At 44.7% G+C, this 60,981-nt stretch overlaps 3 protein-coding genes and 1 pseudogene across 3 annotated transcripts; 1 reads left to right on the top strand and 3 right to left on the bottom strand.

The window, feature by feature from the left end:
* The first annotated feature begins 11,283 nt into the window (after positions 1-11,283).
* On the top strand, positions 11,284-14,714 carry LOC148047546 (uncharacterized). The gene has a single exon (XM_087711435.1). It carries the CDS (start codon positions 12,174-12,176, stop codon positions 14,472-14,474), a length of 2,301 nt encoding a protein of 766 aa, XP_087567561.1. The 5' UTR covers positions 11,284-12,173; the 3' UTR covers positions 14,475-14,714.
* Positions 14,715-17,914: 3,200 nt separating this feature from the next.
* On the bottom strand, positions 17,915-18,856 carry LOC148047545 (uncharacterized; annotated as a pseudogene).
* A 10,599-nt stretch (positions 18,857-29,455) lies between these two features.
* Positions 29,456-31,503, bottom strand: LOC148047544 (uncharacterized). Its single transcript, XM_087711545.1, has one exon. It carries the CDS (start codon positions 30,818-30,820, stop codon positions 29,696-29,698), a length of 1,125 nt encoding a protein of 374 aa, XP_087567671.1. The 5' UTR covers positions 30,821-31,503; the 3' UTR covers positions 29,456-29,695.
* Positions 31,504-42,005: 10,502 nt separating this feature from the next.
* Positions 42,006-59,523, bottom strand: LOC148047543 (uncharacterized). Its single transcript, XM_087708076.1, has 4 exons — positions 59,479-59,523; positions 57,073-57,123; positions 54,169-56,889; positions 42,006-43,037 (listed from the first exon to the last, which is right to left on the bottom strand). Exons 1-4 carry the CDS (start codon positions 59,521-59,523, stop codon positions 42,246-42,248), a joined length of 3,609 nt encoding a protein of 1,202 aa, XP_087564202.1. The 3' UTR covers positions 42,006-42,245.
* Between the last annotated feature and the right edge of the window lie 1,458 nt (positions 59,524-60,981).

The following is a 60,981-nucleotide window of genomic DNA, read 5'->3' as shown; positions in this document are numbered from 1 at the left end:
GAGTTGGCCAAGGCCCAGTGGAAAAAAGCACTGTAAAATTTCACCTGTAGAGAGGCTGTTCTGCCTTGCAGATGAGCCTGATGGAGAAGAGCTGTTGAGTTGATATTGAGTTGAGGAGAAAAGGGATTGTGGTTTTGATCCCAGCATCTCCAGGTTTATTAGCAACTCCTGCTAGGATCTCTTTTTCTTCCAAGTGCCTGTGTGTTACTCTTTGATGGCTGCTGGGTGACAGCAGCACCATATTGCTGACATATGTGTTGGTGGTGGCAATTTGAGAAAAAAATGTACACTGGAAAATGTTTCATTTTTAAAAATGCATTGAGCAAGAATCCTCACTAGCTTTTGACAAGCAAAAATATGGGCATTGTCATTGTGGCTATGAATTGTAGGAAGTTAAAACCCACCCCTCTCCTATAAAAATGAAATATTGATAAGGGAGAATATTACATTTCTGTGGATAAGAAATGGAGAAACATGTTTTTGGGAAGGAAGCAGACTCACTCTTAATAGCCCGCACCTTTGTCAATGGGCCATCAAAATGCCTGAGCCAGGCTATTTTACATAACAAAGATCTCCCCCCTTCAGCTCCAAGGTGATGGGATTAAGGCATGATAGTATTCACCCCTTATCCATCTCACCACAGGGCACCTGGGAAGAAGCAATGCTCAAACAAACTTGGACTCAAAACACACCCTAGAGAGTTGCCCCTGCATGGCCCCATGGGAGTGTGACAACCAATCAGAATACAAGCTCAAGATCAAAGCCAGAGAGGGCATAAAATGGGGACTTTCAGCATCTTGCTCTCTTTTTCTTCTTCACCCAACATTTTGAAGCACATGATCCAGAGGTGAGTTCCTCCAAGTATGGTACAGTACACCAGAAGGGGTAGTGAAAATCTGGCCCACCGGACCGGACAGGACGTGGACAGGCATCTCTTCCGCCACCACGTCAAATAGCTGCCAGACAGATTTGGTGGGAAAAAAGCCATTCAAAATTAGCCACACTGCTAAAAAGGCAGGAACTGCGGCCAGGAGATAACATGACTAACCATATTCGGTTAACCCCCCAGAGCGGGAAGAGGCTGAATTGGGGGCTCTGTGAGTTGGTTTGTAGGACACAGATGGCCGTGATCATAGGATTTGTTGTGGATCGATTTTAGTTCATAGAATATATCTACAAATATAACTGGAAGGGATGAGTGCATGTGTGAGAGAGAAAAAGGGGGGAGAGGGAAAGAGTAAGAGGGGAAAAAAGGAAGGAAGGAACGAACGAAGGAAGGAACGAAGGAAGGGAGAGGGAAAAGAGAGAGAAAGAAAGAAAGAAAGAAAGAAAGAAAGAAAGAAAGAAAGAAAGAAAGAAAGAAAGAATTTATGACCACAGTTGATCCCAAAATTTTGGTTGCTAAACAAAAGCGTTTTGCTAAACAAAAGCGTTTCCCCACATTTTACAAGTTGGCCATGCCTACACGATCACATGAAACCTACCGCTGGTTAGGACCCAAACAGGGGGTCCCAAAATTGAAGAACTTGGAGACGGTCTATCAAATTCAACCGAAAGAGGATGAAAATCCAGGGGAATGCCTAGAACACATTTATCAAACCTTTAGGCAATATACCGAATTAGACCCCGAGGCTGAAGAAAATCAGAGTCGATATGATTTTCACTGGTCAGTCTGCAGATGACATTGGGGCCAAATTACAGAAGACAGAGGGGCCCCCAGGAAAGGCGATCTCTGAACTTGTGGAATTAGCATACACAGGGTATACTAATTGGTCTCAAACCTCAGGGAAGAAAGAACTTCAAAGGGCAAGAAGAAATGCCATTTTTCTCCTCCAGGCTCTTAGACAGGAAGAGCCGGAGGCCAGGGGAGTAACTGCCAGAAGAATTGTATGAGGAAGTGGTTTGTGGGGGGATGGGTAGTTAGAATCGCAGGCCCGATCAGAGGAAAGGCCCTCCAGTTGGCGAAAGGGAAGAGGGTTAATGTCTACACAGACAGTAAATATGCATTAGGAGTTTTACTTGCTCATGGGGCTATTTGGAAAGAAAGGGGGACGCTCACTGCCCGGGGATGGGAGGGAATCAAACATGGACCACAGATCATAGAATTATGTGAAGCTGTAAACTTCCCTCACGCGGTTGCAGTCATGCATGTCAGCAGTCATTCCGACGACGACACCTTGGTGGCAAAGGGAAATAGGGCAGCAAACAAGGCAAAATAAGAGGCCTCTCAGCTGGTCCCTGCACAGGTCTGTCCCCTGATCCCCTCTACCAGTTGCAAACCTCCCTGTCCAAACCATCCTATACTAAAGAGGAAGAAAAATGGGCTCAAGAACTGGGAGCCACTTGTCCCAAGACGGGTGGTAGAAGTTAGGACAAAGGGTGGTGGGTGCCTAAGGTTCCCCTAAGACTGTGATGGTGAACCTATGGCACGCGTGCCACAGGCGGTATGCAGAGCCATTTGCCAGGGCATGCGAGACGTTGCCCTGCGCTGGCCAGCTGACTTTGGCCTTCCTTTGAGGCCATTTTTCGCCCTCCAAACTTCACCTGTAAGTCCAGTTTTTCATGATCCGGAGGATTCAGGGAAGTTCCTGAAGCCTCTGGAGGTCCTCTGGGGGTGGCAGGGGAGTCTGTTTTTGCCGTCCCCAGGCACATATAAAGCCTGCCGGAGCCTGGGGAGGGGAAAAACCACACCAAAAATTGGGGGGGGGAAGCGCTGGCCATGCGCACATGCATGCTGGGGTCATGTGCATAGCATTATGGGTGTGGAAGACCCGCGCATGACACCCCCCCGCTCCCCCCCGCTTTTGGCACATGAGCCAGAAAAGGTTCGCCATCACTGCCCTAAGAGCTTTGCTGACCCAATTACACAAAAACACAATCTGGGAGGGGGGTAGTAGTAAGTAGTAAGCTATTTACCTTCTGTAAGTAGATCTTCTATTGTTTTGTGTAATTATTTTAATCTTATTTAAGTGCACAAAATAATAAACTTCCTTTTTTATATCTTCTTTTTGCAGATCATCCATTGGTAAGGTGACCAGATTTTCAGATTGGTAAAGAAGGACAACATTGACCGGGGGAGGGGGGGTTGATTAAAAATATATATATATATTGTCAAAAGGTCACAAAAGGCGATTACGTGACCGCAGGACACTGAAACCATCATATATATGAATCTGTTGCCAAAAATCAAATTTTTGATCACGTGAGCATGAGGATGCTACAATGGTCGCTAAGTGTTAAAAATGGTCACAACGGTCACTAAGTGTGAAAAATGGTCATCAGTCACTTTTTTCAATGCCATTGTAACTTTGGTCACTAAATGAACTGTTTGAAAGCGAAGGCTAGCTTGCATTATAATGCCTTATGCTAGCTTACATTTTCAAGAGAGAAAAGCTAAACTCCTTATTAGAATTGAAATAGAAATGAATAGAGTAGAGTAGAATAGAATAGAATAGAATAGAATAGTTTATTAGCCAAGTGTGATAGGACACACAAGGAATTTGTCTTTGGTGAATATGCCCTCAGTGTACATAAAGAAAAATAAAATAGAATACATTAATCAAGAATCATAATCTAGTCCCATTTTAGGCATGAAAACCTGCTTGGATGAAATGAGACCAGTCACTCTTTTTTCCCCTTCTTTTCTTCCTTCCTCCTTTCCTTCCTTCCTTCCTTCCTTCCTTCCTTCCTTCCTTCCTTCCTTCTTTCCTTCCCTCTTTCTTTCCTTTCCTTCCTTCCCTAACATTCTTCCCGCCCCTCCCTTTCTCTGTTGTGGGGAGACAGAAGGACCATTAGATCTGCTCACCGCCTTAAAAGTGGGATTTTTTAAAAATGGCTTTTTGTAAAATGATTTCAGCCAGGATGCCTTTACTACTCACCCCATCCATCCTCCCATCCTCCTTCCAAAAAGTTGATTTAAAAAGCCAGCAATCTGCGCCCGCTTCTCCAGCGTTCCTGATTCAGGGACAGAGTCCGAGAGAGGTGCCTGGGCACGCCCTGTCCCCCCCCTCAAGGCTTCGCGTTAAAGCCAAAAAGGACTTCCACTGAGATGGCTCCGGGAAGACAGGGCAGGGATGGGACGCTGGAGAGCAGCTTTCGCTTACAGCCTTGTGGGGAGGGGGATGTTTGCAACCCTGCCCTGCTTGGCGCCCCTCGTTGCTTGAAATGGGGTGCTCCGTTTGGGGGGGGGATGGAGGAGGTCCAAATAAGAGGCGGGCTCAACCTCTGCTGGGATGGAGCAAGCAGAAGGAAAGGCAATAGCGGGGGGGGATGGGACTTTGCTGGCGGTTGCAAAGCAGCCTTCCCCCAATTGCCTTCCCCCAACGCCCCCCAACCCTATCAAAAGCCACCCCCATCACCAAGCTCTCCCAACCGGATCCCTGCCTGCCTCCCCTCGGCTCACCTGGACCAGGTTGCTGACGGCGGCTTGCACGGCATGGCTGCAGGGAGAGCGGCGCCCGAGAGAAGCGGGGAAAAAAAAAAAAAAACTTCCGACGGCTGAGCCACTTGGCTCAGGACCGAGCCTCCTCCTCGCCACACTACCGCCTCCGGTAGTGCGGCGAAAAATTGTGCATCGGCGCCCGCACGCACAGGAGGGGAGGGAGGCTCGCCTCTCGTCGGGCGCTGCGAGTGAGCCGAGCGGAGAGAGGGAAACCACTGCCCTCTAAGGGCCACATCAGGAACGACACTCAAGAGAAATAAAACCCTTTTTTTTAATGGCGTCCTTTTTAAAATTGATTTTCTTTTTTTTGGAAAATCGGGACTTTTTGAACACGCCGCGGGACACGGGACAAATTATTAAAAATCATGACTGTCCCGCCAAAAGCGGGATGTCTGGTCACCTTATCCATTGGTGAAAAGAATTCAGTGACATCGCCTTGGCCACTCCCATCCGGTCACATGACTGCCAGGCCACTCCCTCCCGGTTAAATGACCGGCAAGCCACTCCCACTCGGTCACATGGCTGGCAAGCCACTACCAGAAAGTAGGCCACACCTACAGAAGAGGTTCTGAAAAATTTTGAAACCCACCACTGGATTGAACAGATTATAAAAAGCCCAGCAAGCCCCAAAACACTTTAGCACAGGGGATCGAGTTTATGCCCACAACAATGCTGGGGGGCTCTCTGGATTCCTGCCAAGGTTACAGGCATTACCAGACCTCGCTCGTGGTCAATTGGAGCTCGAGGACGGTCGAAGGCAGCACATTCACCAACTCTGTGGCCGCCTCTCCCAACCCAACGTTAGGCAACCAGAGGTAATTCCTGCACAAGTTAGCCAAAGCTCTACCCAAAAGGAGCACGAATTCACTCCTTGCACAGACTTCTCAAGCCCGAAAGTACCAGGGTACTTATCTGATGAAGTTGTAGGGCCGCAGCGAATTCCGAGTGAAGCAGCTCCAGAAACTCCAGCTGCGCCTGTGGAAAGTTCCAGGAGCTTCCACCAAGCGAAGCTACAGACATAACAGGTCCATCCAACCTGACTGAAGATCCAGCACCAAATGAACTGGGCAGGTCTGGGCGAGCCACCTGCGTGACTACGTTACAAGCTGGATGAACCCAACTAAGGGGAGAGGGTGTTACATACTGACAATCAGTATGATAGTTTCCACCAAGCTCCTCTGTTCCGGCAGGAACAGTATTCGAATCTAATTGGCCAAAGGGTCTGACACTTTGTCAGTGGGCCATTAAGAGGGCCGAGCTGGTACACTTTACATAATAAAGACTTCTCCACTTCAGCTGCAGGGGGATGAGGTTAAAGCATGATAATATTGGCCCCAACTCACCACATGGCATCTGAAAAATCAACCAAACCTGGATTCAAAACACAGCCTAGAGAGTTGCCCTGCATGGCCCTATGGGAGTCTGACAAACAGTAAGAATACGCTTCTTACACAGGAACAGGAAACAGAGAGGTGGGACTGAACAGGTTATAAAATGCCTACTAAGCCCCTCCCTCAGCCCTTCTTTTCTTCTCCACCAACATTGAAGCATGTGATTTACCTTTTCTGTTCAGGGCTCAAGCCATGTGGTCCTGTCAGGCAATAAACCATCTTTCCAAGCAGCCTCCATGTCTCCAGTGTATTTTTCCCTACTTGGAACTGAACTGAGAAGGACATTTCTTTCATCAATGTAATAACAGTTTTTCAGTACTTATTATATTTCACTTGGCTCAGCTGCAAATATAGGTTGATAGGAGTCGGAGGAGACCGACTCCTATCAACTGATAGCAACTGATAGGAGACTGATAGCACATAATCAGTGAGAGGATCTGGCCAATGCCATAGTTAGATAGGACAAGCCTGTTTTTCAGCCTCCTGTCAGGAGATAGCACATCTGTGACTGAAGAACCAACAGTACAATAGCGGGCCCTCCAATTGACCTTACAGGAGTTAAAACCATCGAGTATTTTATTGCTAGAAAGGATAGAAAAAGGAGCACAGAGGAACTTCCTCATCCAAAACACTCACGGAAGAGAGGGGAGAGGAGCGTATAGAGAGGCTCTTCCAAGGCTCGAAGCAGCAGCTGGGAGGTGAGTTGAGGGCAGGTGGGAGGAGAATCCGGGAGCCACTCAGGCTATTTGGTTCCCTCCACAGCCTGGAAGCAAAGAAGCAACTAGATAGAATGTGGAAATAACAGCTGTGGGGGGATCTTTGAGGTCATCTAGTCTTGCCCCCCTGCTCCAGCAGGCGACCTTTTACATTTCAGGCACATGGCTGTCCAGTCTCTTCCTGAAAGCCTCCAGTGATGGAGCATCCACAACTTCTGCAGGCAAACCGGTTAATTGTTCTCACAGTCAGGAAACGTCTCCTTGTTTCTAGGTTGCTTCTCTCCTTGATTCGTCCTATTGACCTTTTTAGTTGGCTTTTACAGTGCCTTTTACTATGGCACTGTAAAAGCAGCTGCAGACGTGGTCCAGAAATCTGTGGTCTTCCTAACAGTTCGTCAGTGACCTGAACAAGTCAGCAGTTCCTGTGGTTATGAATATGCAGGAAAAGGAGTTGCACCAATTTGGGTTCTGCCAACCAGTGGACATTTATGATGGTTGCAGCATCCCACACTCCTGATCCCCATTTGTGAGCTTCCCAACTAGCTTCTGACAAGCAAACTCAGTGGGGATGCCAGCAGGAAGTTGCCAGTCAGGGTCCGTGAAATTGCCTTTAACAACCCACAACTGCAGAGGAACAGATGTAAGTTGGCACTGTCAGGTGACATCATGCTTCATGATCAGGCTGCTTAGTGACACATACCAAATGCAGTCAGTAAGTGAGGACTGCTTCAATGGGAATGTCAACAGAGTAGTTGTGGAAAGTATTTTCTGCCCTTACTTTGATCTCGGGACTTTCATGGGCAAAACAGTTGTTTCAAATCTAGCAGAGGCTCTAGGCATCATTTCATCAGTTAAAGCCCCCACATCTCTGAAAGTATTGAAAAGTTTGACTGTAACAGTTTTGGAATACTTTTTGGGCTGAAAACACATAATTTTTCCAAATATATAAGGTTGTAGGTTTGTTTAAATCTCTGAATGCATATATCTACAATTGTATAATCTATCCCCATCACTTCCAGATATATTTCACAGAAACCCTTTGCAGTGCTAAGAATTTGGGGGTTTTGTTCACAAAAAATATTAATTGATCAAAATATAAGCTATAGAAGTGCAAAGAAAACTGAAAATAATGGTAGAAGGGAGGAAAAGGGGGAGCGAGATAAGTGTAGGGTTAAGGGGATAAGGAAAAGAAAAGCATTGAATTCTGACTCCTTTTGGTGCACTACAATAAGGTGCTAACATAAACCCTCAACTATTTACTTTCATAAGATAATATAAACTAGCCACTTCTATAACAACAAACCTATCTAATCTACAGAACCCAAAATCAAACAATATTTTTTCTCTATCTCAAGATCAAAGTTCAAAAGCAGTTTCCACGTACAAACAAATTATTCCTGTTCTTTTCTTTAATCAAACAGTCAATTTACCGATCTCTGCTAATTCTATCAGGTTTTGCAGCCATTCGTCCATTGTGGGAATGATCCATTTTTGTGCCAAAGTATTCCTGCCTCAATCAACATATATAACAACTGTGTTTCATTTTTTTTAAGTTCTTTATCCATTAAGCCTAAAATAATCCTGTTTTATTTTATATTCACTTTAATAGTCTTTAAGATTTATTAAGATGTGTATCTTATTCCATTTCTTTGCTTTGTGACATGCCCACCATAGATTATAAAAATCTAAGGTGACCAGTTTTTCAGATTGGTAAAGGGGGACACCTTTGACGGGGGGGGGGGGGGGGCTTGGTTAAAAATTTTATACGGAGCAACAAAAATTTTCATACAACGCAAAAATAGTATTGTAAAATTTTTTCTTATTTCAACATAACTACAATTTACAAATATAAATTGCAACTGTTGCCAAATGTGAAAATTTTGATCGCTTGACCATGAGGATGCTGCAACGGTCGCGAAGTGTGAAAGTGGTCGCTAAGTGTGAAAAATGGTCATCAGTCACTTTTTTCAATGCCGTTGTAACTTTGGTCACTATACCACCTTTCTTGCCACAGTTCTTAAGTGAATAACTGCAGCTGATAAGTTAGTAACATAAGTGAATCTGGTTTCCCCATTTGACTTTGTCAAAAGACAATTACATGACCCCAGGACACTGAAACCATCATAAATACGAATCTGTTGCCAAACATCAAAATTTTGATCACATGACCATGAGGATGCTGCAACGGTCGCTAAGTGTGAAAATGGTCGCTAAGTGTGAAAAATGGTCATCAGTCACTTTTTTCAATGCCATTGTAACTTTAGTCACTAAGCCCATACTTATACTTGCTTTCTCATACATGCTTAACAAACCAAAATCAATAGAGAAATAAATAGCCCTGCATTTGGTCTCTATCCAGGAGTCATCCAGTTTAGCTTAGTTTAATCCAAACCTGCCAGGGGAGCCCTTATTGCTGGTGTCTGGACAGTGTGATTAATAAAAGGAGCGCACCACCTACAAGCCAGAGCACCTTGAACACTTTTGCGAATCTCTCAGCATTTCCTTTGCCAATAAGGACACATTTCCAAGGAACCGTGGAACAAAGTTTCCTTGCTAGCCATCCCCGCACATGCTCGGTGCAAAACGGTTAGGCAAGCTGCCGCCTGAGCCCGGGAGCCCCTGCCCTGGAGGTTCCCCTTTAAAGGGATGGCGAAACCCCAACCGCTCATCCTGGAAGGGCGACACAGCTGCACTTCGCCCCACCGTGCGCCTGGGAGGATATTGCAAAGATGGGGTAGGCAGAAAGGGAGGAAGCTCGTAGCAAGGCAACGCTTGGAGCAATCCTGCTCCGGCCTTTTGCAGATTGCAAACCGGCCTGCAGATTGTAAAGTTAGTTGTTTTTTTTTTTAATAAAAGGACTCCCAAAAACAAAACAAAAAAATGCTTTCACCCGCTGTTTGGAATTCAGAACTGCAGGGAAAGCCCAACAGGCTGTGTCGGGTTGCTTTGCAGCCTTGGCTTGAAACGAGGCATGGATCGGTGGTTTGCAGCAGAGAAGGGAGGTTGTGAGTATTTTGCAGGGCCTCTCCCTGGAAGTTGAGCGGCTTTCCCACGCCTGGATTCCTCTGCTGACCTTTCTCCTTCCCCGCCTAAGGGTTTCCAACCCGCCTGCCTCCTTGGAGGGGCTGAGCGCAGTTAGGTGGTGGATTCAACGCAGGCTGGGAAGAAACTCCTTTTGCTTCTCCTCGGATTTCTTGCAGTTGCGTTGGAGTTTCTAGTAAAGCTGCTAGCAGCCCAGAGTACTATCTGCCTTCCCCCAGGTAGGGCCATTACATGTTTTACTTAAGGTGGCCCGATTATAACACAGGGCGACTGATGATAGTTTCAGCGGGTGCGGCCGGCGCAAACTACCATCAGTCGCCCTGCGCTCATCAAAACAAGTCCGGGGAGAGTAGGTATTGTGCAGGAAGGCTTCTGGTGGCTCCCGGGTGGCGATCCCACCGCCATCCGCCCGCTCACTAGCTACACTACCCCGACCATGCTCGTCACTTACTCTGGGTGAGTTCGGAGAAGTGACGGCCCCGGGAGTCAGGAGAGCTGGGACAGGCTGGGAAGCGGATGGAGCCGGAATGGGTCCTGCAGAGGAGTCTCTGGCTGCTTCGCTCACCTTGCCTGCCGGCCCCCGAAGTGCGCAAGGGATGCTTTGCAGAAAGGCGCTGCCGAGGGCCACACACACAGGTGGCTCTTTTCGGAGAGACGGAGGCTTTCCCACGGCTTGTCCAGCTGGAAGTGGGGCTGGAAAGGCAAGCTCGCCCCCGCCCATCCACCCGCTCACTCGCTACGCTACCCCACCCATGCGAGCAGCAGCGGATGGGCAGGGGAGCGAGCGATCGAAGAAGGCGCCAAAATTAAAAAGCGGGATCTTTTGAGAACGGCCCAGGGCACAAAAGATTATGAAAAAGCGTGTCTGTCCCACCAAATGCGAGATGTCCCGTCACCTTATGAAAAGCTCTTCTTTATATTTCCAAAATTCAATGCTTTTATAGCATTCCCTAACCATATCATGCCATAAATAGTCATGCTATAAAAATCTTAATTCATGGCCCTCTAGCTCATGTAACCTCTTAATTTGGAGAGTCACCCACACTTTTTGCCAGACAAAACAAGCATCAAAGTACAATTTCAAATCTTGTAAACCAACCTCTTCTTTCCTTAGCGTCTTGGAATAATTTATATTTAATTATTGGTTTCAAATCTTGTAATATAAAGTTATAGATCTCCATCTGCCATTATTTAAATGGAGAATCACTTACGTTTGTAAAGTCTAAAACAAAATGCATTTTGGGTAATTAAGATGCTGGAGGTTAAAACCTACAAAGAATGGTTATAGGAATTGGGCATGTCTAGTCTAATGAGAAGGACAAGAGGAGACATGGTAACAGTGTTCCAATATTTGAGGGGCTCCTATGAAGACAAAGACGTCCATTTATTTTCTAAAGTAACAAAAGAAACAATGGATGGAAACTAACCAAAGAAAGAAGCAACCTATAACTAAAAAGAAAATTCCTAACGATTATAGCAATCAACCAATGGAATAGCTTGCCTTCACACGTTTTGGATGCTCCATAACTGGAGGCTTCCAAAAAGAGATTTGACGGCCACTTCTGAAATGGTAGAGCAGAGGGTTGGGCTAGAAGGCCTCTAAGGTCCCCTCCCACTCTATTATTCTGTTATATATTATATTCATCTTAATTACAGCGATTCTATCCAATAATTGCTATTCTAAGAATTTGTATTGGCACAAGTCAACCACAGGATTTCATGATTGAATGCAAATGTGAACTTGGATCTCCGTAATCTTCAATGTGTCAAATAAATCATTATTAATCTAAGGTTAATTTAGCATTGTGGAATATTTCCTTTTTACCTTTAACGTGTATAGTTTTCATTTTTACATCTTCTGCAATCATTTTATAAACAATTTCTTTGAATCTTACAGGCAAAGAGGATGCCAATAAGAGAACTCCGGACAACTGAGAATAACAAGCAACGTTAAAAAGGAAAATCAATCAAGCCAGAAATCAAAACATTTCCGTTTCCTTCAGAAACCGACAAAATTCTCCTTCTTCCCCAGCAGGTAATCAAGAAGAGATTTCAAACTGGAAAAAGTAAAGTATGCAGAACACAAGGATACATTACAGGTAGTCCTCGGCTTATAACTATTTAGTAGCCATTCGAAGTGACAATGCCACTGAAAAACCTGACTGATGACCATTTTTCACACTTATGACTATTGCAGCATCCCCATGGTCACATGATTTATTTTTGAATCCTTGGCATGTAACTCACATTTATGACAGTTGCCCTGTTTTACGGTCACATGATCCCCTTTGGCAGCTCCACAGATGTGGCTATTGTGGACAAAGTGTGTATTTCAAATCACAACTGAGTGTGCATGAAATGATCCACATTGGAGAAAAGCAATACTAATGTGGCCAAAGCTTTATTCAGAACTGCTCCTTGTGGTTGGTTCATGGAAGGACCCACATAGGGGAGGAGCCCTACATGTGCTCCCAATGAAGTGAGCTTGGCAACTTGGTGATACATTAGAGAACTCCTACCAGGGAGAATCCTTACTGTGAGAAAAGTTTCAGTCTGAACTCCAGCCTGGTAATATATTAGAGGATGCACACAAAAAAGAAATCATATGAATGTCCTGACTGTGGGAAAGGTTTCAGTCAGAATTCCGACCTAGTGATTCACCAGAGGACTCACACAGGGGAGAAATCCTTTGAATGTTCTGACTGTGGGAAATGCTTCAATCATAATTGCCACCTAGTGATACACCAGAGGACTCACACAGGAGAGAAACCCTTTGAATGTCCTGTTTGTGGGAAAGGTTTCAGTCACAAATCCGACCTGGTGATTCACCAGAGGACTCACACAGGAAGAAAACCCTTTGAATGTCCTGACTGTGGGAAAGGTTTCAGTCACAATTCCAACCTGGTGACTCACCAGAGGACTCACACAGGAGAAAAACCCTTTGAATGTTCTGACTGTGGGAAAGGTTTCAGTCATAATTCCCACCTAGTGATACACCAGAGGACTCACACAGGAGAGAAACCCTTTGAATGTCCTGTTTGTGGGAAAGGTTTCAGTCAGAATTCCGCCCTAGTGATACACCAGAGGACTCACACAGGAGAGAAACCCTTTGAATGTCCTGACTGTGGGAAAGGTTTCAGTCAGAATTCCCACCTAGTGATACACCAGAGGACTCACACAGGAGAGAAACCCTTTGAATGTCCTGACTGTGGGAAAGGTTTCAGTCACAAATCCGACCTGGTGACTCACCAGGGGACTCACACAGGAGAAAAACCCTTTGAATGTCCTGACTGTGGGAAAGGTTTCAGTCACAATTCCAACCTGGTGACTCACCAGAGGATTCACACAGGAGAAAAACCCTTTGAATGTCCTGACTGTGGAAAAGGTTTCAGTCGGAATTCCCGCCTGGTGACTCACCAGAGGACTCACACAGGAGAAAAACCCTTTGAATGTCCTGACTGTGGGAAAGGTTTCAGCAGGCATTCCCGCCTAGTGATACACCAGAGGACTCACACTGGAGAGAAACCCTTTGAATGTCCTGACTGCAGGAAAGGTTTCAGTCGGAATTCCGCCCTAGTGATACACCAGAGGACTCACACAGGAGAGAAACCCTTTGAATGTCCTGATTGTGGGAAAGGGTTCAGTCAAAATTCTCATCTGGTGAGACACCAGAGGACTCACACAGGAGAGAAACCTTTCGAATGTCCTATTTGTGGGAAAGGTTTCAGTCAAAAATCCGAACTGGTGATTCACCAGAGGACTCACACAGGAGAAAAACCCTTTGAATGTCCTGACTGTGGGAAAGGTTTCAGTCGAAATTCCAACCTGGTGACTCACCAGAGGACTCACACAGGAGAAAAACCCTTTGAATGTCCTGACTGTGGGAAATGTTTCAGCAGGCATTCCCACCTAGTGATACACCAGAGGACTCACACTGGAGAGAAACCCTTCAAATATCCTATCTGTGGGAAAGGTTTCAGTCACAAATTCAATCTGGTGACTCACCAGAGGACTCACACAGGAGGCAAACCCTTTGAATGTCCTATTTGTGGGAAAGGTTTCAGTCAGAATTCCAACCTGGTGATACATCAGAGGACACACACAGGAGAGAAACCCTTTGAATGTCCTGACTGCGGGAAAGGTTTCAGTCAGAATTCCGCCCTAGTGATACACCAGAGGACTCACACAGGAGAGAAACCCTTTGAATGTCCTGATTGTGGGAAAGGGTTCAGTCAAAATTCTGATCTGGTGAGACACCAGAGGACTCACACAGGAGAGAAACCTTTCGAATGTCCGATTTGTGGGAAAGGTTTCAGTCAGAATTTCTACCTAGTGATACACCAGAAGACTCACATAGGAGAGAAACCCTTTGAGTGTCCTGACTGTGGTAAAGGTTTCAGTCAGAATTGCCACCTAGTGATACACCAGAGGACTCACACAGGAGAGAAACCTTTCGAATGTCCTATTTGTGGGAAAGGTTTCAGTCAGAATTCCGCCCTAGTGATACACCAGAGGACTCACACAGGAGAGAAACCCTTTGAATGTCCTGACTGTGGGAAAGGTTTCAGTCAGAATTCCTACCTAGTGATACACCAGAGGACTCACACAGGAGAGAAACCTTTCGAATGTCCTATTTGTGGGAAAGGTTTCAGTCAGAATTCCAACCTACTGAAACACCAGAGGACTCACACAGGAGAGAAACCCTTTGAATGCCCTATTTGTGGGAAAGGTTTCAGTAAGAATGCCAACCTAATGATACACCAGAGGACTCACACAGGAGAGAAACCCTTTGAATGTCCTGATTGTGGGAAAAGTTTCTGTCAGAATTCCAACCTGGTGACACACCAGAGAACTCACAAAGGAGAGAATCTATTGGAAACTTAGACGCTTCCTGCAATTTAACTGTGACCCCAACCTGATAAGGGGAAACAAGATGTTTATCTGCTTCTTGCATAGTAACAACAACTTACCAATTAGCGCAGACATAATGTATTTCCGTGTAAGGCTGTTTTTGAGGAACATATAGGAACGCATGTCTCCATAAGGAGTTTGTTCAATTGTACAAATGGCTATCTTGCCTATCTTTCTCAGAACCTTGGTACCAAATAAAGTTACTTCTTTTGATCCTGAAGTCTGAGTCCTTAATTTTCGAGAACAATAGAGTCTCCACATGGTCCCCATAGGCCTCTCCATCCCTCACAGGTCTTTCCTTCCACCATAGACTCTCCACATGCTCCCCATAGGCCTTTCCCTCCCCCACGGGTCTTTCCTTCCACCATAGAGTCTCTACATGGTCCCTATAGGCATTTCTCTTCCCCACAGCACCCCCACTTTACTGGAAGCCTGCAATACGTAGGCCTGACTCCCTCACTTGAAGATCTCTGAACCTCATGTGGGGAAGGGTGCTGGATATGCATATCTTGCCTGTGTGACTGTGTCAATGAAGCAGCCATTACTTTGACTGTGCTCAGCATTCATCCCTAGGCCATGCAATAGACTTATGGAAGCACCTGCCATTTTGCCATGGCTCCCCCCCCCCATGTCAATATGGTGGCTGCTTCTGGTTCATTGTTGTGTGGTAGTTGCACCTCTTCCTCCACCACGTCAAATGGCTGCCAGACAGATTCGGTGTCGGTAGCAGGGTCCTGAACCAGCAGCTGCTAATGACCTCCACTACCATTCTCTGGTGGGTCCCATGTCCTGTCCTGTGTCCTGGACCGATGCCACCTTGGCCAGCTGTACATATTAGGGGGCCTAACGCTCCTTGGTGCACACATCCAACTGGGAAGCCCCATCGTCCTGCACTGGAAGGATTGCCACTGGGGACAGTTCCTCCGCCGCTCCGGAAGCAGCCTCCATTGCTGTTCCCTCTGCATTTCACATGATAGTCCCCTGCCTTTTTATGCCCTGCAGGCAACCAGTAGGCAAAGAACTGGAGACACCGGGGGGAGGGGGGGAGTACGGAGCACTGGGTTTCAGCAGTCACTACTGCAGGTTCACTCATGGGCGCGCTATGTGGGCATGCACAGAGCAATATAAATAGCTCTGCCCATGCACAGAAGCAAAATAAAAGATGGTGGCACCTATAGCAGTGCTGGGAGAAGCAGGTCAGGGACGTAGCGAGCCTGGGTCATGGAATGCCTGCTTTTTAGTCACAGCTGATTGACAGGTACTCTAGGGCTCCAGCTGATCAGCAAGACCTCCAGCTTCCCAGCACTTTTCCCTGCAGCTATCAGCTTCTCGGTGCATTACTCGACCTCCATTTAAGCCCCATTCAATCCAGATGCTAACCTTCTGCACTGGCAGAGTTTCTCCTTGTTTCCTTCTCTCCCCAGGAAACCCGAGATGGCAACCCTGAGAGGTGCGCACAGTGTGAATATTTTGAGACAACTCAGGAGCAAAATAAAGTAAACTGAGGTTTGTCTTTCAAACAATGGTTTATCTACAAGGAATATATACATACATGTACTAGGCAAAGTCAGGCAATCAATCATCAACTGTAGCATGGAAGCACACACACACAAACCACAGAATGCCCTCACAGGGCCTCATCATCATTTCAGTATTTCTTCCCTGCCCAAACAAATTTATTAATATCCTTCTGCCATTCTTCCAAATTTGCATTTTTTTTGAGTATTGGTATCATTTGAAAAAGAAACAAAAACTTAGGCAAAACATTCATTTTTACTGCTGCCATCCTTCCCAGTTGTAGTTTTTCCCATTTCTTCATCTCTACCTGTATTCTATGCCATAATGGTTCGTAATTATGCTTATATACTTTCCCATTTGAGGTTGTAATATAAACTCCTAAATATTTAACCTTTTTTACTATCTCGCATCCTGTTATTCTTTCTAATTCTTCTCTTTCATTTATGTCCATATTTTTAATTATCATCCTTGTTTTCTCTAGATTTATTTTAAACCCAGATACTTGATCATATTGGTTAATTATGTTCATTAAAGCCATAGTTGATTTCCGCGGTTGTGTTAAAGTTACAACCAAGTCATCTGCAAATGCTCTTTCTCTGTATTCATAATGCCTAATCTTAATTTCCTGTAAATCATCTGACCCCCATATTTTATTCAACAATAACTCCGGGGTTAAGATAAACAATAATGGAGATAGGGGACACCCCTGTCTTGTTCCTTTTTCAATTTTAAAAGGTTCTGTTAAACTACCATTAACTATAATTTGTGCTGTTTGTTTCTGGTATATTGCCTTGATAGATTGTGTGAAATGCTCTCCAATTTGCATCTTTTGTATTATTTTCATTAAAAATTGCCAATTGACTCGATCAAATGCTTTCTCCGCGTCCAAGAATATGAGCGCTGCGGGGACTTGATTGTTCTTTCCCAGATACTCCAATATATTAACAATTTGTCTTACATTACTTTCCATTTGTCTCCCTTGTATAAAACCAGATTGATCATTGTGAATCATTTGTTGTATAAATAACATCAACCTTTTTGCTAATATTTTCGCAAAAATTTTATGATCTATGTTGAGTAGTGATATAGGCTTATAATTTTTTGGCTGGCTGAGATCTTGATCTTCTTTCAGAATCAGGGAGATAAAGGCTGTTCTCCAAGATGGTGGTACCCTTCCTTCCAATTGGATTCTATTAAATAGTTCCTTAAGAGGTTCTACCATTTCTAATTGTAAATTTTTATAATAAATCGCTGTCAGTCCATCTGAACCAGGTGCCTTCCCAACTTTTAACTGTTTAATTACCAGGAGGATTTCCTCCAAAGTTATTGGTTGGTTCAATCTCCCCTTTTGCTCATCCGTAACTATAGGGATTTTCTCTTTCTCCAAGTACCTATCTATGTCTAAACCTTGTATTTTATCACCAGTGTACAATCTTGTATAAAATTCTAAAAAAGCCTTTTTAATCATATCCTTTTGATAAACATCTTTACCTTTATAATCTATTTTTTCTATTAATGATAGTTCAATCTCTCCCTTTGCAATATATCTTCCTTGAGAATCTGCTTCAATTAATTCAGCCTTTAAATCTTTTCTTAAGTATATAATTATACCATATTTCTTCTCCGGAGCAGAAGCTACAAAATGTTGTCCCAATCTTGCATTCCTCAAGTATTTCTGGTCATTTGTTCTTATATATGTTTCTTGCAAACAAATTACATCATTTTAAAATTGTTTCAAATAATGGAATATTTTTTTCCTTTTTTGTGGTGAGTTTAAGCCATTGACATTCCAGGTTAAAAATTTAATTGCCATCTTCAGCTCCCTGAAGCTTTTTAAGAGCCACCTGAAAATCCTGTAATTTGATCTTCGGCCTGGCTCCCCTCCGGCTTCTGTATTAGTGTTTATAGTTTCTTGAGTTGTTGTCTGGGCTTGTTGCATCTTTAATTCTTGTTCCTTGCGTTTGGTAGCTGCTCGGGTTTGTCTTTGCTCCATAATTCCTTCTGTCTACACAAGAAGATTCAAAGCTTGGCCAACATCCAATGATCCTTGGGTATCTTGCTGTCTGGCCTCTCCTGCTTTCTCTAAATCCAGGACATGGAGGGTAACCTGCCTTTAATACGTTGCTGTAAAAATCTCTGGCCTTCCAAACTGAGTTGAGACGATGTCTTTGCCCCAAGTAATTCACCACTAATCCGGCTGGAACTTCCCATCTCTATTGTATCTGGCGGTTTTTAAGTTCATCCACTAGAAATGCATAGTCTTTCCTAGATTTCAACATTTTTGGTGGGATTTCCTTCAAAACTATCATCTCCTGACCTGCAATCTGCAACTTGGTTTTATAGGACGCTTGTAGTATCAGGTTCTTTATATTCCTGGTAGCAAAGTAGACTACTATATCTCTTGGTAATTGTTTCTGTCTGGCAATCCATGAATTTACGCGGTATATTTTGTCAATCTGCCAGTCATACTCAGCTCTTGGTTGACCAACTAATTGGTCAAATGCTTCTGCAAGAATCTCTTTCAGATTTTCTTGGTTATTCTCTTTCAGGCCTCTTATTCTCAAAGCAAATCCCATCGCTCTATATTGTATCATTGTAATTTCTGCATCTGACTTATCAGTCTTATTTTGAACATCTTCAACTTTACTTTCTAGATTGACATTGGACTGGTTAATTTCTTCCACTCTATCATCTAATGAGGATACATAGCTAGCCAAACCTTTAAAGGCTTCCATTATGTCTTCTCTTATTTGCTGGTTACGAATCTGAATTAGCTCTTTGATCCCAGATATTTCCTCTGAAACCTCCTTAAAGGCAGATGTAATCTTTTCCTCCATCTTAAGTCCTAAAGCGGCAGCCTGTTCCTTTAAAGCGCCTTGCAGAGCATCAAGAGTTAAAGCCTCAGCAGTGGGAGGTAATAATGACCGTAATTTGTTTGTCGGGGCTGGAGACCTGCCAGCGCACTTTGAAGTAGTTGTTGTTCTAACTTGTTTTGAGGCCATTTCAACTATTAAGTTAAACTTATCTTCCGCCAAACTGTTAAGTCCAAACAAACCACTTAGTCCAATTATTAAGTCTTGTAACTGGTTAGTAAAACAGTGCTGTTTTGAGTGATCTTAAACTCTTAGTTCTTTCTGCGCATGTGCAGGACCTGGATGGCTGCCTGGCTTCTCGCTCGATAGAAGCCGGTGAGATGAAAGAAGATCTTAGAAGAGCCTCCGGAGTCCGTGACAACTTTGACATAAGGTCCTGGAAGGGCTGTATTTCGCGGATCGAGTGGGGACTGGCATTTGAACATCAGCCGTCTCCGGTCGCTTTCCTAGCTGTGGATCTGCTGAGGCCTGGAACTGGAACTGGAACTGCTGTGTGGCACAGAGGAGAGATGGTGTCGTCGCTCTGTTGAATGCTGCACTTAAATCTTGGACGCTTGCCTTTGATTCCATCTGAGCGGCTGCCTTTCCAACTGGAGTTGAACTCTGTTTTTTAATTTCATCTATGTGGTAAGCAGTGAGCAGGGGGGATTGGGACACCTGTTCAATTGAGGCCATCTGGAATGGAGTTCTGTGGGATCGGCGGATTCGGCAGCTGGCTGTGCGTACCGCCGCCGTGGCCGTACCTCCCCCCACCCCCCAATGCCTGCTCGCCCTTTCCTGCCTCTCCTCTCGCCTCTCTCCTCTCGCCCCTGCACCCCTGCGCCCCTGTTGGGTTCCGGCAACCCTGAGTGATCGTGCTGCTCGGAGCAGAGAAGATGGCAATGCCGTGCTGACATCGTCCATTGCTGAGTCTGTGAGAGGCTTGGATGCCTCCCCCTCCTTTTTTTCCATCGCAGCCTTTCGGATACCACTCCTGTCCCTCTCCATTACCGGCGAGCCTTACCATCTCCCAGCGCTGACTCTCCTTCACCTCAGCTGGGGCCATCTGCTCTGGTCATTCTACCTGCCCTCCCTCTGACTGTTTGCTGCCTGCCATAGCTCCAGTTAATTAGGTAGTTTTAGTTAGATATATAGGTATAGGTTTAGGTTTATAGATATAGTTAGTTTAGGCATAGATTAGATATAGATTTAGGATATAGTTTAGGTATAGATTAGATATAGATTTAGGTTTAAGTACTGGAGACTGTACCATCTGTGGGTGCTCTCGGCCTTGGGGCAGGGCTAGTGGAGACCGGGGTTGGAGTCGTGACTAGGGTTGGGGGTAGAGTTAGTGTGGGGGCTAGGGCTAGGCTACGCTTGGGTTAGGATTAGGATTAGGCTGGTGTAGGGTTAGAGTGGGTGAGCTTAGTTTGGGTTGGTGTTAGTTTTTGGTTTAGGCTGAGAATTAGGATTAGCTTTAGGTTAGGATTAGGTTTAGTAGTAGGATAATTAAGGTTGGAATAGGGCTAGGAGTGGTAGATGATGGCAGCCATAGGGGTCAGGACTTGGCTCTGTAGGAATTGGCGCCCTTTATCCCGTCTTCTGGAGCAGCTCGGGCCAGTCCCAGACGTTGGCCCCACAGACTCCCCCCCCCCCCACGGATTCTGGACCGGAGAAGCATTTACCTCCACAGAAATTGTGAATGTTGGTTTTGTTTTTAATATGTTGTCTTTGTCTCGTTTTCCCCCTTTCCCTTGTCTTTTGTGAGCCGCCCGGAGTCCTCCGGGAGTGGGCGGCATACAAGACAAACAAACAAACAAACAAACAAATAAATAAATAAATAAATAACAACATTAGGAAGCTTAAAATGTAATTGCTTGTTAAGTTTCGATTCAGCCACACCTTCAATATTCGAGCGACATTTTCACTTCTATCTCGTTAATTTTAACAGAAGGAATTTTGGTCAAACGGAGTTAAAATTTTAAAATATTTGCAATTGTGAAACTCTCCAGTATTTGCACTGCCTGCTCCTTACTCAAATGTAGATCAAAACATTGATTGCGGGGATGGTCGTGGCTCTTAGGTCTGCGGAAAGCAGATGCATCCAAAGAGCGGAGTGTGTCAAGCTCAGGGGGGCTCACACCTTCCAAACCCCAGAATTAACTCCTGGGGGGATTAAGGGAGCTCTACCCACACTCGGCAACTCTCCTCTTTCCTCGGAAAGAGTTTTCAAACTACCAGATAACTGATTTACGCTGTCCTGGCAGTTTAACGCAATCTCAGGGTTGGAGCATCTCGGAGGAGATGTCGTCAGAGCAGCACAGTGCCACCGGATACTTTGTTCTTCTCTGCACTCTTAGCCCTCTCCTAGAAAAATGAAATATCCTAGGAAATATTGAAAAGGCAAAATATTATTGTTAGATTTGGTGAATGGATGAGGCAGACTCAGGCTTCAGCGAACAACAGCTCTTTATTAACAGTAAGTCAGTGGTCCACACTCCCCCCTCCCCCCCGGTGTCTCCAGCACTTTGCCTACTGGTTGCCTGCAGGGCATAAGAAGGCAGGGGAGTATCATGTGAAATGCTGAGGGAACAGCAATGGAGGCTGCTGCCGGAGTGGCGGAAGAACGGTCCCCAGTGGCAATCCTTCCAGTGCAGGACGATACGGTTTTCCAGTTGGATGTACGCCCCAAGTAGCGTGAGGCCCCAGAATATGTACAGCTGGCCAATGTGGCATCAGTCCAGGACACAGGGCAAGAGATGGGACCCACCAGGGAATGGTGGTAGAGGTCATTGGCAGCTGCTGGTTCAGGACCCTGCTACTGACACAGAATCTGTCTGGCAGCTATTGGACATGCTGGCGAAAGAGGTGCCTGTCTGAGGGTGATGATGACGGGGAATGGAGTTATTCCACCACGGTTGGCTGTCAAAGAATGGAGCTGCTTTGGAAGTGGTTTGGTGAGGCCAATTTTTGTGACGTTGGGTCCTGGCAGCATGGGGAATTGCGGGAGGAGGCAGCAGCCACACCGAGGGCCCTGTTGCAGTTCCGTCAACATCAGTTGGGTCCACCCACCCAATTCTGCTTGGCTAGCCTGAAGCTCCGGCTGTCAGTGTTCCAAATAACATCCAAAATTAAATCAGAGTCCAAGGCAAAGTATTTTCCTAAGTTCCAATTTAAGAGAGTCATGTTGGCACATTTGTGAAAACCTGAATCTGAGCTTTGGCTAGGTGATGGTCACAGCAGATCTCAGGAGACCTAACTGAGGGGACCAGGACCAGGACCCTCCTCGATGGAGTTTGGCAGAAGCCCTGGCCAAAACCAAGGTGAGGCAACAAGACTTGTGGATATTGGACACCAATGGATGTCCCCTTGGCCAGCTCGCCCACCTCTGGCATGGCAGTGAGCAATGGGCCAAAAACCACTCTGGAAACAACCTGAAAAACAGCCCCAAAACAGCTCACAAAAAGCCTCAAAACAGCCAAAAATGTCCCAAAATACAGCCTGACAACAGCTTAAAACATCCAAGAAATGGCTAAAAGATGGCCAAAAAGAGCCAAAAAACCAGCTTGTAAATGGCCTGAAAAATGGCCCCAAAAGACCCCAGAAACTTCCTAAAAATCACCGAAATACGGCTCAAAAAACAGCCTGGAAATGGCCTGGAAAACAGATGGAAGCTTTTGGGATTATGAGCGCCCAGAAATGAATTCTTTTGTGAGCCTGAGCTCTTCCCAAGAAGCTCCCATGGGGAGCACAGCCACTTCTTAAAAGATTCCCCACCATGGTTTGGAAACTGCTGGTTGGCTGGAGAAGGCTAAAGGAATTGTGGATTCTACAGATTTGGAGTGAACAGATTTGATGTGTGATGAACGGACTTTGAAGGAAAGTTGGTTGTCACCGGGAAATGGACTTGCCATATCTAACTGGAAAACTATTTGGACTGGACTCTTCGGAAAATGGATCGACAACAGAGGTATATGTTTTCGAGGAATGAAACACAGTTGTTTTATTGTTCTCAACCAAAATATTAAGAAAAAGGTTTATTTGTAAGAATCAAACAACGATATTTCATCCCAGACAGATCAGAGACAATGATTATGGTGACTTATGGTAAATAAAAAGCCATTCTGGACTTTATACAAATTAAATGCAAAACTTTGTTAATGCTTTGATGTTTTAACTTTGCTGTTGGTTCATTGTTAACTATGTTTTAAATTTTGTTTTGCAAGGAGGAAGCTAATTATTCTAATATATTCATGAATACTCAACTGGGGGTGATAATCACTGTTCCCTCTAAGGTGTGCGGCTGCGCACGTGGCAAGAAAACCCCGCGCAGCAATTTCTATCTGCCATGCAGAGATTTCTGTAAAGCAAACGTGGGGAAGTCCTTTGCAGGCGGCTAGAACTGGCCGCCTGCAAAGGACCTCCCCAGACCTGTTTTGAAGAGCACGGCTCTTCAAGTCCATGTTCAGGGGATCCCTTGGAGAGGGGATTCCTTCCTGCGACACCCCGTCCAGAAAATGCGGGGAGCGGTAGCGGAGACCCAGGGCTGCTTCTGCTGTGACCACTGGACTGTGGGGCTGGGAAGGGGGTGGGAAGAGCGGCGGGGCTGGCGGTGGCCGGCTGGTTGGTTGCCTTTCCACCGCCGCCCCCTCTTGCGGCGGCTTTCAACCTGCTTCCCCATCCCTCCGCCGCACCCCTAACTGGAACCTGGTCCGCAGAGGGGCAACTGGGTGTGTGGGGGGGTGTCTGGCACCTGCGTTCCGGCGCAGCTCAGCGGACGGGGCGCTGCATGAGGGGGAGGGCGAGGAGAGGCGGGGCGCCCTGCCCTGGTGGCTTTTACTTTCCAGGGCCAGGAGGAAGGTATCCAGAGTCAGTCCGCCTCTGAAGATGGGGTTTTATTTACAACTGGACATTCAAAGATTCTCCGATAAAGGAGGATTTAAGAATTGATACTTTAAAACGCAAGTTCTTCTCACACTCCACTAATCTATCAAGAAGGGAAGAAGGGGAAATCAGATGCTTCCCCCTTCACTAAAGAGGCAAAGGTTTCCAATTTTACGGCATCCTTCATGGCAAACAGTTTTTTTTTCATTTTCTTGAGGAAGTTTGACTCCGGTGGTTTCCGTAGTATTTTACTGGTGGGCTTTTCATTTTAGGAAGGGATTTGGTCCTACATCAAGATACATTTCTGAAGATGTTATCAGAACCTCCTTTCTGATTTTTATTGTGATTTGCTTGTTTGTAAAGTAAATACCTTACCGGTTGCAAGTAGTATGAGGTCACCATTGGGTTTCTGGACTAGAAGATCCCATTGATCTCTCCAAGTGGGTCTCCTGTGCTTTCATTGGGAGTGTCACAACTTCATGCACTGTTCCTGTCTGGGGCTGCATCAGAATGAGGCTCTCCGGCTCAGTGTCAGGGAGGCTCTCCTGGCAGCAGGCGAGGGGGGAATCCAAAAGAGAAGATTGGGAGTGGAAGTTGTCTAATATGTCTAAGACTTGCCTTGGATGAGATTAGATGTGTGGCTATATAAATTTGATTAATGAATATAAACTTTATTGCTCTTACTGTTGCAGTATATGATTAGGAGGTATATCTGCTTGAACATGTATGTTTATACATACTTACACACATACAAATATTAAAGTCTGTTGTGGGCAAATATTAAAGTCTGTTGTGTTCTTCAATGCATGCACAGCATTCTGCACAAACCGAAAAATATCCACCATCCTAAGAAACCCCAAAGACAAAACTGAGTTAGAAAATCAAGGAGTATATGAAATCCCATGCACCACCTGCACCACCACATACATCGGACAAACCAATAGAAGAATAAGTGTACGCATTGAAGAACACAAAAACGCAATCAGAAAAAAGGAATCAACTTCTTCCCTGGTCCAACACCTTAAAGCCACAGGACATAAAATTGATTTTAATAAGACTAGAACTATCGCCAAGGCTGAACATTTTGACAACAGAATAATCAGGGAAGCCATTGAGATAGAAAAACGCCCACATAGCATGAACAGGCGGGACGATACCTCCCGCCTGCCAGCCATTTGGAAGCCTGCCCTTATTGATAAACGAGTCCCTAACATGATGAATGACACACCAGGCCCACACTCACAAGAGCCACACAGGATATCACCACCAAACATCCACAAAGAAAGCAGACAAAACCCCACACTGATGAGGAGGCACGACCAAGGACCAGAAGCCAGACTGCAAATGCACAATTAGCCTCTTTAAATCTCTCCTACCCTTCATGAAACACAAACCCCCAACCAATCAGAACACACCTCCACCCAATCAGGACACACCTCCACCCAATCAGGAGACAGCCAAGCTCCCACCCAATCAGTTCAAACACCCACTGGCAGTTAAAAGGAAGAAACAGCCGAGATCTCACATTGCTCCTGGAAGCACCGAGCTTGAAGATGACGAATGAGACTTCGTCGAAACGTCGCCGAGACATCTCCAATTTTACGCGGGAGAAAACCCGAATAACTAGAGACCTACACACACACACACACACACACACACACATGTTTTTGTCTTCCTGAATCCCTTTTTCCCTTCTATTTAAATGTTGTGTCTATTGTTTTGTTTTTAATTTCTTTCTGTTTTGAGTTTGTAATTTAAATTAATTTTACGAAAAGCAAGTTCATGGGCTGCTCTATTTCTAACCCGCCTTTAAATTCATGGAAACCTGTTGTGACTCAGCAGAAATCTCCTATGAGTTGTTACGGGATGCTTACAGGAGATGTTAACGAGCAGCTGTGGCTCGTTAGGATATCTCCTCCTGCAGATAAAAATGACTGATGGTGCCACGCCCGAGTTGCAGAAGTCAACGTTCGTTCCGTTCGTTCCATTCCATTCCGTTCCTGTTCTAGTCAAGTCTCTGTTTGTTTGCAATCATCGAGAAGAAGCACTTGGATAAGTGATTTGATTTATATAATCTTGTTTTGCAGTAGTTTACTTTTGCCAGAACCTTTTATCTGTGTTTATTTTGGGCTCGCAGCCAGCTCGAGGCGGGACTGATAAAAACATTCCTTTGCAAGCTGTGTGTCTGCCGTTTCTTAACTAACAAGGTGGGGGTCAGAACAGTTTGACTTCTGCCCTGACAAACCTCCATTTATTAAATTATGTAGCAACTTTACGCTGAGAATGCCAGACTGGCCCAGCAAATAACAGTATTGGCTGATCAAATTTCTCAGTTGCAGAGAGCTACAACCCCCCCGCCCCCAAGCCAAGGAGGAAGTGCCCAGTGGCTATGCCGGATTAATTTGATGGAAATCAAGCCATGTTTGCGGCGTTTCTGGGACAACGCCAGCTGTTCCTGAATTTGGGAGTGGAGGACTTTCCCACTGACCGGACGAAGGTGGGATTTATTATTAGTTTGCTCTCAGGCACAGCTGCCCATTGGGCAACACCCTTGTTAACTCAGCCTAGCCCATTGTTGGATGACTTTCAGGGTTTTTGTCAATACTTTAAGCGTATGTTTGAGGATCCCATTATAAAGGGGAAACAGCAACCAGACGTCTTAAGTCATTGCAGCAGGGGAGTGGTTCATTGCAACACTATGTGAGTAAATTCAGGCTGCGTAGCCAGGATTCAGCGTGGAATGAACCAGCTCTGATGGACACTTTCCAAGACGGGTTGTCTGATGCCTTGCAAGATGAACTGGCGAGGGTGGACAGGCCACCGACATTCAATGCATTGGTCCACTTGTGCCTCCGGATAGACGCCCGGCTGCAGAGGCGGAGGCCTCGCCATGCATTCCAGGAGACCACTAGCGTGCCGGTTCATCAAGAGACTGCAGTGTACTGGGAGGAGCCCATGGAGTTGGGTGCTGTCAGACCTCGAGTGTCACGTACAGAGATGGACAGACGATGTACTGAGGGGTTGTGTTTCTACTGTGGGGATCCTGGACACCTGGCGGAGAGTTGCCCCTAGAAGACTAGAAGGGTTGCACGGACTGCGGCCGTCCCTCAGCAACAAACTATTGTGTCAGACAACCGGCACGTTTGTGTGGCTTTGATACCCCACTTGCACAATGTAGCGTGCATTCGTGGGGTGTGGAATCCAAGGGCGGATGCCCTGCCTAGGAAATCGGAGAACTCTGACCCTGCGGACTCACTTCCACCCCGGACTGTTCTACCCGTCGCATCCTGCGCTGCAGTTTATTATCCCATGAGCATACAGTCTCTGATAAGGGATGCGCAGCGGGGTGACGAATGGGTGGAGCGATGAAAGGCGGAAGTAGGGCCAGCTTTCCGGTGGACTTTGGAGGGGGATCTTTTGACGTATCGGGGCTGGCTCTATGTTCCCGCAGGGCACATCCGTAGATAGGTGCTCTCTCAGGTTCATGGCATTTCTGCAGCGAAACAGTGGGAGTTTTTCCGGACATTGCGCTTGGTATCCCGTAAGTTTTGGTGGCCCCGCTTAAGAAATGACGTGAGGAAGCACGTGGAGTCATGTGTCCAGTGCCAATGGGCCAGGTCTGTGAGGAGGGCTTCGCCACAATTCCAGCCCTTGCTGACTCTGGTCCCCGCAGCACAGGACTTTGTTTCTAGGATCCCGGCGGGGCACCAGTGTCTTGGACTATGTTCCGTGCAGGCCGTCACCAACCCTTCCGGGCCGCATCCCGAGCGTCGGAACCGGGGGACGGGCCCTGCAGTGGGGGAAAGTGTGGTGGCCTGGCAGGAGTCGGTGGAGCTGCCGCCAGACTCCGATGGAGAGAGGTCTTATGAGTTGGCCTTGGAGGAGGTGGAGGACCCTGGACAGTGTGTTAGGGCTCGGCCGGAGCTGTTAGAGCTGCCGCCAGAATCCAACAGCATGGGGGATGGTGGGTCGGCCTTGGAGGAGGAGGAGAACCCTGGACAGTGTGTTAGGCATCAGCCAGAGCTGTTAGAGCTGCCGCCAGAATCCGACAGTACGGGGGCTGGTGGGTTGGCCTTGGACACCCATGGACGGGGTGTCGACGCTGCGCAGGGCGGGAAGAGACGTGGTGGCCACCGGATACCGGGGGAGCATTGGATCAAGGGGAATGTTCCTGAAGGTATTTGGGAGTTATATAAGGAGGCACACATGCTGAGGGTTGGTCAGCGTAAGGAACAAAGGAGGAAACACAGGAGATGATGAAAAACCCATTCCTACCGCATTCGGACGGTCAGACCCGGGGGAAGGGCCCTGAGGTGAGGGATAGTATTGTGACTCAGCAGAAATCTCCTGTGAGTTGTTTCGGGATACTTACAGGAGATGATAACGAGCAGAAGTCAATGTTCGTTCCACTTGTTCCATTCCGTTCTGTTCCTGTTCTATTGAAGTCTCTGTTTGTTTGCAATCATCGAGAAGAAGCACTTGGATAAGTGATTTGATTTATATAATCTTGTTTTGCAGTAGTTTACTTTTGCCAGAGCCTTTTATCTGTGTTTATTTTGGGCTCGGAGCCAGCTCGAGGCGGGACTGATAAAAACATTCCTTTGCAAGCTGTGTGTGGCTGTCGCTGCTGAACGAACAAGGTGGGGTCAGAACAGAAACCTAGCATTATAGTCTTGGAAGGGACCCCGGAGGTCTTCTAGTCCAACCTGCTGCTCAAAGTGGGAGCTTTACACCACCCTACTTAAATGGTTGTCCAGCCTATTCTTGAAAACCTCCAGTGATGGAGCACTCACAATCCCTGGAGGAAAGCTATTGCATTGATCCATTGCTCTTACTGACAGACAATTGCTCTTTACTTCTAGGTTGGGCCTCATTTTAACAAGCTTCCACCCATTATTTCTTTTCCATCCGGTGCCCTTGAGAATAAGTCAATCCGCTCTTCTTTGTGTCAGATGCATAAGTACTCGAAGCTCATGTCCCTCTTTATCACCTTTGTTGCTCTTCTCTGCACACTTTCCAGGGTCTCAACAACTTTTTTGTATCATGGTGACCAGAACTGGACACAGTATTCTGAGTGTGGTATCATCAGCACCGTCTAAAGCAATTCTCTCCATTCCTGTTGTCTTGACATTATTCCTCTTTTGATACAGCCTAGGACTGCATTGGCTTTTATTGGCAGCTGCAGCACAAAACTGACACAAGTAGTATTTGTCCACTTATCATGCACCCCGGGGATACATGGCTTGCCCTTTTGGAGATCTCCCAGACACAGACATTTTCAGTGCACCCACAAATCCGTAACACAGTCTACAAAGTGTTAAGGTAGCAAAATAGAACAGTTTGTCCAACTACCAAACAACAGTGAACCAGAAGCAGCCACCATATTGACATAGAGGGAGCCATGGTAAATGGCAGCTGCTTCCACAAGTCTATTGTATGGCCTTGGAATGAATACCGACCACAATCAAAGTAATGGCTGCTTCGTTGACACAGTCACACAGACAAGAGATGCATATCCAGTCAGGCCGAAGTATTGCAGGCTTCTAGTAAAGTGAGGGCCCTGTGCACGAGAGAAAGGCCTAGAGGGACCATGTGGAGACTCTATGGTGGAAGGAAAGACCTGTGGGGGATGGAGAGGCCTATGGGGAGCATGTGGAGAGACTCTATTGTTGCAGAAAATTAAGCACTCAGACTTCAGGATCAAAAGAAGTAACTTTATTTGGTACCAAGGTTCCGAGCAAGATAGGCAAGACAGCCATTTGTACAATTGAACAAGCTCCTTATGGAGACAAGCTTTCTTATATGTTCCTCAAAAACAGCCTTACACGGAAATACATTATGTCTGCGCTAATTGGTATGTTGTTGTTACTATGCAAGAAGCTTATAAACATCTTGTTTCCCCTTTTCAGATTGGGGTCAAAGATAACTTGCAGGAAGCGTCTAAGTTTCCAATAGATTTTCTCCTTTGTGAGTCCTCTGGTGTGTCATCAGGCTGGATTTGTAACTGAAGCCTTTCCCACAGTCAGGACATTCAAAGGGTTTCTCTCCTGTGTGAGTCCTCTGGTGTCTCATCAGGATGGATTTTTGACTGAAACCTTTCCCACAGATAGGACATTTGAAAGGTTTCTCTCCTGTGTGAGTCCTCTCGTGTATCACTAGGTTGGCATTCTTACTGAAACCTTTCCCACAGTCAGGACATTCAAAGGGTTTCTCTCCTGTGTGAGTCCTCTGGTGTTTCAGTAGGTTGGAATTCTGACTGAAACCTTTCCCACAGTCAGGACATTCAAAGGGTTTCTCTCCTGTGTGAGTCCTCTGGTGTATCACTAGGTCAGAATTCTGACTGAAACCTTTCCTACAGTCAGGACATTCAAAGGGTTTCTCTCCTGTGTGAGTCCTCTGGTGTATCACTAGGTGGGAATTCTTACTGAAACCTTTCCCACATTCAGGACATTCAAAGGGCTTCTCTCCTGTGTGAGTCCTCTGGTGTATCACGAGGATGGAATTCTGACTGAAACCTTTCCCACAGTCAGGACATTCAAAGGGTTTCTCTCCTGTGTGAGTCCTCTGATGTATCACCAGGTTGGAATTTTGACTGAAAGTTTTCCCACAAACTGGACATTTGAAGGGTTTCTCCCCTGTGTGAGTCCTCTGGTGTTGCACTAGGCAGGAATTCTGACTGAAACCTCTCCCACAGATAGGACATTCGAAAGGTTTCTCTCCTGTGTGAGTCCTCTGGTGTATCACTAGGTTTGCATTCTTACTGAAACCTTTCCCACAAATAGGACATTCGAAGGGTTTATCTCCTGTGTGAGTCCTCTGGTGTATCACTAGGTGGGAATGCCTGCTGAAACATTTCCCACAGTCAGGACATTCAAAGGGTTTCTCTCCTGTGTGAGTCCTCTGGTGTATCACTAGGTAGGAATTCTGACTGAAACCTTTCCCACAGTCAGGACATTCAAAGGGTTTCTCTCCTGTGTGAGTCCTCTGGTGTATCACTAGGTGGGAATGCCTGCTGAAACATTTCCCACAATCAGAACATTCATATGATTTCTTTTTTGTGTGCATCCTCTAGTATATTACCAGGCCGGTGTTTAGAGTGAAACTTTCCCTACAGTCAGCGCATTCAAAGGGTTTCTCTCTGGTGGGAGTTCTGTAATGTATCACCAAGTTGCCATGATCACTTTGTTTGGGAGCATATGTAGGGCTCCTCCCCTATGTGGGTCCTTCCATGAACCAACCACAAGGAGCAGTTCTGACTAAAGCTTTGGCCACATTAGTATTGCTTTTCTCCAATGTGGATCATTTCGTGCACACTCAGTTGTGATTTGAAATACACACTTTGCCCACAATAGCCATGTCTGTGGACCTGCAAAACGGGATCATGTGACTGTAAAACAGGGCAATAAATGTGAGTTAGCTGCCAAGAATTCAAAAATAAATCATGTGACCATGGGGATGCTGCAATAGTCATAAGTGTGAAAAATAGTCATCAGTCAGCTTTTTCAGTGGCATTGTCACTTCGAATGGCTACTAAACATTTATAAGCTGAGGACTACCTGTAATGTATCCTTGTGTTCTGCATACTCTACTTTTTCTAGTTCGAAATCTCTTCTTGAAACTGCTGAGGAAGAAGGAGAATTTTGTGGGTTTCTGAAGGAGATGGAAATGTTTTGATTTCTGGCTTGATTGATTTTCCTTTTTAACGTTGCTAGTTATTCTCAATTGTCCAGAGTTCTCTTATTGGCATCCTCTTTGCCTATAAGATTCAAAGAAATTGTTTATAAAATGGTTGCAGAAGATGTAAAAAAGAAAACTGTATACATTAAAGGTAAAAAGGAAATATTCCACAATGCTAAAATAACCTTAGATTAATTATGATTTATTTGACACATTGAAGATTACAGAGATCCAAGTTCACATTTGCATTCAACCATGAAATTCTGTGCTTGACTTATGCCAATACAAATTCTTAGAATAGCAATTATTGGATAGAATCGCTGTAATTAAGATGAATATAATATATAACAGAATAATAGAGCGGGAAAGGACCTTAAAGATCTTCTAGTCCAACCCTCTGCTCTACCATTTCAGAAGTGGCTGTCAAATCTCTTTTTGGAAGCCTCCAGTTATGGAGCATCCAAAACTTCTGAAGGCAAGCTATTCCATTGGTTGATTGCTATAATCGTTAGGAATTTTCTTTTTAGTTATAGGTAGCTTCTTTCTTTGGTTAGTTTCCATCCATCGTTTCTTTTGTTAAATAAATGGAAAATAAATGGACGTCTTTGTTTTCATAGGAACCCCTCAAATATTGGAACACTGTTATCATGTCTCCCCTAGTCCTTCTCATTAGACTAGACATGCCCAATTCCTATAACCATTCTTTGTAGGTTTTAACCTCCAGCACCCTAATTGCCCAAAATACAATTTGTTTTAGACTTTACAAATAGTTGTGATACTCCATTTAAACAATGGCAGATGGAGATCTCTAACTTTATATTACAAGGGATAAAACCAAGAATTAAATATAATTTTTTCCAAGATGCTAAGGAAAGAGGAGGTTGGGTTTACAAGATTTGAAATTGTACTTTGATGCTTGTTTTGTCTGGCAAAAAGAGTGGGTGACTCTCAGAGGTGGGTTCCTACCAGTTCACACCTATTTGATAGAACCGATTCATCAAATCTACCGAACCGGTTGGAAGAAGTTCCACCAGTGGACCCGGAAAGCAGGCCACACCTACAGAAGAGGTTCCAAATCTTTTTGAAACCCACCACTGGTCTTTGGATATGATTATTCTACACTATCATGCTCATATTTATAAAACTCAGTGCCTCTGTGAAAGATAAGGATGACTACTGCGTTTGTAGTGCAATCAGAACATTGTGTGTGTTGAAGTTGTTTTAAAGCAAACCAAAGATGCCTTTTAAAAAACAAGTTTACATCATATTCTTATGCATGCCAGTGCTGTGTGTGAGGTAATTTAAGGTGGTTCTGACAAGTGTCGTCGGCATCTTCATATCCGGTTACATGGGCGGCAAGCCAATCCCATCCTGTCACATGGGCAGCAAGCCACTCCCACAAAGGAGGCCACACCCACAGAGTCGGTTTGAACAATTTTTGAAACCCACCACTGGTGACTCTCCAAATTAAGAGGTTACATGAGCTAGAGGGCCATGAATTAAGATTTTTATGGCATGACTATTTATGGCATGATATGGTTAGGGAATGCTATAAAAGCATTGAATTTTGGAATTATAAAGAAGGCTTTTCATAATTTATGGTGGGCATGTCACAAAGTAAAGAAAGGGAATAAGATACGCATCTTAATAAATCTTAAAGAAGTGAATATAAAGTAAAACAGGATTATTTTAGGCTTAATGGATAAAGAACTTTTAAAAAATGAAACACACTTGTTATATATGTTGATTGAAGCAGGAATACTTTGTGCACAAAATGGAAGAATGTTTTCATTCCCACAATGGACGAATGGCTGCAAAACCTGATAGAGTTAGCAGAGATGGGTAAATTGACTCAAAACATAACAGGGTCCATAACAGAACAAAAGAGTTGAAATTGGAAATCTTTCAGTCTACAGAAGAGGAGGCCGAGGGGTGAAATGATAGCGGTCTTCCAATATCTGAGGGGCTGCCACAAAGAAGAGGGGCTCAACCTCTTCTCCAGAGCATCTGAAGGCAGAACAAGAAGCAATGGATGGAAACGAATCAAGGAGAGAAGCAACCGAGAAACAAGGAAACGTTTCCCGACTGTGAGAACAATTAACCGGTTTGCCTGCAGAAGTTGTGGATGCTCCACCACTGGAGGCTTTCAGGAAGAGACTGGACAGCCATGTGCCTGAAATGTAAAAGGTCTCCTGCTGGAGCAGGGGGCTGGACTAGATGACCTCAAAGATCCCTCCCAGCTGTTATTCCACATTCTATCTAGTTGCTTCTCTGCTTCCAGGCCGTGGAGGGAACCAAACAGCCTGAGTGGCTCCCGGATTCTCCTCCCACCTGCCCTCAACTCACCTCCCAGCTGCTGCTTATAGCTTCGGAAGAGCCTCTCTATACGCTACTCTCCCCTCTCTTCCGTGAGTGTTTTGGATGAGGAAGTTCCTCTGTGCTCCTTTTTCCATCCTTTCTAGCAATAAATACTCGATGCTTTTAACTCCTTTAAGGTCAATTGGAGGGCCCGCTATTGTACTATTGTCTCTTCAGTCACAGATGCTGCCATCTCCTGATAGGAGGCTGAAAAACAGGCTTGTCCCATCTCTACCAACGGCATTGGCCAGATCCTCTCACTGATTATGTGTTATCAATCATTTTCAGACTCCTATCAATCTATATTTGCAGCTGAGCCAAGCTGAATTTAATAAGTACTGAAAAACTGCTATCACATCACTCCGGTTTTTCTCTCTTGTTACCCAATTCCTACAATTGTACATTCTATGTTTTCCCTTCCAGTCCCCTACATGACTTTGTTCTTTTTTTTTTTATTAAAATTTTTAATGAGTTTTACAATTATATACCTTCCATCTGTGATAATACCTAACCAGAATAACTGAGGAGTAAACTTTATCCTCTTTTTAAGAATATTTTGCATAATCCACCATATTTTTATCCAAAATGCTTTGGCCTTTTTACAAGACCAACATATATGATAATATGTAGCATCAGCACAATCACATCTCCAGCATTTAGGTTAAGGTGACAGATTTTAACATTGGTAAAGAGGGACACCATTGACGGGGTGTGGGGTGGGGGTGGGCGGGGTGGGGTGTTGATTTAAAAAAAATTTTTTTCACTTAACAAATGTGGCAAGAAAAATTGTAAAATGGGGCAAAACATTTTTCACTTAACAACATAAATTTTGGGCTCAATTGTGGTCGTGCATTGAGGACTACCTGCACTTATCTTCAGTGTTACTTCATTCTGCTGTAGCATTAAATTTCATATAGAACAAGCTTGTTCTTTCAGAATTGTGGAATTGTTATATAACTGTCTACCTTTAGAAAAGTTTCTCTTGAGTTAAACTCAGCTCCTATAATTTTATTGATGTGTCGTAATTTTCTTAGCAGTAGTATGGAAATTGTCATTGTTGCTTTTGGACAATTTTTAATATTTTCCTATTAAATATACAGTACTGAGATTCCCAGGTGGATTCCCCTCCAATTATTAGCCAGGTTCAACCCTGCTCATCTTTTTGAGAGCAGGCAAAAACAGTGAGGTTACATCCCTACAAATTGAACGCTCTCTCCCTCCCTCTCTATCTATCTCTCTCCCCTCCCTCCCTCCCTTCCTCTCTCTCTGTCACTCTCCGTGTGTGTGTGTGTGTGTGTGTGTGTCTGTCTGTCTGTCTGTCTGTCTCTCATTCACTCACTCACTTAATCACTCACCCTGTGTGTGTCTCTCTCCGTCTCTCTCCCTCCCTCTCTCTCTATCGCTCTATCTCTCTCCCCTCCCTTCCTCTCTCTCTGTCACTGTGTGTATATATGTGTGTGTCTGTCTGTTTGTCTCTCACTCACTCACTCACTCACTTTGTGTGTGTGTCTCTCTGTCTCTCCCCCCCTTCCTCTCTCTCTGTTACTCTGTGTGTATATGTGTGCGTGTGTCTGTCTGTCTGTCTTCTCTCACTCACTCACTCACTCTGTCTGTGTGTCTCTCTGTCTCTCTCCCCCCCCTTCCTCTGTCTCTGTCACTCTGTGTGTATATGTATGTGTGTGTCTGTCTGTCTGTCTTTCTGTCTTCTGTCACTCACTCACTCACTTAATCACTCACTCTGTCTGTGTGTCTCTCTCTGTGTCTCTGTCTGTCTGTATTTCTGCGTGTCTCTCCCTCCCTCCCAACCTGCAGATGGACTCCGGACCAGTGGAGCCTCTTCCTTCTTTTTAACCAGGTGATCTTTCCTAAGACATAACAAAGAACCTTAATTACAGGCTGAACAAAAGAAGCTGGAAAGAGATAATGAGGCCAAGAAGCTGAAACCTGGGACTGGAGAAAAACCTTTTCTATCCCCTTGCCAGCCCATCCGGGAAGACGAGTAACATGAGGGCGATCCCTCATGTTACTCAGACCAGTTGAGCCTCCCTGGACGTCGCAGCAGCAGCAGCCCCAAGTGTGCCAATCTCGGCGTTTTTCGCATCGGGGCGTGCTGCAAGAAGAGGGAGGGAGTGAAGACCTTTTCTAGCCAGCGCAAAGGATTTCCCCAGACTTGCTTTGCGGCAATCCAGAAAAGGTCTTCACTCACTCTCTCTTGCAGCCCGCCCCATGCGAAAAACGCTGAGATGTTAAGCAAGGGAAACATCTGTTGCTTCAGTTGGAAAGGAAAGCAACTTCAGAGCTACGGCTGGCGTCTGGCCGGCAAAGGCTTCCCACTGACCTCCCCCCATACCTCCGAGTTCCTGATAGATGGAATTATTTCAGCAACATCTCCCCACACCACGGCACCCCCCCCCTCACACATCACCTCTGCTCCGTTCTCCAGCAAGCCTCATGGGGTTTTTTTGCCTTTAGGAATAAGAATGTTTAAAAGGCTTTTTAAAAAAAATTTGGAAAAAAAAGATGATGCAGGTTCTGCAAGAGCAAATCTTCATCGCACGTCTACGTTTTTTTCTTCCTCCAAATAATGGTCACCGCTTATTGTAGCGAGTCAGCCTCCTAACTTCAGTCCAGGCTCTGCAATTACCTTCTCTCCCCCCCCCCCCCAAACCTGCAGAAACAGGAGGGAATTGGTCATTATCATTAGCACTCCCTCCCACGCCTGGTCTCCCCTTCGGAGGTAAGGGCTGGGGAAGAGCAGATCTCCCAGGGACACAAATATTCCCCAAGTGGCCACCACCTGCTTCTTGTAGCTTCCCCCCCCCCAAAAAAAAATGGGAGAGGAGTGAAATAATCTTATGCTTTGGAAACGCGGATCTCCAACACCAGGTCCAGCCAGGAGGTTCGGGGCTTCCCTCCAGGCCACCTGCACAGCCAGCAGCCGCGTCCACAGGCTCTGTGGGGAAAGGCGGGCCATGGGAAAGGGGAGCAAGTGTGCTCCCCTCCTGCCCGCTCAAATCTCGCCCACCCAGTTCCCAAACCTTCTCTTCGGAAAGAGTTCTCCAGCAGCCTCTGGCAAGGTGTTTTCCCCACCCCACTCAGGCCGAAAGCAAATAAAGCAAATAAAATATAAAATGCTGGTTTACCTTTCTCTGCTGCTTCTCTCCCAGGCTGGAGATGAGAAGAGATCCTTGTCCTAGTCTTCCTGCTGCCCTCGTGGCACGGGGAAAACGGATGGTACTTTGTCCCTTCTGTCTCTCCGTTGCTCAGAAAAGAAACTCTGGGAAGGTCCTTTGGTGGCGGCAGGCGTCCTAGAACCTTTTTAAGAATGCCCCGGGACACGGGACAAATTGTGCGAAAGGGTGCCTGTCCCGCGAAAATCGGGACGTCTGGTCACCTTAATTTAGGTTGTATGTTCGGATACATACAAGCTAATTTTTTAGGATCTATATGCAATCTATAAAACATCTTGTAGAAATTCTCTCTCAGGTTTTGGGCTTGCGTAACAGGAATCCTGTTTTTGTTCTATGCTTATGTTCCCCTATTGCGTGTCTGGGTACTGCCCACATATGTATCTTATCATTTAATTTATATTGGTATTTTTTCCAGACACGCAATAGAGTCTTCCTTAAAATATGACTTTTAAAAATCTTATCCACCTTCTTATCATATATTAAATAAGCATACCAACCATATACCAAATCGTACCCTTCAATGTTCAGTATTCTATCCTCTGTTGAGTTGATCCAATCACTAATTATTGATAAAGCTACTGCTTCATAATATAATTTTAAGTTTGGCATTTTCAAAGCTCCTCTCTCACGTACATCTTGCATTATTTTAAGTTTTATTCTTGGTTTCTTCCCTGCCCAAACAAATTTATTAATACCCTTCTGCCATTCTTCTAAATTTGCATCTTTTTTGGGTATTGGTATCATTTGAAAAAGAAGCAAAAACTTAGGCAAAACATTCATTTTTACTGCTGCTATCCTTCCCAGTAAAGACAGTTGTAGTTTTTCCCATTTCTTCATCTCTACCTGTATTCTATGCCATAATGATTCGTAATTATGCTTATATACTTTCCCATTTGAGGTTGTAATATAAACTCCTAAATATTTAACCTTTTTTACTATCTCGCATCCTGTTATTCTTTCTAATTCTTCACTTTGATTTATGTCCATATTTTTAACTATCATCCTTGTTTTCCCTAGATTTATTTTAAACCCAGATACTTGACCATATTTGTTAATTATGTTCGTTAAAGCCATAGTTGATTTTCGCGGTTGGGTTAAAGTTACAACTAAGTCATCTGCAAATGCTCGTACTCTGTATTCATAATGCCTAATCTTAATTCCCTGTAAATCATCTGACCCCCGTATTTTATTCAACAATAACTCCAGGGTTAAGATAAACAATAATGGAGATAGGGGACACCCCTGTCTTGTTCCTTTTTCAATTTTAAAAAGTTCTGTTAAACTACCATTAACTATAATTTGTGCTGTTTGTTTCTGGTATATTGCCTTGATAGATTGTGTGAAATGTTCTCCAGATTGCATCTTTTGTATTATTTTCATTAAAAATTGCCAATTGGCCCTCCAGAGGCTTCAGAAGCCTCCGGATCATGAAAAACTGGATTTACGGGTGAATCAGAAGTTTGGAGGGTGAAAAATGGCCTCAAAGGAAGGCCAAAGTCAGTTGGCCAGCGCAGGGCAACGCCTCGCATGCCCTGGCGAATAGCTCTGCATACCGCCTGTGGCACGCGTGCCATAGGTTCACCATCACAGTCTTAGGGGAACCTTAGGCACCCACCACCCTTTGTCCTAACTTCTACCACCCATCATGGGACAAGTGGCTCCCAGTTCTTGAGCCCATTTTTCTTCCTCTTTAGTATAGGATGGTTTGGACAGGGATGTTTGCAACTGGTAGAGGGGATCAGGGGACAGACCTGTGCAGGGACCAGCTGAGAGGCCTCTTATTTTGCCTTGTCTGCTGCCCTATTTCCCTTTGCCACCAAGGTGTCGTCGTCGGAATGACTGCTGACATGCATGACTGCAACTGCGTGAGGGAAGTTTACAGCTTCACATAATTCTATGATCAGTGGCCTATGTTTGATTGCCCCCCCTCCCCGGGCAGTGACCGTCCCCCTTTCTTTCCAAATAGCCCCATGAGCAAGTAAAACTCCTAATGCATATTTACTGTCTGTGTAAGACATTAACCCTCTTCCCTTTCGCCAACTGGAGGGCCTTTCCTCTGATCGGGCCTGCGATTCTAACTACCGATCCCCCCACAAACCACTTCCTCATACAATTCTTCTGGCAGTTACTCCCCTGGCCTCCGGCTCTTCCTGTCTAACAGCCTGGAGGAGAAAAATGGTATTTCTTCTTACCCTTTGAAGTTCTTTCTTCCCTGAGGTTTGAGACCAATTAGTATACCCTGTGTATGCTAATTCCACAAGTTCAGAGATCGCCTTTCCTGGGGCCCCCTCTGTCTTCTGTAATTTGGCCCCAATGTCATCTGCAGACTGACGAGTGAAAATCATATCAACTCTGATTTTCTTCAGCCTCAGGGTCTAATTCTAATTGCCTAAAGGTTTGATAAATGTGTTCTAGGCATTCCCCTGGATTTTCATCCTCTTTCGGTTGAATTTGATAGACCGTCCCCAAGTTCTTCAATTTTGGGACACTCTGTTTGGGTCCTAACCACCGGTGGGTTTCATGTGACTGGGTAGGCATGGCCAACTTGTAAAATGTGGTGAAACTCACTTAACAACACTCTTGTTTAGCAACCAAAATTTTGAGATCAACTGTGGTCATAAGTTCTTCCTTCCTTCCTTCCTTCCTTCCTTCCTTCCTTCCTTCCTTCCTTCCTTCCTTCCTTCCTTCCTTCCTTCCTTCCTCCCTTCTCTTTCTCTTCCCTTCTTTATTTTCTCTTTCTTTCTTTTTTCTTTCTCTCTTTCTCTCTCTTTTCCCTCTCCCTTCCTTCCTTCCTTCCTTTTTTTTCTCTTGCTCTTTCTCTCTCTCCCCCCTTTTTCTCACACCTGCACTCATCCCTTCCAGTTATATTTGTAGATATATTCTATGAACTAAAATCGATCCACAACAAATCCCATGATCACGGCCATCTGTGTCCTACAAAGGAACTCACAGAGCCCCCAATTCAGCCTCTTCCTGCTCTGGGGGGTTAACCGAATATGGTTAGTCATCTTGTTATCTCCTGGCCGCAGTTCCTGCCTTTTTAGCAGTGTGGCTAATTTTGAATGGATTTTTTCCCACCAAATCTGTCTGGCAGCTATTTGACGTGGTGGCGGAAGAGATGCCTGTCCACGTCCTGTCCGGTCCGGTGTGCAACATTTTCACTACCCCTTCTGGTGTACTGTACCATACTGGGAGGAACCCACGGGTAACGGGTGAATACGATCATGCCTTAATCCCATCACCCTGGAGCTGAAGGGGGGAGATCTTTGTTATGTAGAATAGCCTGGCTCAGGCATTTTGATGGCCCATTGACAAAGGTGGGGGCTATTAAGAGTGAGTCTGCTTCCTTCCCAAAAACATGTTTCTCCATTTCTTATCCAGAGAAATGTAATATTCTCCCTTATCAATATTTTATTTTTATAGGAGAGGGGTGGGTTTTAACTTCCTACAGTTCATAGCCCCATATTTTTCCTTGTCAAAAGGCCCTGTGGGGGCGTTCTGTGTGTTTGTGTGTGTGTGTGCTTCCATGCTATAGTTGATGATTGATTGCCTGACTTTGCCTAGTACATGTATGTATATATTCTTTGTAGATAAACCACTGTTTGAAAGACAAACCTCAGTTTACTTTATTTTGCTCCTGAGTTGTCTCAAAATATTCACACTGTGCGCACCTCTCAGGGTTGCCATCTCGGGTTCCCTGGGGAGAGAAGGAAACAAGGAGAAACTCTGCCAGTGCAGAAGGTTAGCATCTGGATTGAATGGGACTTAAATGGAGGCTGAGTAATGCACCGAGAAGCTGATAGCTGCAGGGAAAAGTGCTGGGAAGCTGGAGGTCTTGCTGATCAGTTGGAGCCCCAGAGTACCTGTCAATCAGCTGTGACTAAAAAGCAGGCATTCCATAACCCAGGCCTGCCACACCCCTGATCCACTTCTCCCAGCAGCGCCATAGGGGCCACCATCTTGTATTTTGCTTCTGTGCATGGGCAGAGCTATTTATATTGCTCTGTGCATGCCCGCATAGCGCCCCCATGAGTAAACTTGCAGTAGTGACTGCTGAAACCCAGTGCTCCGTACTCCCCCCTCCCCCCGGTGTCTCCAGCTCTTTGCCTACTGGTTGCCTGCAGGGCATAAAAAGGCAGGGGACTATCATGTGAAATGCTGAGGGAACAGCAATGGAGGCTGCTGCCGGTGCAGCGGAGAAACTGTCCCCAGTGGCAATCCTTCCAGTGCAGGACGATGGGGCTTCCCAGTTGGATGTGTGCACCAAGGAGCATTAGGCCCCCTAATATGTACAGCTGGCCAAGGTGGCATCGGTCCAGGACACAGGACAAGACATGGGACCCACCAGAGAATGGTAGTGGAAGTCAGTGGCAGCTGCTGGTTCAGGACCCTGCTATCGACACCGAATCTGTCTGGCAGCCATTTGACGTGGCGGAGGAAGAGGTGCAACTACCACACAACAGTGAACCAGAAGCAGCCACCATATTGACATGGGGGGGAGCCATGGCAAAATGGCAGCTGCTTCCACACGTCTATTGCATGGCTTAGGGAAGAATACTGAGCACAGTCAAAGTAATGGCTGCTTCATTGACACAGTCACACAGGCAAGATATGCATATCCAGCACCCTTCCCCACATGAGGTTCAGAGATCTTCAAGTGAGGGAGTCAGGCCTACGTATTGCAGGCTTCTAGTAAAGTGGGGGCGCTGTGGGGGAGAGAAAGGCGTATAGGGACCATGTGGGGACTCTATGGTGGAAGGAAAGATCCGTGGGGGAGGGAAAGGCCTATGGGGACCATGTGGAGACTCTATGGTGGAAGGAAATATCCGTGGGGGAGGGAAAGGCCTATGGGGACAATGTGGAGACTCTATGGTGGAAGGAAAGACCTGTGGGGGAGAGAAAGGCCTATGGGGAGCATGTGGAGTCTCTATGGTAAAATGAAAGACCTGTGAGGGATGGAGAGGCCTATGGGGACCATGTGGAGACTCTATTGTTCTCGAAAATTAAGGACTCAGACTTCAAGATCAAAAGAAGTAACTTTATTTGGCACCAAGGTTCTGAGCAAGGTAGGCAAGACAGCCATTTGTACAATTGAACAAACTCCTTATGGAGACATGCGTTCTTATATGTTCCTCAAAAACAGCCTTACACGGAAATACATTATGTCTGCGATAATTGGTAAGTTGTTGTTACTATGCAAGAAGCAGATAAACATCTTGTTTCCCCTTTTCAGGTTGGGGTCACAGTTAATTTGCAGGAAGCGTCTAAGTTTCCAATAGATTCTCTCCTTTGTGAGTCCTCTGGTGTGTCACCAGGTTGGAATTTTGACTGAAACATTTCCCACAATCAGGACATTCAAAGGGTTTCTCTCCTGTGTGAGTCCTCTGGTGTCCCATCAGGATGGATTTTTGACTGAAACCTTTACCACAAATAGGGCATTCAAAGGGTTTCTCTCCTGTGTGAGTCCTCTGGTGTATCACTAGGTGGGAATTCTGACTGAAACCTTTCCCACAGTCAGGACATTCAAAGGGTTTCTCTCCTGTGTGAGTCCTCTGGTGTTTTGGTAGGTTGGAATTATTACTAAAGCTTTTCCCACAGATAGGACATTCGAAAGGCTTCTCTCCTGTGTGAGTCCTCTGGTGTATCATTAGGTTGGCATTCTTACTGAAACCTTTCCCACAAATAGGGCATTCAAAGGGTTTCTCTCCTGTGTGAGTCCTCTGGTGTTTCAGTAGGTTGGAATTCTGACTGAAACCTTTCCCACAAATAGGACATTTGAAAGGTTTCTCTCCTGTGTGAGTCCTCTGGTGTATCACTAGGTCGGAATTCTGACTGAAACCTTTCCCACAGTCAGGACATTCAAAGGGTTTCTCTCCTGTGTGAGTTCTCTGGTGTATCACTAGTTTGGAATTCTGACTGAAACATTTCCCACAGATAGGACATTCGAAGGGTTTATCTGCTGCGTGACTCCTCTGGTGTGTTTCCATATCATAATTCCGACTGAAACCTTTCCCACAATCAGGACATTCATATGATTTCTTTTTTGCGTGCATCCTCTAGTATATTACCAGGCCGGTGTTTAGAGTGAAACCTTCCCCACAGTCAGCGCATTCAAAGGGTTTCTCCCTCGTGGGAGTTCTCTAATGTATCACCAAGTTGCCATGCTCACTTCGTTGGAAGCACCTGTAGGGCTCCTCCCCGATGTGGGTCCTTCCATGAACCAACCACAAGGAGCAGTTCTGACTAAAGCTTTGGCCACATTAGTATTGCTTTTCTCCAATGTGGATCATTTCATGCATACTCAGTTGTGATTTGAAATACGCACTTTGCCCACAATAGCCACATCTGTGGAGCTGCAAAAGGGGATCATGTGACCGAAAAACAGGGCAACAGTCATAAATGTGAGTTAGGTGCCAAGAATTCAAAAATAAATCATGTGACCATGGGGCTGCTGCAATAGTCATAAGTGTGAAAAATGGTCATCAGTCAGGTTTTTCAGTGGCACTGTCACTTCGAATGGCTACTAAACAGTTATAAGCCGAGGACTACCTGTAATGTATCCTTGTGTTCTGCAATTCTCTATTTTTTCCAGTTTGAAATCTCCTCTTGATTACCTGCTGGGGAAGAAGGAGAATTTTATGGGTTTCTGTAGGAGACGGAAATGTTTTGATTTCTGGCTTGATTGATTTTCCTTTTTAACGTTGCTAGTTATTCTCAATTGTCCGGAGTTCTCTTATTGGCATCCTCTTTGCCTGTAAGATTCAAAGAAATTGTTTATAAAATGGTTGCAGAAGATGTAAAAAAGAAAACGATACACGTTAAAGGTAAAAAGGAAATATTCCACAATGCTAAAATAACCTTAGATTGATTATGATTTATTTGACACATTGAAAATTACAGAGATCCAAGTTCATATTTGCATTCAACCATGAAATTCTGTGGTTGACTTGTGCCAATACAAATTCTTAGAACAGCAATTATTGGATAGAATCACTGTAATTAAGATGAATATAACATAAAGCAGAATAATAGCGTGGAAAGGGACCTTAGAGGCCTTCTAGTCCAACCCTCTGCTCTACCATTTCAGAAGTGGCTGTCAAATCTCTTTTTGGAAGCCTCCAGTTATGGAGCATCCAAGACTTCTTAAGGCAAGCTATTCCATTGTTTGATTGCTGTAATCGTTAGGAATTTTCTTTTTAGTTATAGGTTGCTTCTTTCTTTGCTTAGTTTCCATCCATCGTTTCTTTTGGTACTTTGGAAAATAAATGGACGTCTTTGTTTTCATAGGAGTCCCTCAAATATTGGAACACTGTTACCATGTCTCCCCTAGTCCTTCTCATTAGACTAGACATGCCCAATTCCTATAACCATTCTTTGTAGGTTTTAACCTCCAGCACCCTAATTACCCAAAATACAATTTGTTTTAGACTTTACAAATACTTGTAAGTGATACTCCATTTAAACAATGGCAGATGGAGATCTCTAACTTTATATTACAAGGGATAAAACCAAGAATTAAATATAAATTATTCCAAGACACTAAGGAAAGAGGAGGTTGGGTTTACAAGATTTGAAATCGTACTATATTTGGAAAATCTATGTGTTTTCAGCCCAAAAAGTATTCCAAAATTGTTACAGTCAAACCTTTCAATACTTTCAGAGATGTGGGGGCCTTAACTGATGAAATGATGCCTAAAGCCTCTGCAAGATTTGAAACAACCGTTTTGCCCATGAAAGTCCTGAGATCAAAGTAGGGGCAGAAAATAATTTCCACAACTACTCTGTTGACATTCCCATTGAAGCAGTCCTCACTTACTGACTGCATTTGGGACTTGCATGTGTCACTAAGCAGCCTGATCATGAAGCATGATGTCACCTGACAGTGCCAACTTACATCTGTTCCTCTGCAGTTGTGGGTTGTTAAAGGCAATTTCACCAGACCCTGACTGGGAACTTCCTGCTGGCATCCCCACTGAGTTTGCTTGTGAGAAGCTAGTTGGGAAGGTCACAAATGGGGATCAGGAGTGTGGGATGCTGCAACCATCATAAATGTCCGCTGGTTGGCAGAACCCAAATTGGTGCAACTCTTTCTCCTGCATATTCATAACCACAGGAACTGCTGACTTGTTCAGGTCACTGAACAAGTGTTAGGAGGACCACAGATTTCTGGACCACGTCTGCAGTTGCTTTTACAGTGCCATAGTAAAAGGCACTGTAAAAAGCCAACTAAAAAGGTCAATAGGACCTTTTTAGTTAAACCTGGTTAATACATGGATGGGGCACCAATAGGAAATATCCTGCTTGTTGGCTAGACGTGGAAGTAAAAACATCCAAAAGACAGAGTGGCAGATCAGTCCGATATTATTGCCAAGAAAACATAACAGGGTCCATAACAGAACAAAAGAGTTGAAGTTGGAAATCTTCCAGTCTACAGAAGAGGAGGCCGAGGGGTGAAATGATAGCGGTCTTCCAATGTCTGAGGGGCTGCCACAAAGAAGAGGGGCTCAATCTCTTCTCCAGAGTATCTGAAGGCAGAACAAGAAGCAATGGATGGAAACGAATCAGGCAGAGAAGCAACCCAGAAACAAGGAGACGTTTCCTGACTGTGAGAACAATTAAGCGGTTTGCCTGCAGAAGTTGTGGATGCTCCATCACTGGAGGCTTTCAGGAAGAGACTGGACAGCCATGTGCCTGAAATGTAAAAGGTCTCCTGCTGGAGCAGGGGGCTGGACTAGATGACCTCAAAGATCCCTCCCAGCTGTTACTCCACATTCTATCTAGTTTTTTCTCTGCTTCCAGGCCGTGGAGGGAACCAAACATCCCGAGTTGCTCCCGGATTCTCCTCCCACCAGCCCTCGACTCACCTCCCAGCTGCTGCTTCGAGTCTCGGAAGGGGCGCAAGTCCCTCTTTGCACGAAAAATGTGTTCCTTCAGTATTCCGGAAGAGGAAGTTCCTCTGTGCTTCTCTCCTGCTTCCATCCTTTCTAGCAATACAGTACTCGACGGTTTTAATTCCTTAAACTCAACCACAAAGGCCGCTATTGTACTGTTGGCTTTCCAGTTACAAATGCTGCCATCTCCTGATAGGAGGCCGAAATACAGGGTTGAGTCTTGCTGTGTGGTGGTAACGAAGGGGCTTTGGGCAATTCCTATTATGGCTTAATGGCTTTGTCCTTGTTTGAATCTGAGTGAGGAAGACTGGATTAGTCCAGTCTAATGGGATGGGATGATGGGATTCATCACCCTGAAGCTCTTTTGTGTTGTAGATGAGATGTTTTTGTCTTTCTGGGACTATTAACAAAGGTGGGGGCTGCTTTCCAAGAGCATGTTTCTCCTTTTCTCATCCAGGGAGGTATAATATTCTGCCTTTTTAATATTTCCTAGATTTCATTTTTCTAGGAAAGGGTGGGGTTATTTTTCTACACCCCCTTTGCATCAACAGAGTTACATGTTCCTCAAGTTTAAAATGAAATTAGGGACAGGAGACATGGGACACCACAACAAAGCTCATTGGCATGATAAACTCTTGCAACCAAATGACACACTGTTGCAGAAAATCAGGAGATTTGGACTGCGGGATCAAGAAATAGCTTTATTTGGCCAAATGCTTCAGATAGAGATAACAATTTCTAACATCTGAACAGCATTCTAATCCAAACACGCATTTTTATATTGTATTCAAAGCATTTAAAGCACTCTTATTGGCTAAATTCCTTAATTCTAAGCAAAAAAGCGAATTCTACCGTATTTCCCTTTCATGTCTAGGTTTGCAGTAGGCAAGCAGGAAGCGCTGGATACATGCTCGCTTTTGTGAAAGCAGATTTAGATTTATTTATTTTTTACTAAAGCCCTATTTTTGGTGGTAGCCAGAAAATAAATCATATTATTTCATTAATCCAAATTTCTTTGTGAACTCTATCCAGGATGAACTAATATTTCTTTTTCTGCTTTTTGCTCCTTTTACAAAATAAAGGTAAAGTGTAAATATTCTACATACTATTTACTGTGTATTGTGTACACATCTATTAAGAATCTAAGGGAAGCAAGTAGAGCACTTTCCCTTCACATTTTCTTCATGCTTGTTTGCTTCCTCATATGGACATATTAGTCTGAACAGGCAGATAGATTGTTCCATGCTTGATTAAGGACTGATAATCTCAGTTTTGACTGAAATATGCTCATCCACTTAAATCATGCCTTTTCTTGCCCTGTTTCTAGATTTCAAGGAGGCCTTTGACTAGGGGTGGGTTTCTCGCCCCGTTCCAACCGGTTTGGTTGGAACGGGACTGGCGGCATCCTTGTGCACGCGCACGGTGCACGCATGCGTACTAGCATCTGCGCGATGCTCCAGCTGCTCCTGGAGGATCACGCAGGCGCTGTATGCGTCCTGCGCATGCGTAGAAGCGCAGAACTCGTCAAAACCGGGTAAGGACCGCGGGCGGGCGGGTGCGCCCTTCACCGTTCCTGGAAGTTACTTACTTCCGGGTTCGCTGACCAACCGGCTCGCAGGGACCGCCGCGAACCGGTTGAAACCCACCCCTGCCTTTGACAGAAAACACGGTAGATGTGTAGGAAGTTATCACCCAGCCCTCTCCCAGAAAAATGAAATATCCTACGAAATATTGAAAAGGCAGAATATTTCTCTGGATGTGAAAAGAAAGAAACATGTTTAAAAAGACAGAATAGCTGCCTGTAGCTTCCTGCCCATCCCCACTTTGTCAATGGGCCATTAAGAAGGCCAAGCTAGTCCATTTACATAATAAAGACTTCTCCACTTCAGATCCAGAGGAATAGGATTAAGGCATGATAATATTGGCCCTTTACTCAACTGACCACATGGCATCTGAGAACTCAACCAAACTTGGATTCAAAACGCAGCCTAGAGAGTTTGACAACCAATCAGAATCCACCTATTCGGTAGAACCGGTTCGTCAAATCTACCGAACCGGTTAGAAGAGGTTCCACCAGTGGACAGGGAAAGCAGGCCACACCTACAGAAGAGGTTCCAATTTTTTTTGAAACCCACCACTGCCACACACACATGCACACACACACACACACACACACACACACACACAGACAGACAGACTGACAGACTGACACAGAGCAAGAGAAAAAGAGAAAGAAAGGAAGAAAGAAAGAAAGAAAGAAAGAAAGAAAGAAAGAAAGAAAAAAGCAAGAAAAAGAGTGAGAGATGAAAGAAAAAAAGAAAAAAGGGACAGAGAGAAAAGGAAGGGGAGGGAGGGAGAGAGAGAGAGAGAGAGAGAGAGAGAGAGAGAGAGAGAGAGAGAATGGCCAGCAAGCCACTCCCACCAGGTCACATGGCCAGCAAACCACTCCCACAAAGGAGGCCACACCCACAGAGTAGGTTCCAAAAAGTTTTGAAACCCACCACTGAACAGGAACCGTAGCTGTTTGACTCAGGCTGTGCCTGGCAACCATGAAAACCACTGGGCTCTCCCTAGTAATCTCTGTCCAATCTGGGTTGCTCTGTTTTGCAGGTCCTTTGCAGCTTCTCTGACCACTCCTGATTTATTCATATAAAAACAGCATTCTTCTCCTAAAAACAAACAAACCACCTTTCTCAGATGGCAGGAGGTCCAGGCCCCATCGATTTTGCAGGACTTACTCCTGCCAAAGAGTCTATCTGGTCTTGCACTTTGACTAAGGTCCAGGCAATCTGGCCTAGGCTATGTTGGAACTCCTCCGACAGCTGCTTAAACTGCACTGTAGGGAGTGAGCTAGGCCACCCACCGCTGTCCCAACTGCTGCGCCTATCCCCAGGATCACTAGCAGTGGGATCCCGAGTGGCACTCTTTTCTGAACATGGCCTATGAGAGGGACTGGGGGCAGGGACGTGCCTGACCTCAGCTCCTGCCTTTTTCCTTTTACATTTTTTTTTCTTTTCATGATGGGCTTTGGGGCTTCACTTCAGCCGCAGTGCCGGGCGCAAGCGGCTACGACTGGCCGCCCACAAAGGACCTCCCTGGCCTTGATTTGCTGAACACGGGGCGACTGAGGCTAGTTTGAGGCTAGTTTGAGCGGGCGCGGCCAGCGCAAACTACCGTCAGTCGCCCCGCACTCATCAAAACAAGTCTGGGGAGGTCCTTTGCGGGCGGCCAGTCTTAGCAACGATATATTACTAATTCTTTTTAATGTGAACTCGAGTCTCCCCCAAACTGATTGCCTCTGGCATAAAAGCAGCCATCCTTGTGAGTACGCCTCGCTATTCCAAGCCAAGCAAAAAAAAAAAAAAAACCCCACCATGTGTTTTTGAGCAAGCCCAACGGGAAAAGCAACCGCCGGCCTAACGGTTCATCCATTTGCAGTCGATCACCATTTACAATGCACCCTGTCAGCTGACACCGACAAAACGCTGTTTAATGGTTTGCCCAGGGAGTGAGGGAAAAACGATGCGCCCCACCAGATTATAGCAACGTATTTCAAAAACAGCAAAACCCCACCTTGGAGCTTAAAGTGGACTAACCTCTCGCTTTGCCATGACTATTCCTTTAAAGTATGTGAAATATCGCATTTTGGAATGGGCAGCTGTAACAAAACATTAAACGCGTCCTGGCAGTTATCAGACAATGGAAATACCAACACACTGAACAAAGGATGTCGCGAAATATAAAGAATGCAAGAGAGAAACATGCATCCTTTTAAAGTCCCCAAATGCCAGGCACATTAACCCAAGAAGAAGTGGTCCCAAAGGTGCTTTTTTTCCCCAAAAGGCGAGTTGACTTTCTTGGGGTATTTTTCCCCCCCTTTGAAAACGTTTCGCTTCTCATCCATGAAGCTTTCGGTTCTTCTATCCTCTTGCATGAGAAGAGAAACGTCTGAAAAGGGGGATGGACCCCAGAAAATCCACTTGCCTTTGGAAAAAGCGCAGATCTGAATGATTGAGAACCTCTCCATAGACATAATGGTAAAAGGTTGGAAAAACCAAAGAAACTTTACTTGCTCGCTGGAGAGTTGAACTTGCTCGGAGCATGAACTTTTCCAACACAGGCGCGTTTTACAAGAAAGGCTCCTGCTGCTAGATTGCGCAGTCACTCAACTGCAAGGCATGATTCGCTGCTCCCAGATCAGGAGGCGGGAGAATCACGTGCCTCCTTTGCATACGAATTTTTTTCGCTTTTTAACCCTTGCTTAACTCTTAAAAGGCGAAAAATTCCTTATGCAAAGGAGGCCCATAGTTCTCTAGCCTGCCCCTACAGTTAACACTAAGCAGACTCAAAGTCACTGTGACTTAGAGTCTGGCAGCAAGTACCCTGGCCTTTTTAATTATTTAAAAAATTCTTTCCTTTTCCTCACTTGACTGCTTGACGCCTCCCCTGCCTCCAGTGACTGCACATCCCTTTAGGGTTAGTTTAGAACGCGCTTCTGTCAGCGCGCTGTTGACGGCGTGCTTCTGTGCTCATTTGTAGATGCGATTTCGAACTCGCGCTTTTCTCTCCACGGTTTTGTTGGCATGATTTTGTCGAGCGCGCATTTGGCGGTGAACCGATTAGCTTGGTAAATGGAACCCCTATTTGAACTGGAGGAGGTGGCTTCTTAAAATTCAAAGGACTAAAGCAAAAGGAGAGCTAGGAGGGGACCCAGGGGCCTCAAACCCCAAAACAGCATGTCAAACTCCAAAACAGCACGACAGATGATTTAATAGCTGACCAGCTGTTGTAAGGCTGTAATACTGAAATGATGATGAGGCCCTGTGAGGGCGTTCTGTGTGTGTATGTGTGTGTGTGTGTGTGCTTCCATGCTATAGTTGATGATTGATTGCCTAACTTTGCCTAGTACATGTATGTATACATTCCTTGTAGATAAACCACTGTTTGAAAGACCAACCTGTTTACTTTATTTTGCTCCTGAGTTGTCTCAAAATAGTCACACTGTGCGCACTCTGTGAGCCGTCTCAGGGTTGCCATCTGGGGGTCCCTGGGAAGGGAAGGAAAGGAAAGGAGGAGAAACTGTGCCGGTGGAGTGGGTTAGAATCTGGATTGAATGGGGCTTAAATGGAGGCCGAGTAATGCACCGAGAAGCTGATAGCTGCAGGGAAAAATGCTGGAAAGCTGGAGGTCTTGCTGATCAGCTGGAGCCCCAGAGTACCTGTCAATCAGCTGTGACCAAAAAGCAGGCATTCCGTAACCCAGGCCTGCCACGCCCCTGGCCCAACTCTCCCAGCAGCGCCATAGGTGCCACCATCTTTTATTTTGCTTCTGTGCATGGGCAGAGCAATTTTTATTGCTCTGTGCATGCCCGCATAGTGCCCCCATGAGTGAACCAGCAGTAGTGACTGCTGGAATCCACCCATGTCCCAACCCTTCTTGGCCATTGTCAGCATCCAGAACCTACTGGGGAGAGGAGGGGCATACAGGGGTGTTAAAACCAGATGTGAAGCAGCAGTGGCTAGTGATGACTTTGATTGCAGTTACTTTGTGCTGAGTTTTCAAGCCTGCATCAAACACATCTCATGCCAAGAATTATGTCGTTTGCCGTTTCTGATGTTGGAAGCTTGGAACATAACAGTAAGTCAGGGCTCCATACTCCCCCTCTCCCCCCGGTGTCTCCAGCTCTTTGCCTACTGGTTGCCTGCAGGGCATAAGAAGGCAGGGGACTATCATGTGAAATGCTGAGGGAACAGCAATGGAGGCTGCTGCCAGAGCGGCGGAAGAACTGTCCCCAGTGGCAATCCTTCCAGTGCAGGACGATAGGGCTTCCCAGTTGGATGTATGCCCCAAGGAGCGTGAGGCCCCCAAATATGTACAGCTGGCCAATGTGGCATCGATCCAGGACACAAGGCAAGAGATGGGACCCACTGGAGAATGGTGGTGGAGTTCATTGGCAGCTGCTGGTTCAGACCCTGCTACCGACACTGAATCTGTCAGGCAGCTATTTGACGTGGTGGCGGAAGAGGACAGATCAGAGACAATGATTATGGTGACTTGTGGTAAATAAAAAGCCATTCTGGACTTTATACAAATTAAATGCAAAACTTTGTTAATGCTTTGATGTTTTAACTTTGCTGTTGGTTCATTGTTAACCACTTTTTAAATTTTGCTTTGCAAGGAGGAAGTTAATTGTTCCAATATATTCATGAATACTCAACTGGGGGTCGGTAATATATATATATATATATATATATATATATATATATATATATATATATATATATATATATATATATATATATATATATATATATATATATATATATATATATATATATATATATATATATATATATATATATATATAGGCAACAGTAAAAAAATATTGGGTTTCTGTCTGGATGGACTCTTGTGACGAGCCTAATGACAGAGAGTGGAAGTGTGACCTTCCTCCCATACTTGGGCATACCAGGGGTTGTGACTTTAAGTATACACCTCCCACCCTGGCTGGCTGATAAAGGAGTCGTTCTCTGTAGCTCAAATGGTTAACTCCCTGCCTGGGAGGCAATAGAGCACAGGTTCGATTCCCAAAAACTTGGGTATGGCTAGCTGATGAGAGCTAAATAGCTTGAAATAGATCTATACTAGTCTCCCTTTATTTATTTATCAGCATAAATATAACAAATATATATGTATGTATGTATGTATGTATGTATGTATGTATGTATGTATATAAAATCTGTTTTTGTCTTCTTGAACCCCCTTTTTCCCTTCTATTTAAATGTTGTGTCTATTGTTTTTTTTAAAAAAAATTCTTTTTTTGAGTTTATAATTTAAATTAATTTTCCAAATATTTTTTAAGCCACTTTATGAGAAGCAAGTTCATGGGCTGCACTATGTCTAACCCGCCTCTAAATTCATGGAAACCTAGCATTATAGTCTTGGAAGGGACCCCGGAGGTCTTCTAGTCCAACCTGCTGCTCAAGGCGGGAGCTTTACATCACCCCACTTAAATGGTTGTCCAGCCTATTCTTGAAAACCTCCAGTGATGGAGCACCCACAATCCCTGGAGGAAAGCTATTGCATTGATCCATTGCTCTTACTGACAGACAATTTCTCTTTACTTCTAGGTTGGGCCTCAATTTAACAAGCTTCCACCCATTATTTCTTTTCCTGCCATCCGGTGCCCTTGAGAATAAGTCAATCCGCTCTTCTTTGTGTCAGATGCACAAGTACTGGAAGCTCCTGTCCCTCGTAATGACCCTTTATCACCTTTGTTGCTCTTCTCTGCACACTTTCTGGGGTCTCAACAATTTTTTTGTATCATGGTGACCAGAACTGGACACAGTATTCTGAGTGTGGTATCATCAGCACCGCCTAAAGCAATTCTCTCTCTTCCTGTTTTCTTGACATTATTCCTCTTTTGATGCAGTCTAGGACTGCATTGGCTTTTATTGGCAGCTGCAGCACAAAACTGACACAAGTGGTATTTGTCCACTTATCATGCACCCCCGGGGATACATGGCTTGCCCTTTTGGAGATCTGCCAGACACAGCCAGCATTTTTGGTGCACCCACAACTCCGTAACACAGTCTACAAAGTGTTAAGGTAGCAAAATAGAACAGTTTGTTCAACTACCACACAACAGTGAACCAGAAACAGCCACCATATTGACATGGAGGGAGCCATGGCAAAATGGCAGCTGCTTCCACATGTCTATTGCATGGCCTAGGGATGAATACTAAGCACAGTCAACAGTAATGGCTGCTTCGTTGACACAGTCACACAGGCAAGATATGCATATCCTGCCCTCTTCCCCACATGAGGTTCAGAGATCTTCAAAAGGTATGGAGGAGGAAGAGGCTGTGATGCCTGGTAGGGGGGGGGAGTCAGGCCTAAGTATTGCAGGCTTCTAGTAAAGTGGGGGCCCTGTGGGGGAGAGAAAGGCCTATGGGGTCCATGTGGAGACTCTATGGTAGAAAGACCTTTGAGGGATGGAGAGGCCTATGGGGAGCATGTGGAGAGACTCTATTGTTGCAGAAAATTAAGCACTCAGACTTCGGGATGAAAAGATGTAACTTTATTTGGTACCAAGGTTCCGAGCAAAATAGGCAAGACAGCCATTTGTACAATTGAACAAACTCCTTATGGAGACATGCGTTCTTATATGTTCCTCAAAAAAAGCCTAACCTGGAAATACATTATGTTTGTGCTAATTGGTATGTTGTTGTTACTATGCAAGAAGCACTTACATCTTTTCAGGTTGGAGTCACAGTTAACTTGCAGGAAGCATCTAAGATTCCAATAGATTCTGTCCTTTGTGAGTCCTCTGGTGTATCACCAGGTTGGAATTTTGACTGAAACTTTTCCCACAATCAGGACATTCAAAGGGTTTTTCTCCTGTGTGAGTCCTCTGGTGTACCATCAGGATGGAATTCTGACTGAAACCTTTCCCACAGATAGGACATTTGAACGGTTTCTCTCCTGTGTGAGTCCTCTGGTGAGTCACAAGGTTGGATTTGTGACTGAAACCTTTCCCACAATCAGGACATTCAAAGGGTTTTTCTCCTGTGTGAGTCCTCTGGTGTCCCATCAGGATGGAATTCTGACTGAAACCTTTCCCACAGATAGGACATTTGAAGGGTTTCTTTCCTGTGTGAGTCCTCTGGTGAGTCACCAGGTTGGATTTGTGACTGAAACCTTTCCCACAATCAGGACATTCAAAGGGTTTCTCTCCTGTGTGAGTCCTCTGGTGTTTCAGTAGGATGGAATTCTGACTGAAACCTTTCCCACAGATAGGACATTCGAAAGGTTTCTCTCCTGTGTGAGTCCTCTGATGTTTCAGTAGGATGGAATTCTGACTGAAACCTTTCCCACAGATAGGACATTCGAAAGGTTTCTCTCCTGTGTGAGTCCTCTGGTGTATCACTAGGTCGGAATTCTGACAGAAACCTTTTCCGCAGTCAGGACATTCAAAGGGTTTCTCTCCTGTGTGCGTCCTCTGATGTATCACTAGTTTGGAATTCTGACTGAAACCTTTCCCACAGTCAGGACATTCAAAGTGTTTCTCTCCTGTGTGAGTCCTCTGGTGTTGCACTAGGTAGGAATTTTGACTGAATCTTTTCCCACAATCAGGGCATTCAAAGAGTTTCTCTTCTGTGTGAGTCCTCTGGTGTCTCATCAAGATGGATTTCTGACTGAAACCTTTCCCACAGTCAGGACATTCAAAGGGTTTCTCTCCTGTGTGAGTCCTCTGGTGTCTCATCAGGATGGATTTGTGACTGAAACATTTCCCACAGTCAGGACATTCAAAGGGTTTCTCTCCTGTGTGAGCCCTCTGGTGTACCACCAGTTGGGAATTTTGACTGAAACCTTTCCCACAAATAGGACATTCAAAGGGTTTCTCTCCTGTGTGAGTCCTCTGGTGTATCACTAGGTTGGCATTCTTACTGAAACCTTTCCCACAAATAGGACATTCGAAGGGTTTCTCTCCTGTGTGAGTCCTCTGGTGTCTCATCAGGATGGATTTGTGACTGAAACCTTTCCCACAGTCAGGACATTCAAAGGGTTTCTCTCCTGTGTGAGTCCACTGGTGTGTTACTAGGAGGGAATTTTGACTGAAACCTTTCCCACAAATAGGACATTCAAAGGGTTTCTCTCCTGTGTGAGTCCTCTGGTGTCTTATCAGGATGGATTTGTCACTGAAACCTTTCCCACAATCAGGACATTCAAAGGGTTTTTCTCCTGTGTGAGTCCTCTGGTGTCCCATCAGGATGGAATTCTGACTGAAACCTTTCCCACAGATAGGACATTTGAAGGGTTTCTCTCCTGTGTGAGTCCGCTGGTGAGTCACCAGGTTGGATTTGTGACTGAAACCTTTCCCACAGTCAGGACATTCAAAGGGTTTTTCTCCTGTGTGAGTCCTCTGGTGTCCCATCAGGATGGAATTCTGACTGAAACCTTTCCCACAGATAGGACATTTGAAAGGTTTCTCTCCTGTGTGAGTCCTCTGGTGTATCACTAGGTCGGAATTCTGACTGAAACCTTTCCCACAGTCAGGACATTCAAAGGGTTTTTCTCCTGTGTGAGCCCTCTGGTGTATCACTAGGTTGGATTTGTCACAGAAACCTTTCCCACAATCAGGACATTCAAAGGGTTTTTCTCCTGTGTGAGTCCTCTGGTGTCTCATCAGGATGGATTTGTGACTGAAACCTTTCCCACAGTCAGGACATTCAAAGGGTTTCTCTCCTGTGTGAGTCCTCTGGTGTTGCACTAGGTAGGAATTCTGACTGAAACCTTTCCCACAGTCAGGACATTCAAAGGGTTTCTCTCCTGTGTGAGTCCTCTGGTGTCTCATCAGGATGGATTTGTGACTGAAACCTTTCCCACAGTCAGGACATTCAAAGGGTTTCTCTCCTGTGTGAGTCTTCTGGTGTATCACTAGGTTGGATTTGTGACTGAAACCTTTCCCACAGTCAGGACATTCAAAGAGTTTTTCTCCTGTGTGAGTCCTTTGGTGTATCACTAGGTAAGAATTCTGACTGAAACCTTTTGCACAATCATGACATTCAAAGGGTTTTTCTCCTGTGTGAGCACTCTGGTGTTTCACTAGGTTGGATTTCTGACTGAAACCTTTCCCACAATCAGGACATTCAAAGGGTTTTTCTCCTGTGTGAGTCCTCTGGTGTCTTATAAGGATGGATTTGTGACTGAAACCTTTCCCACAGTCAGGACATTCAAAGGGTTTCTCTCCTGTGTGAGTCCTCTGGTGTACCACCAGTTGGGAATTTTGACTGAAACTTTTCCCACAGTCAGGACATTCAAAGGGTTTCTCTCCTGTGTGAGTCCTCTGGTGTCTCATCAGGATGGATTTGTGACTGAAACCTTTCCCACAGATAGGACATTCAAAGGGTTTTTCTCCTGTGTGAGTCATCTGGTCTCTCATCAGGATGGATTTTTGACTGAAACCTTTCCCACAGTCAGGACATTCAAAGGGTTTCTCCCTCGTGGGAGTTCTCTAATGTATCACCAAGTGGCAAGCCCACTTCGTTGGGAGCACATGTAGGGATCCTCCCCTATGTGGGTCCTTCCATGAACCAACCACAAGGAGCAGTTCTGGTTAAGCTTTGGCCACATTAGTATTGCTTTTCTCCAATGTGGATCATTTCGTGCACACTCAGTTGTGATTTGAAATACGCACTTTGCCCACAATAGCCACATCTGTGGAGCTGTAAAAGGGGATCATCTGACCCTAAAACAGGGCAACAGTCATAAATGTCAATTAGCTGCCAAGGATTCAAATATAGATCACGTGACCATGGGGCTGCAGCAATAGTCATAAGTGTGAAAAATGGTGATAAATCAGGTTTTTCAGTGCCACTGTCACTTCGAATAGTTACTAAATGAACTGTTATAAGTCGAGGACTACCTGTAATGTATCCTTGTGTTCTGCATACACTACTTTTTCCAGTTCGAAATCTCTTCTTGATTACCAGCTGAGGAAGAAGGAGAATTTTATGGGTTTCTGAAGGAGATGGAAATGTTTTGATTTCCGGCTTGATTGATTTTCCTTTTTAACGTTGCTTGTTATTCTCAGTTGTCCGGAGTTCTCTTATTGGCATCCTCTTTGCCTGTAAGATTCAAAGAAATTGTTTATAAAATGGTTGCAGAAGATGTAAAAAAGAAAACTATACACATTAAAGGTAAAACGGAAATATTCCACAATGCTTAAAATAACCTTAGATTAATTGTGATTTATTTGACACATTGAAAATTACGGAGATCCAAGTTCATATTTGCATTCAACCATGAAATTCTCTGGTTGACTTGGGCCAATACAAATTCTTAGAATAGCAATTATTGGATAGAATCGCTGTAATTAAGATGAATATAATATATAACAGAATAATAGAGTGGGAAAGGACCTTAAAGGTCTTCTAGTCCAACCCTCTGCTCTACCATTTCAGAAGTGGACTTTGAATCTCTTTTTGGAAGCCTCCAGTGATGGAGCACCCAAAACTTTTGAAGGCAAGCTATTCCATTGGTTGATTGCTGTAATTGTTAGGAATTTTCGTTTTAGTTATTGGTTGCTTCTTTCTTTGGTTAGTTTCCATCCATCGTTTCTTTTGATACTTTGGAAAATAAATGGACGTCTTTGTCTTCATAGGAGCCCCTCAAATATTGGAACACTGTTATCATGTCTCCGTTAGTCCTTCTCATTAGACTAGACATGCCCAATTCCTATAACCATTCTTTGTAGGTTTTAACCTCCAGCACCCTAATTACCCAAAATACATTTTGTTTTAGATTTTACAAATACTTGTAAGTGATACACCATATAAACAATAGCAGATGGAGATCTCTAACTTTATATTACAAGGGATAAAACCAAGAATTAAATATAAATTATTCCAAGACGCTAAGGAAAGAGGAGGTTGGGTTTACAAGATTTGAAATTGTACTTTGATGCTTGTTTTGTCTGGCAAAAAGAGTGTGTGACTCTCCAAATTAAGAGGTTACATGAGCTAGAGGGCCATGAATTAAGATTTTCATGGCATGACTATTTATGGCATGATATGGTTAGGGAATGCTATAAAAGCATTGAATTTTGGAAATATAAAGAAGAGCTTTTTATAATTTATGGTGGGCATGTCACAAAGCAAAGAAATGGAGTAAGATACATATCTTAATAGACGACTATTAAAGTAAATATAAAATAAAACAGGATTATTTTAGGCTTAATGGATGAAGAACTTTAAAAAAAATGAAACACAGTTGTTATATATGTTGATTGAGGCAGGAATACTTTGTGCACAAAAATGGAAGAATGTTTTCATTCCCACAATGGACAAATGGCTGCAAAACGTGATGGAGTTAGCAGAGATGGGTAAATTGACTGTTTGATTAAAGAAAAGAACAGGAATAATGTGTTTGTACGTGGAAACTGCTTTTGAAGTTTGATCTTGTGATAGAGAAAAAATATAGTTTGATTTTGGGTTCTGTAGATTAAATAAGTTTGTTGTTATAGAAGTGGCTAGTTTATATTATCTTATGAAAGTAAATAGTTGAGGTTTTATGTTAGCACCTTATTCTAGTGCACCAAAAGGAGTCAGAATTCAATGCTTTTCTTTTCCTTATCCCCTTAACCCTACACTTATCTCGCTCCCCCTTTTCCTCCCTTCTACCATTATTTTCATTTTTCTTTGCACTTCTATAGTTTATATTTTGATGAATTAATAATTTTTTTGTGAACAAAACCCCCAAATTCTTAGCACTGCAAAGGGCTTCTGTGAAATATATCTGGAAGTGATGGGGATAGATTATACAATTGTAGATATATGCATTCAGAGATATAAACAAACCTAGAAACTTATATATTTGGAAAATCTATGTGTTTTCAGCCCAAAAAGTATTTCAAAATTGTTATAGTCAAACCTTTCAATACTTTCAGAGATGTGGGGGCCTTAACTGACGAAATGATGCCTAAAGCCTCTGCAAGATTTGAAACAACCGTTTTGCCCATGAAAGTCCTGAAATCAAAGTAAGGGCAGAAAATACTTTCCACAACTACTCTGTTGACATTCCCATTGAAGCAGTCCTCACTTACTGACTGCTTTTGGGACTTGCACGTGTCACTAAGCAGCCTGATCATGAAGCATGATGTCACCTGACAGTGCCAACTTACATCTGTTCCTCTGCAGTTGTGGGTTGTTAAAGGCAATTTCACTGGACCCTGACTGGCAACTTCCTGCTGGCATCCCCACTGAGTTTGCTTGTCAAAAGCTAGTTGGGAAGGTCACAAATGGGGATCAGGAGTGTGGGATGCTGCAACCATCATAAGTGTCCGTTGATTGAAAGAACCCAAATTGGTGCAACTCCTTTTCCTGCATATTCATAACCACAGGAACTGCTGACTTGTTCAGGTCAATGAACAAATGTTAGGAGGACCACAGATTTCTGGACCATGTCTGCAGCTGCTTTTATAGTGCCATAGTAAAAGGCACCGTAAAAGCCAAATAAAAAGGTCAATTGGACCTTTTTAGTTGAACCTGGTTAATACATGGGTGGGGCACCAATAGGAAATATCCTGCTTGTTGGCTAGACGTGGAAGTAAAAAAATCCAAAAGACACAGTGGCAGATCAGTCCAATATTATTGCCAAGAAAACATAACAGGGTCCATAACAGAACAAAAGAAATTGGAAATCTTCCAGTCTACAGAAGAGGAGGCCGAGGGGTGAAATGATAGCGGTCTTCCAATATCTGAGGGGCTGCCACAAAGAAGAGGGGCTCAACCTCTTCTCCAGAGCACCTGAAGGCAGAACAAGAAGCAATGGATGGAAACGAATCAGGCAGAGAAGCAACCGAGAAACAAGGAGACGTTTCCTGACTGTGAGAACAATTAACCGGTTTGCCTGCAGAAGTTGTGGATGCTCCACCACTGGAGGCTTTCAGGAAGAGACTGGACAGCCATGTGCCTGAAATGTAAAAGGTCTCCTGCTGGAACAGGGGGCAGGACTAGATGACCTCAAAGATCCCCCCCACAGCTGTTATTCCACATTCTATCTAGTTGCTTCTCTGCTTCCAGGCCGTGGAGGGAACCAAACAGCCTGAGTGGCTCCCGGATTCTCCTCCCACCAGCCCTCAACTCACCTCCCAGCTGCTGCTTCGAGCCTCGGAAGAGCCTCTCTATACGCTCCTCTCCCCTCTCTTCCGTGAGTGTTTTGGATGAGGAAGTTCCTCTGTGCTCCTTTTTCTATCCTTTCTAGCAATAAAATACTCGATTGTTTTAACTCTTTTAAGGTCAATTGGAGGGCCCCCTATTGTACTGTTGGCTCTTCAGTCACAGATGCTGCCATCTCCTGATAGGAGCCTGAAAAACAGGCTTGTCCTATCTAACTATGCTATTGGCCAGATCCTCTCACTGATTATGTCCTAAGTCATGCTCAGATTCCTAGCAACCTATATTTGCAGCTAAGCCAAGTGAAATATAATAAGTAAAAAAACTGCTATCACACCACTCCGGTCTTTCTTTCTGTTACCGAATTCCTATAATTGTACATCATATATTTTACCTTCCAGTCCCCTACATGACTTTGTTCTTCTTCTCTG

This window comes from Thamnophis sirtalis, unplaced genomic scaffold (genome assembly GCF_051295495.1).
Source record: "Thamnophis sirtalis isolate CommonGarterSnake01/CBP01778 unplaced genomic scaffold, rThaSir2_p1.2 scaffold_3, whole genome shotgun sequence".
Lineage (NCBI taxonomy): Eukaryota > Metazoa > Chordata > Lepidosauria > Squamata > Natricidae > Thamnophis > Thamnophis sirtalis.
Note: the sequence above shows the minus strand (reverse complement) of the source record. Positions and strands in the feature narration are given on the sequence as shown.

Coding starts and splice junctions, on each gene's coding strand:
- LOC148047546 (XM_087711435.1), top strand. CDS start 12,174: ATGCACACAAAAAAGAAATCATATGAATGTCCTGACTGTGGGAAAGGT.
- LOC148047544 (XM_087711545.1), bottom strand. CDS start 30,820: ATGCACACAAAAAAGAAATCATATGAATGTTCTGATTGTGGGAAATGT.
- LOC148047543 (XM_087708076.1), bottom strand. CDS start 59,523: ATGATCAGGCTGCTTAGTGACACGTGCAAGTCCCAAAAGCAGTCA. Junction 57,124..59,478: donor GCAAGTCCCAAAAGCAGTCA/GTAAGTGAGGAC, acceptor GCCCTGTTTTAG/GGTCAGATGATCCCCTTTTA. Junction 43,038..54,168: donor GACAGAATCTATTGGAATCT/TAGATGCTTCCT, acceptor GTAATATACTAG/AGGATGCACGCAAAAAAGAA.